General features: G+C 44.0%; 1 protein-coding gene across 1 annotated transcript; it reads right to left on the minus strand.

Moving 5' to 3' along the window:
• Nucleotides 1-3,589: 3,589 nt before the first annotated feature.
• On the minus strand, nucleotides 3,590-49,280 carry LOC115077784 (extracellular calcium-sensing receptor-like). Its single transcript, XM_029580070.1, has 4 exons — nucleotides 48,480-49,280; nucleotides 32,530-32,757; nucleotides 12,905-13,028; nucleotides 3,590-4,512 (listed from the first exon to the last, which is right to left on the minus strand). Exons 1-4 carry the CDS (start codon nucleotides 49,278-49,280, stop codon nucleotides 3,590-3,592), a joined length of 2,076 nt encoding a protein of 691 aa, XP_029435930.1.
• Nucleotides 49,281-72,089: the final 22,809 nt, after the last annotated feature.

Genomic DNA, 72,089 nt, shown 5'->3' on the forward strand with positions numbered 1-72,089 from the left:
ATTACTTAAACATTTTTATATTCTTCTTTTTGGCACTTCAAAGTGTACATCAAAGCAGATTACATTAGTGAGTGGGGTGGTATGAATACACTTAACTTAGGCTTTGTGTTTTCTTTAATTCTTAGGGATATTACGGATATTTGGGTCAATTGGGGACAAATAAATGAGAAAGAGTATACACATTATACATCTACCTTTGCTAAAATTGAAAATAACACATGATAAATCACTAATAGAGGAACTTCTATGTGAATATCTGTAATTCATCCCCATGTAACTCCTTGCAAAGATTTTACCATTTTTGAAGAATAAAAGCAATGAAATATTTAATAATGCACCTTCCTAATGACAAATTACTCTTACTGCACAATTTTTTGTTTTGCTTTATTTTACATTTCTGAAATATATAATCATTAGGCTATTGATGCTACATATCTTTGCTTTAACATTTCTTTATTATGATACATTTTCTTCTTGGTGCTATGTATATTGGAAGGATTTTTTGATATATTGATATATAGTAGGGATGTGAATCGTTTTTTGACGATTTAAAATATCGTCCGATATATTTTAAATCGTCAAAAATCGTTAGGGCCACGATACAATACCAATTCCCCCGATTTATCGTTAAAAAATCGTAAATCGGGGGAAGGGGGAGGGCAGGAAAACCGGCACACTAAAACCCCCTAAAACCCACCCCCGACCCTTTAAATTAAATCCCCCACCCTCCCGAACCCCCCCCCCCCCAAATGCTTTAAATTACCTGGGGATCCAGCGGTGGTCCAGAACGGCGGCGGTCCGGAACGGCCCCCTCAATTGAATCCTTTTGTCTTCAGCCGGTGCCATTTTGCAAAATGGCCGCCACAAAATGGCGGCGGCCATAGACAAAAACGATTCGACGCAGGAGGTCGTTCCGGACCCCCGCTGGACTTTTGGCAACTCTTGTGGGGGTCAGGAGGCCCCCCCAAGCTGGCCAAAAGTTTCTGGGAGTCCAGCGGGGTTCAGGAAGCGATTTCTTGCCGCGAATCGTTTTCTGTACGGAAAATGGCGCCGGCAGGAGATAGACTGCAGGAGGTCGTTCAGCGGGGGTTCCGGACCGCCGCTGAACGACCTCCTGCAGTCGATCTCCTGCCGGCGCCATTTTCCGTACAGAAAACGATTCGCGGCAAGAAATCGCTTCCTGAACCCCGCTGGACTCCCAGAAACTTTTGGCCAGCTTGGGGGGGCCTCCTGACCCCCACAAGACTTACCAAAAGTGCAGCGGGGGTCCGGAACGACCTCCTGCGTCGAATCGTTTTTGTCTATGGCCGCCGCCATTTTGCGGCGGCCATTTTGCAAAATGGCGCCGGCTGAAGACAAAAGGATTCAATTGAGGGGGCCGTTCCGGACCGCCGCCGTTCTGGACCACCGCTGGATCCCCAGGTAATTTAAAGCATTTGGGGGGGGAGGGTTTCGGGAGGGTGGGGGATTTAATTTAAAGGGTCGGGGGTGGGTTTTAGGGGGTTGGCTCACGATTTTAACGATTTTTCACAATAGTTTACACACCCAAACGGCAACAATACGATTCCCTCCCCCTCCCAGCCGAAATCGATCGTTAAGACGATCGAGGACACGATTCACATCTCTAATATATAGTGTTTCCTATCCTGGACTTTTTTTTTTTAATTACAGTTTACACATTGTCTTCTTGTACATCATTGCTTTCTTTATGTAGCTGGTTAGGTCAAAATAAATCTTGAGATCTAAATGTTATTTTATTTGTCAATGGCATCTGGATATCAAGAGGGGGGGGAAGAGAGGGATAGCTAGATAATCGATACACCTGAGTTTGACTGTTTCAGATACATACAAAATATAAGAAAGCAGGATGTGACTTGTCATATATATTGACAAGCTGATTCAAGACCAGAATTCATCATAGCTTGCAGAGCTACCCAAATAACTGCAGATGTATTTTATATTATGTATGTTTATATTGCTTCAGTTATATGTTTCCAAGTTGTGTTCTAAGTTGATCTTAGTTGTTTTCCTAATAGATTGTACTTTATTATATATTATCCGTTCATTATTTCGATATGTTCCATGTAAACCGCCTCCCCGGCGATAGTTATCTCTGTTACCTGTGAACCGGAGTGATATGTATTGTATACAGGAACTTCCGGTATATAAAAACCAAAAATAAATAAATAAATAAATAAATAAATAAATGTACAGTTCAGGAGAAAACTGTGTACTTTTGCTGTGTACTTTTGCCATGATAAGCAAACTTGGCCTGACCCTGAACAACCAACAATAGCTTGACCATGAACAGCCAAGCAGGGCATGTCCTGAAAAATCTGCCAAACTGTTATAAAGCTCAAGTATACTTGTGTAAATAATATGTGTGCATAAATATATGCATGTAAAAAAGGAGCCGTCTAAGGTATTCCAGGGCAGGGACAAAAGTAATACATATAGATGCAGATTTTATAACATGCGAGTGGGCGTTCATTTGCGCATGCTACCCGGCGTGCACACATGTACACCCGATTTTATAACTAATTATAAAATCAGGAGTCAGCACATGCAAGGGGATGCACAATTTTGCACCTTGCACGCACTGAGCCACGCTGCCTTCCCCTGTTCCCTTCCCCCTAGCCTGACCTTCCGACCCCTTCCCCTAACCTTCCCCCCCCCCATAGCACTACTCTACCCCCCAAAAGTTTAATCCTACCATTTGCGCCTGCTGGCCAACTGCCAACATGCAATCCCTTGACACAGTGGCAATGGCCACTGTGTCGCAGGCCTCTGGCCCCACCCATGCCCTGCCCTGGCCTGCTCGGCCCCGCCCACGCCCCACCCACACCCTTCTGTTTTAGTAAAACCCCAGGACTTACACACGTCCCAGGGCTTCACGAGCGCTGCTGGGCCTTTTGAAAATAGGCCCGGTGCACGTAAGCTTTTAAAAATCTGGCCCATAAGTTACTATTTCATAAGTCTTATGCATGTAGATTGGGCAGTTTACTTGCATACACCTGTTCATCATCTGGCATAAGTGCCATTAAACATCTTTATTTTGAGTGGGTGGGAGTTCTGGGAAAACTGGGGAAGTTCAGGCTGAAGAACCAGGAGGGTCATGACCTGCACTTGAACGGACAAGCTGGTATTAATTGCCTTCATGTGTGCATGTTACACAGTGACTTACAGGGGAGTGAATGCTTTGTAAATATTTTTAAAACTGAAAGTAAAAATATGCATGTACAGAATTCAACACCACTTAGCCAAATAGTTCTGACTAAGGTAGCCAGCTAATTTTAGACCTGCTGTTGAGTAGGTATAAAGTTATCTGATTATCTTTTTCAGCTAACTTTAAAGTAATCAGGGTATATTCAATGGCATGGTGGGCAATGTCCAAATATCTACCTCTAAATGTAGTGAGTCTCTTTAAAAAGGTGTTGCACAGGGAGGCATACCACTGTGCCAATCCCATGGGTCATCCAGTCCTAAATGGGAAAGGCTCTGTATCCTTGTGACCATATCTTGAGCCATCAGCCTTAAAGGTTCTCTGTTTTTTGTGCCTATCCAATAGGTCATTCAGTTTCTAGGCCTGCTACTTAATTTTTTTTCCTCTGTTGTATTTTTGTCCTGCTAAGTGTTCCTTGGTGTTCTTTTCTGGCCGTAGGAGAATAACATAACACTTGGGGAGAAAGATTAGGAAGAGAAGTGATGCACTGGAGGACAGGATGGCAAAGATCTCCACTGTGACCATGTATTTCCCCTGTGTGCTTAGGTATGCAGGAATGAAAGACAACCAGACACTCACAAAGACCAACATGCTGAAAGTGATAAATTTGGCCTCATTGAAGCTGTCGGGTAATGTCCTAGCCAGAAATGCCACCAAGAAACTGATAATGGCCAGCAAGCCCATATATCCCAGCATACAGTAGAAGAGTATGGGCATCATAAGGTTGCATTCAACAATTATCTTCCCACTTTCAGATCTGGTGTTATTCTCAGGAAAGGGAGGGTGGCTAAAAATCCAATACATGCAAATAACCAGCTGGACAAGAGAGCAGAAAACAACAATAAGATTGGGTATTCTAGGCCCAACCCATTTTCTGAGCTGATTATGGGGCTTGATGGCCTTGAAGGCAATAACCACTGTGACGGTTTTTGCCAGTATACAAGAGACACTGATGGTAAATATGAGGCCAAAAGCAGGCTGTTGTATCATGCAGGTGATCTTCATGGGATGGCCAATAAATGTTAAGGCACAGAGGAAGCAGAGTGTGAGGGTGCAGAGGAGGAGGTAACTGAGGCCCCGGTTGTTGGCTTTTACAATTGGCGTGTCCTGGAACCAGTAGAAGACAGAGAGGATGAGGACAGTGGCAAAGGACAAGATAATGGCAACAGATGCCAAGGCTGCTCCAAGGGGTTCATAAAAGGAAAGGAACTCAATGACTTTTGGAACACATTTGTCTCGACTCTCATTCGGCCAGTAGTCTTCTGGGCACTTCCAACACTCAGTTATATCTGAAATAAATGAGAAATACTACTGACAAATCCAAGCTATGTACACAATTTGTACATCTGTGCTATAACTTTACAATAGAGATGTGAACCAGAATCGGTTTGGATTTTGGTTCCGATTCACATGTGTTTTTTTTTTCATTGGGCCCGATCGCAGTTTTGTTTATCGGCTGTGCCCGAGCCGATAAACAAAAAACCCACCCCGACCCTTTAAAACTAATCCCTTTGCTTCCCCCACTCTTCCGACCCCCCCAAAAACATTTTACAGGTACCTGGTGGTCCAGTGGGTGTCCCGGGAGCGATCTCCTGCTCTCGGGCCGTCGGCTGCCACTAATAAAAATGGCGCCGATGGCCTTTGCCCTTACCATGTGACAGGGTATCCGTGACATTAGCCGGCCCCTGTCACATGGAGGGAGCACTGGATGGCCGGCGCCATCTTTAAAAATGGGAAGCTAAGGGGGCGGTTTTAAAGGGTCAGGGTGGGTTTTTTGTTTATCGGCTTGGGCGCAGCCGATAAAAAAAAAACAATGGGACTGAACGAAAAAAAATCCACGATGTGAATCGGAACCGGAATGGGAACCGATTCCGGTTCCGATTCACATCTCTAGAAGACAATAAAAAAGGTAGGGTGGGAGGAAAACCTTTTTTTTACATTTTATTTCTGGGATCAAAACACCACAGAATAAGCAACAAACAGAGAGGTTGGGAAAACAAGGATGGGATTGTAAAGGGATGCAAAAAAAAAATGAAGAACCAGAAAAGGGGAGAGATAAGAGGAGAAACTTGTATTTTTTCCCTTTAAATATTATTTTTCTGGTGACAAAACAACAGTAAAATCTACAAGCAACCAGGGTGGGAGAACTAGGCTGAGATCCAAACAGCAAACAATACAGAGGCACCAAAATTCCCAGGCTAGAACAACATAGGCATGACAAGTAGGCATTAGAGTTCGTACCCCATAATTTTTCAGCACATTTTTGTTTACATATTGAAGTTGGGCCATTTCATATGGAATTATTTTTTAAACAAACCCCACACTGGAACAAGGAGGAAATCCAACAGTCACCCAGCAGTGCATGTTTCAGAGGAATGTATCCTTGAAGGATACTAATGAAACAGGAGAGTTAGGGCATCGCAACAGAAAGGTTCCAATAACAGCAAACACAATCATGTACCTATATGTAAAAAATCACCTGAGATAAAGACTTCCAAATTATTAGGGATGTGAATCGTTTTTCAACGATTAAAATTATCGTCCGATAATGTTAATATCGTCTTAAATCGTTATAGAACATAATACAATAGAAATTCTAACGATTTATCGTTAAAAATCGTTAAATCGTGTTAGTGCACACTAACTCCCGTTAGTGCGCGCTAACTCCCAGTTAGCGTGCACTAACTCCCATTAGTGCACACTAACAGAAAATGATACAAATTGACACTTTCCAGGTCAGTAAAGGTCAGTTAGGAATGAATATGTGTTCCTATTGGCTGGCTGCCCTCTTATCTATTGATGTTACCAAGGTTCCCACTGAGGTGATGGTTGGGGGGATGGGAAATGGAACTGGAAACTCACGAACACCAACAGAAAATGAAACAAAGTGTTGACACTTCCCAGGTCAGTAAAGGTCACTTAGGAATGAATATGTATTCCTATTGGCTGGCTGTGCTCTTATCTATTGATGTTACCAAGGTTCCCACTGAGGTAATGGTTGGGGGGATGTGAAATGGAAACAGTTGGAAGCTTGACAAAAAAAGTAATGTGATGATCATCACTCATGTGACTAGAAATTGTTTGTTTATTATTTTTGTTATTTTTGTCAGGAAGCTCCCCCCTGTCTGTGCAGCCAGCTTCTCACTAGTAATGCAGGGAAGGAGCTGTCTCACCCTTCACCATCCTCCCCCCCCCCCTCACCCACACACCATTCACTGGCTGGGACATGGGGAGGGGAGGAGTGAGGGTCAGGAAGCTCCCCCCTGTCTGTGAAGCCAGCCTCTCACTAGTAATGCAGGGAAGGAGCTGTCTCACCCTTCACCATCCTCCCCCCCCCTCACCCACACACCATTCACTGGCTGGGACATGGGGAGGGGAGGAGTGAGGGTCAGGAAGCTCCCCCCTGTCTGTGAAGCCAGCCTCTCACTAGTAATGCAGGCGGGTTAGGGCACTGCATGCAGGAAGATCACAACACCCCTGGTGTAAGGGTTAGGGCACTGTGTGCAGGAAGATCACAACACTCCTGGTATAGGATAGGGCACTGCATGCAGGAAGATCACAACACCCCTGGTGTCAGGGTTAGGGCACTGTGTGCAGGAAGATCACAACACTCCTGGTATTAATAGGGATAGGGCACTGTATGCAAGAAGATCACAACACTCCTGGTATTAATAGGGATAGGGCACTGTGTGCAGGAAGATTACAACACTCCTGGTATTAATAGGGATAGGGCACTGTGTGCAGGAAGATCACAACACCCCTGGTGCCAGGGATAGGGCACTGTGTGCAGGAAGATCACAACACTCCTGGTGCCAGGGTTAGGGCACTGTGTGCAGGAAGATCACAACACTCCTGGTATCAGGGTTAGGGCACAAGTTCTAGTCACATTGACTGATCACATTACTTTTTTTGTCAAGCTACCAACTCTTTCCATTTCCCATCCCCCATATACTGTCAGTGGGAACCTTGGTAACATGAATAAATAAGAGGGCAGCCAATAGGAATACATATTCATTCCTAAACTGACCTTAACTGACCTGAAAAGTGTCAAATTGTATCATTTTCAGTTAGTGCGCACTAATCGGAAAAAACGATTTTTAACGATTTTTTAACTAAAAAATCGTACCAAACACGATTTTCTTCTCCTGACAAACGATTTCGATCGTTAAGACGATAGGGCACACGATTCACAATCCTACAAATTATCCCTATCAACTGAAAAGCAGGTTAATACAAACAAAAAAACACACTTTGAAATGTCTTTATGCCAATGCCAGAAGTCTAAGAAGTAAGATGGGAGAATGTATAACAGTAAATGATGAAAATGACATAATTGGCATCAGAGAAACCTAGTGGAAGGAAGATAACCAATGGGACAGTGCTATATCAGGGTATAAATTATATTGCAATGATAAGGAGGATCAACCTGGTAGGGGTGTGGCACTTTAATTCTGGTAGGGTATAGAGTCCAACAGGATAAAGATCATACAAGAGACTAAATGCTCAGTAGAATCTATTTGGGTAGAAATTCCATGTGTGTTGATTAAGAGTATAGTGATAGGAGTATACTACCATCCACCTAGACAAAATGGTCAGACAGATGATGAAATGCTAAGAGAAATTAGGACAGCTAACCAATTTGGCAGTGCAGTAATAATGAGAAATTTTAATTACCCCAATATTGACTGGGTAAATGTGACAACAGGACTTGCTAGAGACATAAAGTTCCTGGATGTAATAAATGACTGCTTCATGGAGCAATTTGTTCAGGAACCAATGAGAGAGGGAGCTATTTTAGATTTAATTCATAGTGGAACACAGGATTTGGTGAAAGAGGTAATGGTGGTAGGGGGACTTGGCAATAGTGATCATAACATGATCAAATTTAAACTAATAACTGTAAGGGGGAAATTAAGTAAATGTACAGCTCTAACACTAAATTTTCAAAATGGTAACTTTGATAACATGAGAGAAATAGAATAAAAATGAAAGGTGCAGCTTCAAAGGTTAAAAGTGATCAACAGGCATGGACATTGTTTAAAAATACAATTGCAGATGATGTATTCCACGTATTAAGAAGGTGGAAGGAAGGCAAAACAATAACCTGCATGGTGAAAAAGGTGAGGTGAAAGAGGCTATTCTAGCCAAAAAAACAAGCTTTAAAAATTGGAAGAAGGATCCATCTGAAGAAAATAGGAAAAAGCATAAGCATTGTCATGTTAAGTGTAAAACATTGATAAGATAGGCAAAGAGAGAATGTGAAATGAAGTTGGCCGTAGAGGCCAAAACTCACAATAAAAACTTTTAAAAATATAACCAAAGTATGAAACCTGTGAGGGAGTCAGTTATACCATTAGATGACTGAGGGCTTAAAGAGGCTCTTAGGGAAGATAAGGCCATTGCAGAAAGACTAAATGAATTATTTGCTTCTGTATTTACTAATGAGGATGTTCCAGAGATTGTTTTTAAGGGAGATGAGTCAGATGAACTGAATCAAATCACTGTGAACCTGGAAGAAGTAGTAGGCCATATTGATAAGGTAAAGAGTAGTAAATCACCTGGACCAGATGGTATGCATCCTAGGCTTCTGAAGTAACTAAAAAATGAAACTTCAGATCTATTAGTTAAAATTTGTAAACTATCATTAAAATCATCCTTTGTACCTAAAGACTGCAGGGTGGCCAATGTAGCCCCAATATTTAAAAAGGGCTCCGGGGTGATCTGGGAAACTATAGACCAGAGAGCCTGACTTCAGTTCTGGGAAAATTAGTGGAAACTATTCTAAAGATTTATTTATTTATTTAACATTTTTCTATACCGACCTTCATGGTTAAAATACCATATCAGGACGGTTTACATCGAACAGGGGTAAAAATAACTAGATAAAGGAAGAAAAACAAAGTTACATTACAACGAGGACTGTGAACTTGGAAGCTTAGGAAGCTAGAAGAGAAATATAAAGTTAAGTTAAAGGGAGAGAAACAAATTCCAGACTAGAGGTAGTCCAGACTAGAGATAGTCCACGTGTTAGAGTCGGTATCCATGCTGTCCAGGTATTCAGAGGAGGGGAGGATCCATTAATCATGGGTAGATAACGCCTAATGTGTATCCCAGGGTTCTGGGAAGGCTTGGCGGAACAGCCACGTTTTGAGTTTTTTCTTAAAAGTTAGCAGGCAAGGTTCCAGCCTAAGTTCTGCAGGGAGGTTGTTCCAGATGGCTGGGCCTGCTGTCGAAAATGCTCGGTCCCTGGATGCGATGAGTCGTGTGGCTTTGGTTGGAGGGGCTTGTAGCGTTCCTTTGAATCAAAATCACAGAGCATATAAGGTTTGATGGAATACCGTCAACATGGATTTACCCAAGGGAAGTATTGGGTAATCTGCTTCATTTTTTGGAAACGGGTTAATAAGAATGTGGATAAAGGTGAACCAGTAGATGTAGTTTATTTGGATTTTCAGAAAGTGTTTGATGAAGTCCCTCATGAGAGGCTTCTAAGAAAACTGAAAATACATGGGATAGGAGGCGATGTCCTTTTGAGAATTACAAACTGATTAAAAGACAGGAAACAGAGAGTAGGATTAAATGGTCAATTTTCTTAGTGGAAAAGAGTAAACAGTGGAGTGCTTCAGGAATCTGTACTTGGACTGGTGCTTTTCAATATATATATAAATGATCTGGAAAGGAATACAACAAGTGATGTTATCAAATTTGCAGATGATACAAAAATTATTCAGAGTAGTTAAATCGCAAGTGGATTGTGAACATTGCAGGAGGACCTTGCGAGATTGGAAGATTGGGCATCCAAATGGCAGATTAAATTTAATGTGGACAAGGTGTTGCTTATAGAGAAAAATAACCCTTACTGTAGTTACATGATATTACGTTCCATATTAGGAAATACTACCCAGGAAAAAAATCTAGGCATCATAGTGGATAATACTTTGTAATCATCAACTCAGTGTGCTGCAGCAATGCCAGTCAAAAAAGCAAACTGAATGTGAGGAATTATTAGAATGGGAATGGTTAACAAAACGGAAAATGTCATAATGCCTCTGTATCATACCATGGTGGGACCACACCTTGAATACTGTGTACAGTTTTGATCACCGCATCTCAGAAATATATAGTTGTGGTGGAGAAGGTATAAGAAAGGGTGACCAAAGTGGTAAAGGGTATGGAACAGGTCCCCTATGAGGAAAGGCTGAAGAGGTTAGGGCTGTTCAGCTTGGAAAAGAGATGTCTAAGGAAGGATATGATAGAGGTTTTTAAAATAATGAGAGGTCTTGAACGAGTAGATGTGAATTGGTTATTTATACTTTTGGATAATAGAAGGACTAAGGGGCACTCCATGAAGTTAGCAAGTATCATATTTAAGACTAATTGGAGAAAATTATTTTTCACTCAACACATTATTAAGCTCTGGAATTTGTTGCCAAAGGATGTGGTTAGCACAGTTAGTGTAGTTGTGTTTAAGAAAGTTTGGATAAGTTCTTGGAGGAGAAGTCCATTAACTGCTATTTATCAAGTTGACTTAGGGAATGGTCTTGCTACTGAAGCCATTACTGGCTTCAGTAGCATGGGATCTTCTTAGTGATTGGGTAATTTCCAGGTTCTTTTGGCCTGGTTTGGCCTCTGTTGGAAACAGGATGCTGGGCTTGATGGATCCTTGGTCTGACCGAGTGTAATAAATCTGCTGTTTGTTAAACTGCGGAGTTAGCAATCTGTTATGAATGAGCTTAGTTGACAAGCTAGGAGTAGCAATCTGTTATTATTGGCTCCTAAAGAAGGAGGACTCAGCAATCTTGTAGTGTCTCAGATATCGTCTTGCTAAGGAGTAGCAATATTTAATGAATCTGATATAGTTGTAGGACGGTGGCAGATGACCAAGCACCCGGGAGGATATCCCGAGAGGGACCACAAGCTAGGCTTGAGTATGGAGACAGACACACATTAGTTCTTTTATTAAACAGGTTTTTAAACCACCAGAGGTGGCAGTAGTGAGCTGATATGCCCGGCAGGGCTGTAGTCCCTCAGGTACTGGTACAGCGATCCAGGATGGCTGAGCTGTTGAGAAACTGTAGAAAGTGAGTAGGCAGAGTAGGCAGAGTTCATGAACAAAAATAGATGACAAAACTCACATAAGGTCTCAAGGAAGCTCAGGAGCTGGAAAGGTTTAGGCCCTCAAGGAGCGAGTACCTGGTTCCAGGGAAAGCTCCGAGAGAGTGATGGTAACTCACAATTGTAGCAGCGATAGCTTCCAAGCAGTAGAGAATCTTCAGAGTGTCCAGGAACATGGGCCCTAGAGGAGCGAGTACTGATTTCTATCTGTAATCTGAAAAAGAGCGAGGCCCCCTAGGATCAGGTACCTTTGGTAAGTCCGAGGAGGCAGAGTAGCTTGGGAAGCGTAGCCATAAGCAATCCCCTTGCTAACTCAGTTAGATAGTGAAATAGAGACCTTTTAAATATTGGAAGCGTATGATGTCATCTCAGGGGGACGCGCCTGAGGTTCGTGCTCTTGCTGGTACTTCAATCTGAGCGCGTGCCCTAGGTCTTCAGGCAACATGGCGGATCTGCAACGTCGGGCCGGTCCAGGGACGCTGGAGGGAGATGGTATGGAGACGCCGCGGCAGCCAGCCGTCCATCAGACTTGGAGGGAGTCGCCACAGAGGTAAAGAGGGCAGGGTGAGGACTTCGAGCAGCGACGGTCGCAACACCCAGCATGGCGATTTCTTATGTTCTCATGTTTACCCTTTTCATTTATTTAAATATGGAGCCCACGACAAGCATAACCACTCCTCCTTACCTCCCTAACACTCACCCAAAATCCTTTGGTCTATCAGGGGCCCCAGGAATGAGCTCCCACTCCCAGGCTCATTGCTGCCATTAGTCAAAATGACATCATCAGCTATCCTTTGCCCCTATGATGTGACAGTGGATGGTAGTACAATTGGCATACCCTGTCACATAGCAGGGGCAAAGGATGACTACTACATTGCTGTTACCATGTGACAGGGATCACCCAATAGCATTGACAGCCCTTGTCACATGGTAGGGGCAAAGAGTAGATGATTCCATTTTGACTAATAGTAGCCACTGGCTCTGGAGTAGGATGTCACTCTCAGGCCCCTTTTTCGATCACCAAGGATTTTGGGTGAGTCCTGATGGGTTTAGGATGTTGGGCTCTGCTTGTCAGGGGCTCCATATTTAAATAAATGGAAGGGTTGGGGTAGGTGTTTTGTTGTATTTTTTATAAATGTAGTTTTTTTTGGCTCCCCCATCCCCAAAAATAAGTCTATAGCTTAAATTCATGTAAGTTTAATTGGGAAACTTAACTTCTCCCTGAAACACCCCTGCTATACCTCTTCTTTTTATTTCGCTAATTTTTAGCCAGATAATGACTTATTCAACTAAAATTTGGCCAGATGAGGCTAATATTCAAAACCTTGCCATTTAGATGGATAACTTGTGAGTTATCCATCTAAATGGCTTTGGATATTGACATCTACAAGTCCAGTATGCAATAGGTTTAAAGCAGAAATGAAGTATAGGCAACTTTAGTAATTATGGATGCCAAATGGTTCAGCCATCTCATCCATGACAATCCTGGGGCATGTTACATCATATCTTTGTGAAGTGAAGGATTCAACATATTGGAGTCTGACAGAAGGATAAATGGTAGCTGACCTGTTTCATTGGCTATTTCTCCAGCAGAGCAGGGGATACAGTTGAAGCAGCAGGAGGGCTGTCCTATTCTGGAAGATTTTCTATATCCAACAGGGCAGCTCTCACTGCAGATAGAACGAGGTGTCTGTGAATGATAAGAGGTTTAGGATTTAGATACATAAACCTGTAGTCATTTTCCAAGGAAAAACAGGGTACATCACCCGCATTTGCCCATGTGCATATTTCCTCACGGTATCTTCTCAGGGTTTTTTTTTGTGTGTATGTATGTGTGTGAGTGAATGGATGTGTGTTTGTATGTCCCTACTTTCAGTTGGATACAGTTGTACAGAGATTTGGCTGAAGGCATCCAAAAGATGGGAAAGAAGGGAAAAATGTTGCAAGTTGGAGATTTTAATCTGCTGGATACAGATTAATATATCCCTGCTACAATATCTGTAAGGAGTAGAGAGATTGCATTTGCCTTTCAATAATCTCTGCTTAGACAGATGATGAGGAAACCCACAAGTGGAGGAGTGCTGCTTGATCTTGTGCTCACAAATGAAAAATAGTATCTTTAATGTCCAAGTAGGTGCCCATCTGAGCACCAGTGATCGTCAGACAGCTTGGTTTCAAATAGTTACTAAGAGAGAGAGAAGTCGCATGAAGATCAAGGTTATGAATTTCAGAAATATAGACTTTGAAAAAATGGGGAAGATGCTTGAGGAGGAACTAAAATACTGAAAGGAAAGAAGAGGAACAACAGTGAACTAATATAAAAGAAACTATAATAAAGGCAACACAACTCAATATAGGTTAAGTAAATAAAAGGAAGAGAAAAAGGAAACCAATATGGTTCTCTAAAGAGATGGTTGGAAAATAAATGCAAAAAGATCAGCATTCAAAAAATACAAAGAAATGCAAAAAGAGGCATACAGGGAAGAAGAACAGGAGAAAGATGATAACTCCCCCATGGAAACAACAGATAGAAGAGAAAATTCAGTTACTGCTTGCAGAGGTATCATTGGTAGGTGCAAACCTCAACAGGCTGAAGACAATGATAAGTATTGAGAACATTCCAAAACATAACACTAAGATATGCTATATTAACAGAAGAAAATCTTCAATTTATATTATTCATAATACATTGAAAATAACAGCAGAAGCATAGAATCTGCAAAAACATGGAGAAATCCCAAAATAAAATACCTAAAGACAACACAAAATAGTTCTCTAGGGGATTGGGGAAGAATATTAGTGCTGTTAAAATACCACCAACAAAAGAAGAAGCAGAACAGTTTAGGAGACATTTGTATGAAGATCCCATAGAGAAACACAAGTAGAATGGTCCCCCAGCATCCAGGGGAATATAGAACAGGCAAATATCAAAATTATGGAATGGCCTGAAGTGACAACGATTGAGCTGAAACCAAGTTAAAATGAGCCCCAAATTGGAAGTGCTTTGGCCCTGATAGTGCCCAAATTTTGGCTCAAATATTTGACCTCTCTCTGGTTAACTGCAAAAAACAATTAATCAGAAAACCTGAATTAACTCCACAATGTCTAATAACAGAAAGAACACTCTTCCTGCAAAGGAGAACCAAATAATGTCCCCAAAAACTATTGACCAATAACCTGTTTGCCGTCAATCTATAGGCTGTTCCTTACAATCAATGCAGATATAAAATATTGGTACATTGATTCTAATAAAATCTTAGCAATAGTACAGAAAGGTTAACAAAATAGGAGCATATGGAATCAAAGATCAGCTGATGCTAAATAAAGCTATTAATACCAGCTGTATGCATAGTCAAAACAGTATAGCATGAATCAATTATAAAAAAAAGCCTTTAATAGCATCCCACCTTGGATACTAAATTGCCGTGAAATACACAAAGTGAATTTATTTATTTATTTATTTTTATTTATTTATTTAAAAACTCTTCTATGCTGTCGTTAAGTTAGATAACCATCACAATGGTTTACAGTAAGACATGATAATGAAAATATGAGTGGTATAGATTACAAATTAAACATGTGCCATCATAGTATGGTAACAATTTAATACAAAATACTGTGGGGTAGATTTTCAAAAAGCGCGAATAGGCCTACTTTTGCTTGCGCATCAGACTCAAGCAAAAGTACGCCTGATTTTAGTAGATACGCGCGGAGCCGCATGTATCCACTAAAATCCTGGATCGGCGCGCGCAAGGCTATCGATTTTGTATAGCCGGCGCGCGCCGAGCCGCGCAGCCTACCCCCGTTCCCTCCGAGGCCGCTCCGAAATCGGAGCGGCCTCGGAGGGAACTTCCTTTTGCCCTCCCCTCACCTTCCCCTCCCTTCCCCTACCTAACCCACCCACCCGGCCCTGTCTAAGCCCCCCCCTTACCTTTGTCGGGGGATTTACGCCTCCCGGAGGGAGGCGTAAATCCCCGCGTGTCAGCAGGCCTCCTGCGCGCCGTGACGCGACCTGGGGGCGGGTCCGGAGGGCGCGGCCACGCCCCTGGGCCGCAGCCACGCCCCGGGCCTGCCCCCGGAACGCTCCCGACACGCCCCGAAAATGCCGCGCGCTTCGGGCCCGCCCCTGACACGCCCCCCGACACGCCCCCTCCGAAAACCCCGGGACCTACGCGAGTCCCGGGGCTCTGCGCGCGCCGGTAGGCCTATGTAAAATAGGCTTACCGGCGCGCAGGGCCCTGCTCGCCTAAATCCGCCCGGTTTTGGGCGGACTTAGGCGAGCAGGGCTCTGAAAATCCACCCCTATGTGTGTAAGTTAGGCTTGTCTGTTGGGAACATATTAGGTGGTTTGAATTTAACATTAATATGCATTTGTAGGTTACAAGTAATAAGTTCTAGTTTGGTGCATCCTTATCAATCAATTGGATTTCTCCTTCTCTTTATCTTTATAAAAAGCTTGTTTAAAGAGCCAGGTTTTCAGATTGGTTTTGAATATTTTGAAATTCCTCTGCATCCTTATTTCGAGTGGCATGGTGTTCCATAGCACGGGGCCAGCCAGTGACAGTGCTCTTTCCCTTACTTGTGTGAGGTGGGCTGTTTTGACAGAGGGAACAGTTAGTAGAGCTTTATTAGCAGAGCTCAGGTTTCTTTGCAGGACATGTACGCGCAGTGCAGTGTTAAGCCAGTCAGCTTTTTCATTGTGGATTAGTTTGTGAATTATGCATAAAGCCTTATATTGAATTCTTTGTTCAATTGGAAGCCAGTGTAATTCGGCGAGTGTTCCTGTAATGTGGTCATTCTTTTTTTTTCCAGTCAAAATTCTAGCAGCTGAGTTTTGTAATATTTGCAGTGGCCGAATTGTAGATTGTGGTAGACCTAAAAGTAGGGAGTTACAGTAATCTTTGCTTGTGAATATTATTTTATTTGAGATTTTTATATACCAACATTAGTGCCAAACATCATACCTGTTTACATTGCAACTAAAAGAAGAGAAATACAATGAACAGGGGGGAGGGGAGAACAAGTAATTGCAGAAGGAAAATTGCAGAGAGGTGCATAAGCATTGGAGGTGACTATATACAAAGGAGTAACTTATATACAAAGGGCTTGTGGAATGTATGTGAGGTGCATCGCAATTTTAAGATAGTGACTTGTGTAAAGGATGAGTGCAAGCATTTCTTGAAGGTGGGAAAGGAGGACTGAGGGCCCGGTTAAATCTGGGTAGGCTTTTTGGAAGAGCCAGGTCTTTAGTTTCCTTCTAAATTTGGAGTAACAGGGTTCAAGTCTGAGCAAGGTCGGGAGGGAATTCCATTGCTTAGGGCCTGCGATGGAAAATGTGTGAACCCTTATGGAAGAGAGGTGGGGTTTTTTTAAGGGAGGGTACGGTGAGTGTTCCTTTGTTGATGGTCCTAGTGGGCCGGTCAGAGCGTGTGAGGTGAAAGGGTTCATCAAGCCAATTAGAGTTATAAGAGTAAATGGATTTATGAATTATGGATAGGGTTTTGAAGAGAATATGGGATGGGATAGGAAGCCAATGGAGGTCTTTGAGTATGGGGGTGATGTGGTCGGATTTCCATGTGTTTGTGATGACTCTAGCTATGGCATTCTGGAACATTTGTAGGGGTTTAATGGTAGAGGAGGGGAAACCAATGAGAATGGAGTTACAATAATCAAGCTTTGAGGATAGGGTGGCCTGGATAACAGTCCGGAAATCATGATAGTGGAGGAGGGGGTCTAAGTTTTTTTAGGACATTAAGCTTGAAGGTATAGTTGTTGAAAGCCGGGTCATTAGAGATCAGGGGTTTGGGTGGTAGGTGTTGGGATATGAGGAGCAGTTCTGTTTTAGATGTATTTAGGGCAAGGTAAATGTTTGTGAGGAAGTCATTTATGGAAGAGAGGCAAGTGTCCAGTATGCCAGGGCATTGGATAGAGAGTTTTGGATGGGGATGATGATTTGTACATTGTCAGCATGGAGGTAGAATTTGAGGCTGAGGTCTGTTAGTAGCTGACAAATGGGGGGTGAGGTAAATGTTGAATAAGGTGGAGGACAGGGAGGAACCTTGTGGGACACCTTGGGACAGGGTGTAGGGTGCAGATTCGGCATTTCCTATTTTGACAGCGAACCTCCTATTGGATAGGTAAGATTTAAACCATAGAAGGGCTAGACCCGAGATGCCTATTTCGGACAACCGGGTGATGAGATGATTGTGGTTGATGGTGTCAAAGGCTGCTGAGATGTCAAGTAGAGCAATAAGGTAGCAGTTACCCTGATCCATGCCTCTGATAACGTGATCAGATAGGGTGAGTAGGAGAGTTTCGGTGTTGAGGTGTTTGCGGAAGCTGAACTGGGTTGGGTGCAGTATTTTGTTATTTTCAAGGTATTCAGTGAGTTGGGAGTTAACTATTTTTTCCATAATCTTAGAGATAAAGGGCAGATTAGAGATGGGGCGGAAATTAGAAGGGTCTTTCGGGTCGAGCGAGGGTTTCTTCAGGAGTGGTTTAACAATAGCTTGTTTGAGAGTGTCGGGGATGAAGCCTGAGGAGAGGGAGGAGTTAATAATATCAGCAATTGGTTTGGCAATGGAGTTTGGAATGGAAAGGAGGGTTTTAGTGGGTATGGTATCAGAGGGGTGACAGACAGGTATGAGTTTTTTAAGAACTGATTCAATCTCCTTAGCCGAGGTAAGTTCTAGGGTTTCGAGTGTGGTAGTGATCGGGTCCAGACAGGGGGGGGGGGGAGGGAGAGAGGGTTGTAGGAGGTTGGTGTTGGAATCTGAAGAGAATGTTGGCGATTTTCTTGTAGAAATATTGAGCAATTTCTTCACTTCGGGCGGAGGCTTCATTGTCGGGAATGGGGGGCTGGGAGGACTTGGTGAGGTCAGCAACGTAAGTGAAGTGGGCCTTGGGGTTATACATGTATTCGTGAATCTTATTGGCATAGAAATCATGCTGGTGTTGAGGATGGATATTCTGTAGTGATGAAGGGCAGATTTGTAGCTGGAAGCGTTTTGGGGAGAAGGGGCTTTACGCCAGATTCTTTCTCGCTGTCTAAGTTTATTTTTTAAGGTTTTCAGTTCGGCTGTATACCAGAGTTGGCGGTTTTTAGTGGAATGTTGCAATTCATGTCTGGAGATGGGACATAGTTTATTGGCAATTTCAAGTGTGATGTTACTCCAGGAGGCGAGTGCAGTTTCAGAGTTGGAGCAGTCAAGGTGTGGGAAGGCGTTGGAGATTGCGAGGGAAAGTTCCTCACCAGTACAGGGTTTTCTGATATGATGGTGGTGTTATGTGCTGGGTTAGGAGTGATTGGAGCATTAATCTGTAGGGATGCTTCAATGAGGAAGTGGTCGGACAAAGGTACCGGGGAGCAGGTGGGGGGTAGAAAATAATGGTTAATGAAGATAAGGTCTAAGGAGTGCCCAGCTTGATGAGTCAGTGAAGTGATAATCTGTTTGAGGCCTATGGCATGGAGAGAGGTGAGGAAGATTTTGCAGGAAGAGGTGACGGGGGTGGCATCAACATGGAGATTGAAATCTTCTAGTATGATGGATGGAATTTCCATGTTCTTGTTGGCAGTAATGAATTCAATTATGGGGGAGGGATCATGTTTGATGGATCCAGGAGGGGCATAGATAAGGCAGATCTGTAGCGTGGGAGATTTGAAAAGGCCAATTTCAAGTTTGGGGGGAGTGAGGCAATATGTGTTAATTTGAGGTTGAGGTGTTTTTTGAAGGCCAGAAGTATGCCACCACCTCTTTTTTTGGATCTGGGAATGGAGAGGATCTCATATGAGTGGGTAGGACGTTGATTTAGGAGGACGGTGTCTATTTCTCTAAGCCATGTTTCCGTAATGGCACAGATATCGGGTTTGAAGTCGGTGAGGCGGTCATTGAGGATAGGGTTTTTTTTTTAAAGAGGTATTGGGCATTGAACAAGATAATCGAAAGGGTAGTGAGCCCTAGAATTTGGGTGAGGGGGGTAGTGAGGATGGGAAGAAGGGACTTGTGGGGGGGAGGTGGTGTGTGGGGTGGTGGGTGTGGGCGTCTGTTGTGAGGGAGGTGAATGCGGGGGATAAGGTGAGTGGCCATTGTGGCAGGCATCAGAAATGGAGGAGAGGGCTGTAGGGAGTTCAGCAGGGCGGGGGGTGTTAGAGATGAAGAGATTCCAGTTAAATGTTGTGGAGCAAAGGCAATTCGATAGATACAAGGCAATTTCAGTACATACGGCTAAAATGTTGTGGAACAGTGCTAATTTCAGTACTTATAGTTAGATGTCATGGAGCAAAACTAATATAAGTACATACAAGGTGGTAGGATACAAGAGGGGTGTAAGGTTGAAGGTTAAAAAGGGAGAGATGGTGCCTGTAGTCAATTGCAATTAGGGAGATAAAACATTGTGGTAATGTCGTAGGCTGAGGGGGTATTGCGGGAAACCCTGAGGCTGTAAACAGAGGTGGTCCCCCTTTTTTTGGGGGGGACGCACAGAGGGGCGTACAATGGGGCAGATCCCTTTGTCGCACACCTTTGGCATGCGACGCCTAAGGGCGGTGCTGGGTTTTAAAGTTCCCTCCGGCCCCTTTTGATAAAGCGGTCTGGGGGGGCGGAGCAGGCCATGTGTCTGGGATGCCGCAGCGAGGCGCAGGAACGGCCGTGTGGTTCGGGGGGGGGGGGGCTCCCTAGACCCCGGCGGGTCAGTGCCGAGAGCGCAGGAGCGAAGATCTGGTCCGGTGAGCTGCGAAACAGGAGAAGAGAGGTACCTTCGGACGGCGCTGGGTTTTAAAGTTCCCTCCGGCCCCTTTCGATGACGTGGTCCGGGGGGGGGGGGGGGTGGAGCAGGCCGCGTGTCTGGGATGCCGCAGCGAGGAGCAGGAACGGCCATGTGGTTCGGGGGGGCTCCCTAGACCTCGGCGGGTCAGCCCCGAGAGTGCAGGAGCGAAGATCCGGTCCAGTGAGCGGCGAAACAGGAGAAGAGAGAATCCTGTACTGATAGAGTACATCAAGTTCTCCATGAAAATATGGCAGACACTTCACTTACATTATGAGGATGTCATCTCCAATATTAAGGTCCAATGAAAAATATTTCAGTGAGATTCCCTATACCATTTTGTTTTGTCTGGCATTAAAGAAACTGAATGCTCTCATTATCTGCTTGGATTATTTTATGGAATTAGTCTTAATTCTAGCATGATCAATCCCCTCCCAAAGATATCTCACGTATTGTTTGCTACGATTGTTGTGAAGCTCATTTAGGAGTACATTTCTGTATGGTGAAGAGTTTCTCAGATATCACCTGGCTTGGGCAAATGTGCAAAGGCAAGTTTCCTCAAAGGAAAATGAAGTAAAACTAAAAATATCTCCCTGAATGTAGATTGCAATATTAAGGAATTGGAGCAGGAAGGTGTATATAAATATCTAGGAATAGAGGAGGGTGGAACATTCAGCTTAACGTATTGAGAAGAGAGATCAGTAAAGAATACTAAGGGAGAGTTAAGCTGATATTGAAAAGTACCTTAACAGCACATAAGATGCAAGCTATTAACCAGTTTGCAATTCCTGCATTATCATACAGCTTTGGAATTATAAACTGGCCTCATAAATATCTTGAAGATTTGTTTCTCCTCTCCTGTCAGATAATTTATAAGAGCCAGTGCATGCCAAGTTTGACCATCCCAAGCAGTGGCGTAGCCAGAAATGAATTTTTGGCTGGACCCAAGGTTAACATGGGTGGGCACTAAACAAAGTCTGCATTATGGAACATATAACAACCCTATCTATGAAAAGGCAACACTACAAATATTAAATCAGGTCCTAAACACTAATACACCTCCTATTAGGAAAACAGAACAAGCCATGCTGCTATAGAGCCCCACACAGACATAACTGTACAACTATATTAATAAATGTTTCAAAACAGCTGATGAACAGAATAACACCCAACAAAACTCATAAAAATTATTAAAAATTGTCCAAATATCAATAAAATATTTCAAAACAGCAGACACATCACATAATACTCAATAATTAAAATGGCAGTCAATCAAGAAAAATAAACTTAAAATGCCACCTTTACTTACCTTCTCCAGCAACTTTCCTACTCCTTTCCCTTGAAAGCACATACTAGGAGCAGCAGCAGCTGCTGAAGCTCTGTCCTTACTGTTCTCTTCTTTAGGACCCACAAGTCACACACACAGGGCCGGTGCAAGAGTATTTGGCACCTAGGCGAACCTTCAATAATGCAACCCCTCCCCTGGATTACCTATTGGCAGCAGCTCCGGCACAGCGCTCCCTCCTTTTGTATTGGATTTGTCGCAGGACCTCTTGTGCTGGTGGGAGTTTGCAACCCCCCAAAATTGTGGCACTCTAGGCCACTGCCTAGTTTGCCTAATGGAAGCACCGGGCCTGCACACACACACACACACCCACACACACCAATTAAACCCTACGATCAGTCTCTGTCTCTCACACACACCCGTCACCTCTCTGCCCAGACTCTTTCTCTCACACATACCCCAGTCACCTCTCTGCCCAGACTCTGTCTCTCACACATACCCCAGTCACCTCCCTGCCCAGTCTCTGTCTCTCACACACACCTGTCACCTCTCTGCCCAGTCTCTCTCTCACACACCCCAGTCACCTCTCTGCCCAGTCTCTTTCTCACACACCCCAGTCACCTCCCTGCCCAGTCTCTGTCTCTCACACACACCCCAATCACCTCCTTGCCCAGACTCTGTCTCTCACACACACCCCAGTCACCTCCCTGCCCAGATTCTGTCTCTCACATGCACCCAGTCACCTCCCTGCCCAGATTATGTCTCTCACACACACCCCAGTCACCTCCCTGCCCAGACTCTGTCTCTCACACACACCCCAGTCACCTCCCTGCCCAGTCTCTGTCTCTCACACACACTTTGCTTAGAGCCCCAATGCTGTGGTCCCCTTTAATTTCACAGTGGCAGATTTCCTACTGTGCCGCTGCCTTCTCAGCCACACTGAAGCAGCAAACATTTATTTTAGAAAAATATGCCACAGCACTCAATCCTTTCTTCTGGCTGTCAGGATATCCTTAGGCTCCAATGCCCCCCCCCCCCCCCCCCCCAATCTGCCTGCTTTTACGGCCGCTGGGAGCTCCAATTGCCCCATCTGAAATCAGCAAGGCTGAGTGCCACTTTTACTTTAAATGCGGTTTTGCCGCGCTCACTGGGGGAAGGAGGAGACTCCATGGAGCAACCGGCCTCTGCATGATCGCTTAGGGGACTCCCTACTCTATCGCGGTTCCTGGCGTGGCTGGCCTCTTTTCTTTGTGGCTCTCTGCATTTCAGCACTTGCAGCCCGTGGCTTGAACACTGCCACTCCTCCCAGCCCGATGCCCCCTTTCTTCCTGCCCCACCGGCCAATCAGAGGCTTTCTCCTCCCACTGGCAGGGAGGAGGCTTCCGATTGGCCTGCAGGGGCAAGAAGAACTGAGGAGGCTTCCGATTGGTCCGCGGGGGCAAGAAGAACTGAGGAGGCTTCCAATTGGCCCGGGGGCAGGAAGAAGGGAGGAGATTTCCCATTGGCCCGCAGGGGCAGGAAGAAGGTAAAGGGAAGTATTACTGGGGCTGTGGGACACCGGGAGCCGCAACACACCAGCTGATTTATTAATTTTTTTTTCTCCCTTGGGTGCCTGCTGATGCTGCCTGCTTTTTATTGGCTGCAGTGTCTTGCAAACAAATTTGGGTGGGCCTGAATGGAAAGTGGGTGGGCCACTGCCCACCCAGGCCCACCCGTAGCTACGCCACTGATCCCAAGAGCTGAAGGTGCTACTGACATTGATTCCACCTTTAGTTGTACCAAAAGAGGCCTTGATGCTTACTTAATGACATCAACAGACCCAAATGCTAAAATAGTGCAGAAGTAGGAAAGTGAGTAACCACAGAGGTTTTGTTTTGGGGGGTATTTTTTTTTTTGTTTTATGCCTGTCTAAGCAATGTACAAAATAACATACATAGTATAAAATACTGTTTACATAAGAAAACAATTTCACCAATCTATAACTATAAAACCTCTATTACATTGTTATCAGTGAAACAAATTAACAAATGTATCAATATATAGGATTTCCAGAACCAACAGTACAAAGTTTACTGTAATTTACAGTCTCAGTTTTTAAGTTAGGACAATTGTACCTGCAAATAGAGGGAATGCCTGGAGATCCACCAGTACATGAAGTTAAAGAAGCCACAGAATTAGAAAGAGAAGAAACACTTTTCAGATCAGCAAAAAGGAAAGGATAATTGGCAGAAGCAGAAGTACAGTGGGCAATACAGAGGTTACTTCAGCAACCCCACGCGGAGCAAGATATGACACAGCAATGGTTGACTCTGTGGATGAGAGATGGATAGTTGCAGCACAGGATAGTGGACTGCAGATGAGATGGTTCACAGTCAGCATAGAAAGGGTGGTAAAACAGACAAATGCAGATTGTGTGGAACAGAACAGGAAGTGGTTACCCATCTCATCAAAGGATGGGATGTGCTGATATAGGAAGGCCTGCATACAGAGAGACACAACAAAGCAGCATGGCTTATCCCTTGGAAGCTGGGTAAACATTATAACATCAGTGTAACACACAAGCATTGGAAACACATCCCCAACAGCACAGAGAACAGCAAAGCTGTGTTCTCCTGGGACATTCCTATCCCCACCGACAGGAAGATCGATGCATGAAAACCAGATATGGTAGTGAGGAAGATGAAGAACCCAAGAACTGCTTTGCAGATAGAGATGTCAGTACTCCTGCAGAGGGTTGGTTTTTTTTCCATTTCTGGAGCCCCCCAATTCCCCTCACCCACTTTTCCACAACAGGCCAAGGGGTTAGCTCTTCCTGTGTAGTCAGGGGTCAAGCAGTGAGGAATGGCTACATACGCCAGACATTTTTTTGTTTTGTTTTTGTTTTGCTCTCCTTTCCCTGGAGAGGTATGTGTGGGGAGGCAGCATGGAAACAAGTAGAGATGGAATAAGTAATCCAGGTTCTTGCCACAGGGATCGGTTTTGGGACAGGATCTGTTCAATATCTTTGTGAGCGACACTGCAGAAGGGAAAGAAGGGAAATTCTGTCTATTTGCAGATAATACTAAGATCTGCAACAGAATGGAAAAGCTTAAAGGAGAAGAGAAAAAGAAAAGGGATTTAAGAAATCTTGGACTGGTTGAGGATTTGGCAACTCGGATCCAGTGCACAGTCATGCATTTGGGATGAGGTAATCCAAAAGAGCTGCATGTGATGGGTGGTAAAAGACTAATTTGCACAGACTGGGAGAAGGACCTTGGGGTGATAGTGTCTCTTACTCTGAAGGCGATAGCTAAAGCTAGAAGAATGCTGGGAAGCACAGAGAGAGAGGAATAACCAGTGAGAAAAATGAGGTGGTGATGCCCTTGTACAGGTCCTTGCTGAGGCCTCACTTGGAGTACTTGTACAGTACTAGAGCAGTACCTCAAAAAGGATAGAGATAGGATGGAGGCAGTCCAAAGAAGGGCATCCAAAATGGTGTGGGGCTTAGGGATGTGCATTTGTTTGCAATGAAATAGGAAATAAAGATGGTATTTCCTATTTCATTGCATATTGGGGGGCTGACAAAATGAAAGGAAAACCCACAAAATTTTGTGTGGTTTTCCTATCATTTTTTTTTTTGGGGGGGGGGGGGGAAAGGGCACATTAAAAAAAAAAACCCAAACCCACCCATTGGCTCCTGCCATATGATTGGTGCCGACCAATTGCACTGGTAGCCCCTGTCACATGGTAAGGACAAAGAGCCACATGGTAAGGGCAAAGAGCCATTTTTACTTCTGGCAGTCGATGGCTCGAGAGGGGGAGATCACTCCCGGGATCCTGCTGGACCACCAGGGACTTTCGGAAAGTTTTTTTGGGGGATCGGGCAAGTCTTGAGGGATCGGGATGGTGAGGGTTTGCAATTAATTAAATTTGAAGGGTTGGGGTGGGTTTGGGATTTTTTTTTCTATGGCGGGCCGATAACGAAGGCCGTATTGGAAGACTTATGACGAGAGGCTGAGGGACCTGAATATGTACACCCTGGATGAGAGGAGATGCAGGGGGCTTAACCAATAAGCCTTGATGCTTTTGAAACAACTTCATCATTGCTGTTGGCTTTGATGGTGGGAGGAGGGAAATTGGATTCAGACATCACCCAACTTAGGCCCCAAATTGTATGGTATTGGGTACTGATACACAAACATAAAGGAAAAAGCACACAAATGCTTCTATGGCCAAGTACAAAAGACAAGCACCTCAAGCAGCATTGTCTGAATGTTCAAGGAGGCAGAGAGGGACATAATTGATTCACCATTTGGAGGCACCTTTTTGTCACTCTATACAAGAAAATGAAATAAGACTGAAAACTTGTGTCTGGCTGAAGAATGCAACCTAAAAGAACATGAGCAGGAAGATATTTATAAATATCTAGGAATAGACAAAGGTGCAACAATCCAGCATAGGTTACTGAGAAAACAGATCATGAAAAATACTGAGGTCAATATTCAAAGTGCATGAAGTGCTATTTAGCCAGATAGGACTAATGCAGCTAAGTAGTGGCCACTAAATAGATGCCCATGTTCAGTGGCTGCCACTGGGCTAATAAGTCCCTTATATGATGAAAAGGTTAGCCATACAAGTTCTGGATGGGCAGTGGGTGGATTAGGTAGAGCAAGTTAGTTGTACAACTTATGTGGCTAACTGCCAATATTTGGACTTAGCCACATAAGTTGTACAGTTAAGCTAGATATGCCATAAAGGAAACTAAACGTAAAGGTAGGTCTTAAAAGGGCTGTGTGTGTGCCCATAAATGTGTGTATCTTGCTGTGCAGAAAAATTCACGCTCTTTTATAACCTATATGTATAGGGTATTTATATGTTATGCTAAGATATAAATACAGAGTACACATAAACTCCTCTTGTTAGAATTTTCATCACTTATAAGGTCTAAAATTATTTAATGATGTCTATTTTACAATAAATATCTCCAAATGTGTCTGTAGCACCCCCCCTAAACCCCAACCCACCTCCCAGAAACTCACCTCGATTCAAAATGCCTCCTTACAATTTGCGCAGAATTGCCATTTTCTGTGCAGAATTGACAAATTCTGCGCAGAAAATAGCAGAGGAGACCCAGCATGCCATGAACGGAGTCCATCCTGTGTGTGCCGTGGGACGCGCTCCGTTTGCAGCGAAGATGAAGGCCCAGGCGAGCCATTCACGGCACACGGGGGCCTTCTATCTTCGCTGCGAGCGGAGCACACTCCATTCATGGCACACAGGGGCCTTCCTTTTTCACCTCAAACAGCGTGACCGGGCCTTCATCTTCACTGTGAACAGAGCACGTCCCAAGACACATGTGGGACACACTCTGTTCACGTCATGCCAGTGAGAGAGAATGAGTGGGGGAGAGAGGGAAGGGTGAGAAAGAGCAGGAGGGTGTGAGAGCGTGCATGGAAGGTAAGGGGGGTGGGGATGCCAGTGAGAGAGAGAGAATGTGTGTGTGAGAGGGGGAGAGTGAGAGAAAGCATGGGAGGTAAGAGAGGGTATGGGGGTATGCTTGTGGGTTTCAGAGAGGGAGACTATATGAGGAGATTGTGAAGGAGTGTGTATGTGTGTAAGAGATTGGGAGCTCGTGTGTATGAAAAAGGGATCGTGTGTATGTGAGGGTGCAAGCCTGTGTGAAGGGATTGTGTATGTGTGAGAAAGAGCCTATGTGAAGGGGTGCATGAGAGAGAGACATGGGTAGCCTGTGTGAGGATGTATGTGAGAGAGAGAGGCAGCTTGTGTGGGTGTGTATATGCAAGAGAGAGGGCCCTGTATGAGGGGATATGTGTGTGTGTGTGTGTGAGAGAGTGAGGGAGCCTGTATGAGGGTGTGTGTATGTATACTAGAGAGAGGGAGCATGTGTGTGTGAGAGAGGGAGGGACAGAGGGAGAGTGTGAGGGACAGTACTGAGAACGGGGTCAAACTCTGGTACTGGCGATAGAGTGGAAGGGGTTGAGCCTAGAGGTGGAGGGGAGAGATACTGGCAGGTGGAGGAGTTAGAGCCTGAGAGGGCAAAGTGGCCAGGGGAGTAGGGAGAGCAAATGGAAGGGACACTCTTACAGTGAATTTCTAGGGAAATTCTGCTCAAAATAAATTCAGCATCTTTAAGTAATAACTTTTTTCTGTATTAATGTAAAATATAATTACTTAAAGACTGTCATGTAAATTGGCTTTTTTTGACCAATATAAAGTTTGCAGAATTTTAAGTTTTTGTGCGCAGAATTTAAAATTTTTTTTGCACAGAATTACCACAGGAGTAATATATGGAGTATCAGATTGAGCTTTATAAAGAGTCTCTCTCTCTCTCTCTCTCTCTCTCCTATTATGTGCACTAGCTGAGGAAAATTAGAGGCACATATACATCAATATACATGCACCCTTCCCAGCTATTTTACATTCATGTAGCTCTCATGTGGCCCACTTACACATGTAAGTGCACCTGCAAGACTTTTAAAATCTACCCTTTAGCCCAATAGACATTCTGCTAAGCACTCAGTTATATGCATATATTCAGAGGCATAGCCGTGCCAATGAATATACATTGTAACTTAGCCGGATAAGTTCTAACCAGCTAAATTACTTAACCAGCCAGTTTTGAATATTAATCCCACAATAGATGGAAATTAATACTAACAATTGATTTAAAAATGAAGAATAACATATAAGTACTCAATCATCTTGCAAATTCAGCATTCTCTGTAGTTCTGAACTTGTAGATTGGTATGATAATGATCTCAAAGAATTGATGTAAGAACAAGAAAACTCTTCAAGTTTGTAGGGTGTTTGGGTTTTTCCCTTGTGACTCACTGACAAAATATACAGGACTCCATTTCAGACTGATGAATCTACAAAGCTTTATTACAAGTAATATGAAAGGGAGAAGACTACACTTTAAGCAAGCTCTCAATCAGCATGGATAGGTAGTGGCTTTCCTCAAGTCTACCTGATTAGACTTCTCCTCTAGAAACTTGCCCAAACCTATTTTGCACACAGCTATGCTAACTGCCTTTACTACATCTTCCAGCAATGAATCCAGAGCTTAATTGCACATTGAGTGAAAAATGATTTTCTCCAATTTGTTTTAAATGTGCTACTTGCTGAATTCATGGAGTGTATATTTTATGAATGTGCAAATAATTCATTCACATTTACCCGATCTATACCACTCATTATTTTGTAGACCTCTTTCATATTCCCATAGCTATGTCTTCTCCAAGGTGTACACCACAAATCTTTTTAGCCTTTCCTTATAGGGGGATCAATTTGATCCTTTTATCATTTTGGTTACCTTTCTCTGTACCTTTTTCCAGTTCAACTATACCTTTTTTGAGATGCACCAATGAGAATTGTACACAATACTCTAGGTGATGTCTCAGCATTGAGCGATTCTTGCTAACATTCTGTTTGCTTTATTAACTGAGGCCTCACACTGAGCATAGGATTTCAAAGTATTGGCCATGATGATGTCCACATCCTTTTGCTGGATGGTAACTCCTAATATAGAAACTAACATCACGTAACTAAAGTGTGGGTTTCTTTTCTCTATGTGCATTACTTTACACTTGTCCATATCAAATTTAATCTACAATTAACAACTTGGAATAATTTTGTGTCAAATGCACATTTATAAACCCCACATGTTGTACCCCTTCCCAGATCATTTATAGATATATTCAAAAGCACCTGTCCCTGAGGCACTTCACTGTTTACCTTTCTCCACTGAGAAAACTGATAATTTAGTCCTACTCTTTCTTTTTCTAATCTTTTAATCAGTTTGCATAAGAACATAATAAGAACATAAGAACATGCCATACTAGGTCAGACCATGGGTCCATCAAGCCCAGCATCCAGTTTCCAACATTGGCAAATCCAGGCCATAAGAACCTGGCAAGTACCCAAAAACTAAGTCTATTCCATGTTACCGTTGCTAGTAATAGCAGTGGCTATTTTCTAAGTCATCTTAATTAATAGCAGGTAATGGACTTCTCCTCCAAGAACTTATCCAATCCTTTTTTAAACACAGCTATACTAACTGCACTAACCACATTCTCTGGCAACCAATTCCAGAGTTTAATTGTGCGTTGAGTAAAAAAGAACTTTCTCCGATTAGTTTTAAGTGTGCCACATGCTAACTTCATGGAGTGCCCCCTAGTCTTTCTATTATCCGAAAGAGTAAATAACTGATCCACATCTACCCATTCTAGACCTCTCATGATTTTAAACACCTCTATAATATCCCCCCTCAGCCGTCTCTTCTCCAAGCTGAAAAGTCCTAACCTCTTTAGTCTTTCCTCATAGGAGAGCTGTTCCATTCCCCTTATCATTTTGGTAGCCCTTCTCTGTATCTTCTCCATTGCAGTTATATCTTTTTTGAGATGCAGCGACCAGAATTGTACACAGTATTCAAGAGGCGGTCTCACCATGGAGCGATACAGAGGCATTATAACATTTTCTGTTTTATTCACCATTCCCTTTCTAATAATTCCCAACATTCTGTTTGCTTTTTTGACTGCAGAACACTGAACTGATGATTTCAATGTGTTATCCACCTTGATGCCTAGATCTCCTTCTTGCGTGGTAGCTCCTAATATGGAATCTAACATTGTGTAATTATAGCATGGGTTATTTTTCCCTATATGCATCACCTTGCACTTATCCACATTAAATTTCATCTGCCATTTGGATGCCCAATTTTCCAGTCTCACAAGGTCTTCCTGCAATTTATCACAATCTGCTTGTGATTTAACTACTCTGAACAATTTTGTATCATCTGCAAATTTGATTGTCTCACTCGTCGTATTTCTTTCCAGAGACAATATCTCCTATCCTCTGTGTTATGCTCAGGCTTGTGAACCCTTGGGCTGACGGGAGGATGGTATACCTTAGGAGGAAGATCCGTAGGTTCTCCCGTCGGATGGCGAGGCAGGAACAGAAGACGTGACCAGCTGACCCTCGGCACTGGAGACAGAGGCGACTGTGGAGGCAGACGAAGAGTGATGACATCGAGGAAAGGAAGCGTGTCTTTGCCACTGGAAGTCCGCGGTCCCCCCAGGAGGAGCCCGTAGGGACCCGGACCGCTGGGACTTAAATGGACCTTTGAGAGCTCAAGAAGTTGAGCGTTCGGTGCAAGGGCTGACTGGAGCTTCACCGCTGGAAGCCCGCGGTCCCCCCCGGGAGGAGCCCATAGGGACCCAGGCCGCTGGGACTTAGGTGGGCCCTTGGAAATGATGGTCAAGAAGAAGTCCAAAGTCAAGTGCCAGAGGGTCGTCGCTTACCAGTCCGAGGTCACACACCGAGGGATCACCACTTGCCAGTCCGAAGTCACACACCAGAGAATCACCGCTTGCCAATTTGAAGTCAAACATCAGGAATCACAGCTAGCCGATCCGAAGTCACACACCAGGAATCACCGCTAGCCGATCCTAAGTCAGGAACCAGGAACACCAAGACGAGACAGGAACAAGGCTTCAAGACACTAGAAAACTCACCGAAGCAAGCAGACCTGACTAACCCAAAAGTTGCCAAGTCGAGGAATGAGCAGAGGAAGCCTCCTTTTATCCTTCCTCTGCTCTGGCTCACATGGAACAGGTGAGTGTGGTTAAAGGGATCAGGTCCCTTTAAATCTGAGGAGGAGGCGCGGCCTGGCACCTAAAGATGGTGGCGGCCATCTTGGATTCTCTCGGCGGAGAGAAACTCTGCTGGACGCCACGGGGGAGGAGCAGGGATTGTTCTTCCTCCGGCGAGCATCACAGGGTCCCATGCCGAAGCAACGGGCCAGGATCAGAGGCCTCCCCCGGAGCTCCCGCAACGTATCACCGTCACGGGCCTGGTAGGGGACCATGGTCGTGGCCTTCCACGGTCGCGGAACACAACACTATGACTTTTCCATTACCTTTAAAGATTATTTATGATTTTTTATGCACTTTTTGAATGTTGTTAACATCATTCCTCCACCCTCTCCATTTAGGAGTTGTTCTATGTAGACATCACCTTTTCCTTGAAGATGAATTTCCTTATATTACTTCTGAGTTTACTCCCTTGCAGCCTCATGCCATCATCTTGTTTTAAGAACATAAAAACATAAAAACATAAGAAAATGCCATACTGGGTCAGACCAAGGGTCCATCAAGCCCAGCATCCTGTTTCCAACAGTGGCCAATCCAGGCCAAAAGAACCTGGCAAGTACCCAAAAACTAAGTCTATTCCATGTTACCATTGCTAATGGCAGTGGCTATTCTCTAAGTGAACTTAATAGCAGGTAATGGACTTCTACTCCAAGAACTTAACCAATCCTTTTTTAAACACAGCTATACTAACTGCACTAACCACATCCTCTGGCAACAAATTCCAGAGTTTAATTGTGCGTTGAGTAAAAAAGAACTTTCTCCGATTAGTTTTAAATGTGCCCCATGCTAATTTCATGGAGTGCCCCTAGTCTTTCTACTATCCGAAAGAGTAAATAACCGATTCACATCTACCTGTTCTAGACCTCTCATGATTTTAAACACCTCTATCATATCCCCCCTCAGCCGTCTCTTCTCCAAGCTGAAAAGTCCTAATCTCTTTAGTCTTTCCTCATAGGGGAGTTGTTCCATTCCCCTTATCATTTTGGTAGCCCTTCTCTGTACCTTCTCCATCGCAATTATATCTTTTTTGAGATGCGGCGACCAGAATTGTACACAGTATTCAAGGTGTGGTCTCACCATGGAGCGATACAGAGGCATTATGACATTTTCCATTTTATTCACCATTCCCTTTCTAATAATTCCCAATTTCTTCTGCACTGAAACAGGTTTAACATTATTGCATCATTTATTCCTTTAAAGTATTTGAAGTCTCAATAAAATCCCTCTGCCTCATGCCCCCCCCCCCTTTTTTTAAGGCCTAAATTAAATAAACAATTTTCCATCCTCATCAGTCGATACACTAGAGTTTGCTGTTGTTATTTTGTCTATTTATTTTCCCCCCTTCTTGAAGTTGCAAGAAATTAAGGCTATGGGAAAAATGTTGCAGAGCTCCAAATATGAACAAGAAAACTGACTTGCTGGCATTTTGTACTCTTTTTCACCCCAAAAAGTAGCCAATTCTTAAATGTGTCCCCCAGGTTTTCACTTCTCACCTGGTTATACTTTTGGTTCCATGAGATGGCAGAGATGTTCAGAATGATTTCATTCCCTGGAGATTTCCTGGAATCATATCTACCCACTTTTATCAATTCACTGGTATCATCTGGGTATACTTGGATATTCACTATATCAAAGATTGTTGGCACATCTCCATTTCTGTCAAAGTAGACTTCCTCTCCAGACTCTGTTATAAAATGCACATCCCGCAGGTAATGGAGAACCTATAGAATTCAGAGATGAAGGAAAGGCATTATACAGAATAGTCGTATAATCTCAATAGGGATGCTGACTTTATGAGGTCCTTTATGAGTGCTCAGCTCTGCTTCCATGTGTGGATGAATTGATGAAGGTCTGGGTAAACTGGTGAAGATATCATTGTTCTGGTGCCTGGAAGTTTGTGCTCAGGTAAGTATTTTCATAAGTGACATGCACACATACAACAGCCAACTTTAAATAATACCAGCCTCCTCACATAAATTGAGGTTATTATGTACACATTACAATTATTTAACAGATAAAATGAATGGGCATACTTTTATAAAATAGAAGCAGAAAATATGTGAATCCCTGAGTTAACACCTAAACATATAGGGGTAGATTTTAAGAGATACACACGCACGTCCATGTGCGCCTGCTACCAGGCACGCACACATTGGCACGCAATTTTTTATAAAATCGGGGGTCGGCGCGTGCAAGGGGGGTACACAATCGAGCACCTTGTGCTCACCAAGCTCGTGCCCGTGCTGCCTTCCCCCATACCATCCCAGGCCGCTCCAAAATCGGAGCAGCCTGGGAGGGAAATCGCTTACCCCCCCCCACCCCACCTTCCCTTCCCTTCCCTTCCCCTACCTCCCCCCCTCCCCCCCCCCCCCCCGGGGCTGAAGTAAGTTGTGCCCGCTGGCTGACTGCCAGTGCGCGATCCCTGGCATGGCGGCCGTGCAGAGGCCTCTGGCCATGCCCCCACCCCCTCCCGCCCCGGTCTACCCCTTTTTGCTAGCCCCAGGACTCACACGTGTCCCGGGTCTTTATGCACATCACTGGGCCTTTTGAAAACAGGCCCAGCCCGTGTAACCCTTTGAAAATCCAGCCCATACTTTCTAGATTTTGATACCCAATATTTTATAAATCTGTGGCTCCAGCTAGCCTAACATTAGGAACATCTTCTTATATATATATATGTACTGTGTTATAAGGACAATTGAAATTTTCCCTTCTCATGTGACCCAGTAAGTTTTGCCAAAAACTTATCGGACAAATTTTCAAAAACTGCAATTCTGGATCAGATCAAAGGTCTATCAAGCCCAGTATCCAGTGTCTGAATGTGGCCAGACCAGATCATAAATATCCAGCGGATACCCAAAAGGTAATTTTATATCTTTTTACTTACTCCCAGGGAAAGCGACGGCTTTCTTTTGTCTACCTGTCTAATAATGCCTGAATAACAACATAGGTGGGTGAAAGACAGACTCTCCATCCTCCCCCAACCCTTCTAGATAGCAAGATATTTGTAGCATCAAATCATCCACCTGAATTAAAAGCAAACTGAAGGTATATCAAGCCCCCCATCCTCAAAAGATTTCCTAAACCACGTCAAGCTGAGTTAGGGAGGAAGCTTATCTCCTCCCAGCTCAGCAGCAAGCAAAATATAGTAAAAATCAATAAAAATATTACATAAACATTACAGTAATCACAGTCACCATTACGCTTATCAATGTGAGAGATGTCTTTCATATTCACTGTTCTACACCCTCTTTAAAAGCTTGATTAAAAAGCCACATCCCTTCAATAAACCACATTCATGTAGAACACACCCAAACTAAGGGCCAGATTTATTAAGGCTTTTCTCCCATTTTGTGTCTATCTAAAAATCTTCAGCGAATCAGGTACTAAGGCCTTTATCATTGCAGAACAACAATTATGGAACTCAATCCCGGGTGATAATCAAACTACCACAGACACCATTATCTTTCAGTAAGAAATTAATGGCTTTATTGTTCAAAGAATCATATGATGCTGAATAAAGTTGGTCTCTGATGTTATCAAACTGGTTTAGCTAACTTAGGAAAAGACTAGCTTAATAACTGTAGAATCTATCAGAAAATTGCTATGAAAGGGCATTGTAATGTGTGGATTGTATTTAATGAACTGTTTTAATTTTATTTTGATGTTTATGTGTAAACTCCTTAGATTTGTAGATAGTGGGGGTCAATAAATTATTTTAAATAAAATAATCACTTACCTAAAGGGGATAATATAATAGGGGTCATTCATCATGGAAGCACAGTGTTTTATACACATGGTAATAGAAGATAGAAAATGTCAGAGACATAGTGAGTCCTACATGTTGTGGGTGTCACCAGAAAAAGTGTTTTACATCATATACAAGTGCCAATTATAGAAGTCCTGAGTTTGTGACTGGTTAATCTGTGCCATGAATTGAGAAGACATAGGGGTAGATTTTAAAAGGGTTACGCCCATAAGTTATGCACGTAACCCTTTCAAAACCCTCCTGTGCGTGCAGAGCCTATTTTGCATAGGCTTGGCAGCGTGCGCAAGCCCCGGGACGTGCATAAGTTCTGGGGCTTTGCTAGGGGGGGCGTGTCAGGGGGCGTGCCGGGGGCGGCGTGACATTCGAGATGTACCGGGGGGGCATGTCAGGGGCGTGGCCGAGGCCTCCGGAATTACTCCCGGGCCGGGGAATTGCGCGGCGGCGGCCAATCGGCGTGTGTGAGTTTCGCCTGCCTGGAGCAGGCATAACTTTCATGATAAAGGTATGGGGAGTGTAGATAGGGCTTGGGGGTGGGTTAGGTAGGGGAAGGGAGGGGAAGGTGGGGGGAGGCCAAAGGAAAGTTTCCTTCCAGGCGTTCCGATTTCGGAGCGGCCTCGGAGGGAACGGGCAGCGCGCACAGGGCTCGGCGCGCTCAAGGTGCACAAATGTGCACCCCCTTGCACGCGCTGACCCCGGATTTTATAAGATACGTGCGGCTATGCCCGTATCTTATAAAATCCGGCGTACATTTGTTTGCGCCTGGTGCGCAAACAAAAGTACGCGTGGGCGTACATTTATAAAATCTACCCCATAGAGTATATGTTAATTCACTGTATAAACAGAAAGAAGATAAGGCTGATTTATTTCCAATGTTTAAAGTTTTCCAAAGAAATCCTGGGAAATGCATCTGCAAACATGTGAAGCAGCAATGTTTTGTTCAACCATTAATCAATATATCCCTTGATTAATTTCCAATATTGAGCATAATTCAGCACAGACACGCATTAGTAGGCACACCTAAAATTACACCTGTATTTTATAAACTGTGCAGTGGGAGCCATACAGTTTATAAAATGTTTTGTATCTCCACTCTGGAGGTACGTGCGAATGTTTCAGTATGCATGCATTTTTTCATTCATCGATGGACAGAGTTTTTACATTTATTTTATTAAAGTACACCTGTGTATTATAAGTAAAAAATAATTGCAACATATTTGTAATAACATTCAGTTTATGCTCACAGACAGGTAGGTATTTTATAAAGCTAGCTGATTTAGGCATATATCTCGCTTATGAAAATATTTACTTGTGTGCATACTTCTAAGCACTCATTCCATCAGTTGACGCAGACCTCCATCACTTTATCCAGTCCCTCCATCAGTTCACCTATACCCTCCACCACATGCCCTAGAAAAACTGGATAAAAGAGAACTCAGATTTCATTTTTGTGACATGATTAGCAGGTGTAAATGCATGAGTGCATGTGTGCTGATGTATGTGCATACACCATGTATAAAATATATTTATAACTTATTGACCCTGGAATGCACTTGCAATACCCTCAAAATATCTTCTTCCTCTATGTACACTTTTCTGCACTACAGCAAACGTACACACATATTTGTGTCCTTCTGAAGATTTGCTTGATATACTCAGAAGCTATTTACACAGGCACTTATGCCAAATTTTCATGGATAAATCCCACATAAGTCTTTTGAAAATTCATCCATAAATGTGATGTGTTGAGTGTTACTAATAACCATGGCATTTTTTGAGAATTTGGAGGAGAGGGATTAACAATGTATTATGAAGTAGGGATTGTATATTGGAATATATTCTGTTTTATAGGGGATGCAAAAATATATGTATCTTAAAAGCAAATACAAGGGGGGATTGAACAAGGGAGTCAACAAGTTAAATCTAGAAGAATTTTGGAAGTACATTGCAAAACATCTGTAATATAAATAGGGGTAAATTGAATGCAGTGAATTAGTTAATGAGGAATGAACAAAATGTAGAGATGGGACTGGGGAGGAAGGAATAGGCTATGCCATAGTCTCAATATGATGTTTACAATATTAGCCACTGCTCTGGAGAATGTAGGACAGACATTCCCATCTTTCCCCCACCCCTCCTATGTTAAAAAAAAGGTCTGTGCTGGAAGAGGCATGTTCCTGTTGTGATTGGAGGTTGACCCTTGTTCTGGAGCAGTGTGGAGCGGCTCCTTGGTCAGACGCAGGAAGCACCTGCCACCAGGAGGCGACAGAGGCTAGCTGGAGCTTCACCACTGGAAGCCCGCTGTCCCCCCAGGTGGAGCCCTTGGGGACCCGTCTGCTTGGACTGAGGTGGGCCTCGCAGGGTCTCCCAGAAAGGAAGTTCAAAGGTGTGCCCACTAGGATCAAGGGTGCGCGGTCGATGTGAAACTGGAGGCCTGAGGGATCAAGGAAGGCCAGTAGAGTGTCTGTGATGACAAGGCTAAGAGCAGGGCCAGAATTAAGGAGGCATGGTCAGTAATAGCAGAGGTCAAGTTCCAAGGATCAGTCCAAGAGTGGTCAGGCATGGTCAAGAAGGCAGGCAGTGGTCAGTATCCAGACAGCGATCAATGTGGTCAGAAAGGCAGAGGTCAGTACTAGAGAGTAAGTTCAAGAGGTACTACCTGGGGGAACACAGGAACAGACAGATGCTGGAACAAGTGATGAGACATGGAGGCAAACTAGTACACACATGGTGTCGACCCGATGCTGTGCTCGATGGAAATCCAGCCGGCCAGGTCTCCGGTCACTGAGGAACATGGGATACTGGATGGAACGGCACAACTTCAAGGGACTGTTGACAGGAGCAAGGTCAGGGGTGAACAACTGAAGAGTATAGCGATGTTCCGATTGGCATCGATCTTCTTGGATTTCTTGATATGGGAGCTTGAACCCACGAGCTTGGAATCAAGTGTTCTTGGCTTCATAGATGTGGGGGCTTGAACCCATGAGCTTGGAATCAATTGTTCTTGGAAGCACGGGTGTGGGGGCTTGAACCCACAACCTTATGATCAAAGTCTCTTATTGATTCTATGCTGGATCAGAGTCTCTTGGGCCTTAACCTCTATGCCACGAGTGATGCTTGGTGCATTGAGGAAGGCCCAGCGACCGCTGCTGCAGGATACCGAGGCCTGGAGGAGCTTCTGGCTGCTGCTGGAGAGGCCGACCCTGGACCTGCAGAGGAGTTGAAGAGGTCAGCAGGCCCGTGCGCGGGCCGAGCACGGACGGGGCACGCAACAGTACTCCCCTTTTAGGCCTCCCTCTACGCTGGCGAGGCTTCTCAGGATGAGCCCTGTGGAAGGTTTTGAGGAGTTCTTTATCTAGAATGTTGTGGGAAGGTTACCATGAGTTCTCCTCGGTGCCGTAACCCTCCCAGGATAAGGAGGTATTCCCATATGCCTCAATACCGACGGATGTCGAGAACTTCTCTTACCTGGAGACTGGCATCTGGTAGGGGTGTGCATTCATTTACAATGTATTGGCAATCCGCAACGTATAGAGCCATATTTGTTGTATTCATGGGGAAGCAAAACGTATTGCGATTCTCACGAATACAACAAATCTTCACCGAATTATTCGACCGTCTAAAGGAGTGAATTTAAACAAACCCCCCACCCTCCTGACCCCCCCAAGACTTGCTAAAACTCCATGGTGGTCCAGCGGGGGTCCGGGAGCCATCTACTGCACTCACGCCATCGGCTGCCGGTATTCAAAATGGCGCCGATAGCCCCTGTGACTTAGTAAGGGCAAAGGCTATCGGCGCCATTTTTATTACTGGCAGCTGACGGCCCGAGTGCAGGAGATCGCTCCCGGATCCCCGCTGGACCACCAGGGACTTTTGGCAAGTCTTGGGGGACCCTCCTGACCCCCACAAGACTTACCAAAAGTCCCTGGTGGTCCAGCGGCGGTCTGGGAGTGATCTGCACTCGGGCCGTTGGCTGCCAGTAATCAAAATGGTGCCGATATCCTTTGCCTTTACTATGTCACAGGGGCTGACCAATAGCACTGGTAGCCCCTGTGACATAGTAAGGGCAAAGGCTATCGGTGCCATTCTGAATACTGGCAGCCGACGGCCCGAGTGCAGGAGATGGCTCCAGGACCCCCGCTGGACCACCAGTGACTTTTGGCAAGTCCACCTCCCCAAGACTACCGGTGCCATTGGTCGGCCCCTGTGACATAGTAAAGGCAAAGGCTATCCGCACCATTTAGATTACTGGCAGCCGATGGCCCGAGTGCAGTAGATGGCTCCTGGACCCCCACTGGACCACAAGGGAGTTCTGGTAAGTCTTGGGGGGGGGGGGTTCAGGAGGGTGGGGGGTTATACGTAATTAAATTTTAGCCGGGAAACAAATAAGAATGTAACGCATGAACGGATCGGGGCCCCCCCTTTGCCGAATACAACATATCCCCCCCCCACACAAATACAAATTCCGAATGTAATGTATGCTGTCCCTTTGCACATCCCTAACATCTGGTTCTGTGGAGATCTGAGGTGGTGAGGGATCTCTGCGAGAGGGCCAGGATAGGACTAGTGGCTTCAGCAGGGAAACATGGAAGGTGTTGTGAATACCCTTGGCACGTGATAGTTGCAATTGGTAGGGCCCTGCTCCCACTCTTCTTAGGACTGGAAAATGGCCAATGAACTTAGGTGCCAATGTGAAGGGAGTCATAGCCTTATGTGTCGGGTGCTTAGCCACACCTTCTGGACAGGATGGAAGAGTGGAGCAGGATGTCTGTGTGCATCTGATGTGTACTTGGAACAATCAGCAGCCTGATTGAGGCATTCTTTAACTTGGTTCCACACCTGATGAATGGTGTGAGCCATAAACTGAGCAGCTGGTGATGGAATGGAGAGGGGTACTAGCAGCGGGAAATGTGGTTGTTGACCAAACACCACAGAAAATGGTGAAACATTGGTGGCAGCAGAGACATGGGTATTATGTGATAATTCTGTCCAGGGCAGTAGGTCGGACCAATTGTCCTGTTGGTCATTCACATATGAGCAGAGGAATGTCTTCAGGGTCCGATTGGTTCTTTCTGCTTGGCCGTTGGCCTGGGGGTGATAGGCCGACATGAAATTTAAGGTGATTTTGAACTTTTTACACAAGGAGTGCCAGTACCTTGCAGCGAACTGTGATCCTCGGTCTGATATTATCTCCTTTGGGAGACCATGGAGGCAAAATATATGTTTTAGAAACAATTTGGCCAACTCTGGAGCCGATGGAAGGCTTCGCAGGGGAATGAATTGACCCATTTTAGAAAAACAGTCAATGATGACCCGGAACACGGTATTGTTCTGTGACGGTTGTAGGTCTGTGATGAAATCCATCAATATGCTTGACCAAGGTTTGGTGGGAGCTGGAAGTGGTTGGAGGACACCCCATGGCCCCCCTCTAGGGGGTTTCTGTTGAGCACAGATGGGGCATGAATCTACATAGTTGCGGGAGTCTTGAACCATACTGGGATACCAGTAGAATCTCCACAGCATCTCAAAGGTTTTTGTATGGCTGGGGTGTCCTGCCATCTTAGAATCATGGGCCCACTTAAGAACCCGCTCATGTAATCTACATGGAATGACAGTTTTTCTGGCAGGGACCGTAGTGGTCACTGCAGGGTCAATAATGTGTTTTGGAACATCATGGATGTCTTCAGCTTTGGAGTATCTGGAGATCGCATCTGCGCAGAGGTTTTTCGAGGCCGGCTAGTAGAGCAGTTTGAAATTGAATTGCTCGAAGAACAGCACCCATCGGGCTTGCCTTGGATTCAGGAGTTGTGCTTCTTTTAGGTGTTCGAGATTTTTATGATCGGTAAAGATGGTAAATTTGTGTTGCGCCCCTTTCAACCATGGGCGCCACGCTTGGAGGGCTAACTTGACCGCTAGAAGCTCCTAATCTCCGACTGTATAGTTCTGTTGTGTAGGCAAGAATTTGTGTGAATAGAAAATTGGCTTAATACTATCCCAGCTCCAATAGCACATGCGTCAACTTCTACGACGAATGGGCGTCTTGGGTCTGGATGTTGCAGACAGGGGCCGGAGCAGAATGCCTCTTTTAGCACTTGAAAGGTGGCTTGTGCTTTGGGAGTCCACAAACAGGTGTTAGCCCCTTTCTTTGTCATGGTGGTGAGCAGAACGGCTACGGTAGAATAATTAGCAATAAAGCTTATATAATGGTTCGTAAAACCAAGTAAGCATTGCAAAGCTTGGAGGCCAGTCTCGGATGCCTTGAAGTTTTTCTGGATCCATAGAAAATCCTCAGTCAAAGATGATATACCCTAAGAAGGGTAAGCGGTTTTGCTCAAAGATGCATTTTTCCAGTTTGGCGTAGAGGTGGTTCTCTCTTAGGCATTGAAGTACAGTCTTGACATGATCATGATGTGATTCTAGATCTTTAGAGAAAATCAAGATGTCTTCCAGGTATACGACTACAAAGGAATACAAGAGGGCTCGGAGAATCTCATTCATGACACATTGAAAGACAGTGGGGGCGTTACATAGGCTGAAGGCCATAGGCCCTTGTGTTGAGTGCGGTCTTCCAAATATCTTCCGGTTGGATGCGCACAAGATTGTATGCACCCCTCAGATCCAACTGGTAAAGATCCGAGCCCCTTGGAGGTGGTCAAACAACTTGCTGATGAGGGGCAAAGGATACCGGTCTATTCGGGTTATGGTGTTAAGCCCTCTATAATCAATACAGGGATGTAATCCTTAGGGGTGTGCATCTGTTTTCCACGTATTTGTAATCCGCAACTTATTTTGTCCTATCTGTTAAATAAGTGGGGAGGCGAAACGTATCGCGACTCCCGACGTATTTAACAGATTTCTGTTTTATTCGGCCTCCTAAATAAAAATTTAAACCCCCCACCCTCCTGACCCCCCAAGACTTACAAAACTCCCTGGTGGTCCAGCGTGGAGTTCAGAAGCCATCCCTGCACTCGTTTGCCGGTTTCATCATGGCGCCGATAGCCTGTGTCACAGAGGCTACCGGTGCCATTGGTCAGCCCCTGTCACATGGTCACCGGCACCATCTTGTGCTCCTACCATGTGACAGGGGCTGACCAATGGCACCGGTAGCCCCTGTGACATAGTATGGGCAAAGGCTATCGGCGCCATTTTGAGTATTGGCATCGGACGGACGGCGTGCAGGAGGTCGCTCCGGGACCCCCGTTGGACCCACAGGGACTTTTGGCCAGCTTGGGGGGGCCTCCTGACCCCCACAAGACTTGCCAAAAGTCCAGCGGGGGTCCGGGAGTGACCTCCTGCTTGCCGGCCGTCCGATGCCTATACTCAAAATGGCGCTGATCACCTTTACCCTCACTATGTCACACATAGTGAGGGCAAAGGACCCGGACCCTCAAAATGGTGCCGATCGCCTTTGCCCATACTATGTCACAGGGGCTACCGGTGCCATTGGTCAGCCCCTGTCACATGGCAGGAGCACAAGATGGCGCCGGTGACCATGTGACAGGGGCTGACCAATGGCACCGGTAGCCTCTGTGACACACGCTATTGGCGCCATGATGAAACCGGCAAACGAGTGCAGGGATGGCTTCTGGACTCCACGCTGGACCACCAGGGAGTTTTGGTAAGTCTTGGGGGGTCAGGAGGGTGGGGGGTTTACATTTCTATTTAGGAGGCCGAATAAAACAGAAATCTGTAAAATACTTGGGGAGTCGCGATGCGTTTCGCCTCCCCACATATTGGGGCCCGGTGACAGTAGCGCCCAAGCTCGGGACCCCTGCCAGGCTCAGACACTGCAGTTTCCCCTGTCGAACTGGGTAGGACTGCGGAAGATGTCCGGAGGTACCACAGTAAAGGCAGAAACCTTCCTTCCTCCGACAGAAATATTCCGTCGGAGATAGTCACCCACGGTTAACCTGCATGGGTTCTTCAGCAGGAGGTGGTGGTGCCAATGAAGCCTTAGGTGGAGGACTTTCGGCATGCCTTGGGTGTGGAGTAGGAGATTGAGAGGCCTTTACTTCTAGGCACCATTGCCGGAGTCAGTGGTTGATCTTCCTGATGAGGGAGATCAGGTCCTCTAGAGACGTGGGAGTCTCATGGACGGCAATTTCATCTTTGATAGCGCTGGAGAGACCATCTAGGAAGATGGCTTGCAGTCAATCCTCTTGCCACCTGAGTTCAGTAGCCAGGGTCCTTAATTCCACCGTGTACTCGGAGAGGGTTTTCGACCCTTGACGAAGGTGGAGAACATTATGGCTGACTACTGCTTGGCGACCTGGGTCTCCAAAGGTCTGCTTGAAAATGGTGACAAACTCTGATAACTGGGAGAACATGGGGTCGGAGCATTCCCACAATGAAGAAGCCCATGCTAGAGCCTTCCCTTCTAAGCGGGAAAGGATGAAAGTCACTTCCATGGTATCCTTCAGGAACAAGGAGGGTTGCAGTGCAAATTTCATGAAGCACTGATTGAGGAAGCCTCGACAGAGGCAAGGGTCCTCGAATTGAGGAGGTGCAGGGAGAGCCAATGATGCACTTGGTAGCAGAGAGGCTGACAGGCCCACGGGATTGGCCAGAGCTGTATCTCACAACTGGGAATGAAGCTCCTCCACTGAAGAGGCTAATGATTCCAAGACTCGTCGATGTTCTTGGACAGAGCCAGTAGGGCCCTGGAGGCGGGAGACTCCACTGAGTCCATGGCCTTGGCAACCTGTTGCACTTAGAGGTGGACCCTTGTTCTGGAGCAGTGTGGAGCGGCTCCCTGGTCAGACCCAGCAAGCACCTGCCACCAGGAAGCGCAGCACAGGAGGAGACAGAGGCTAGCTGGAGCTTCACCACTAGAAGCCCGCGGTCCACCCGGGTGGAGCCCTTGGGGACCTGGGCCTCTTGGATTTGGGTCTCCCAGAAAGGAAGTTCAAAGGTGTGCCCACCAGGATCAAGGGTGCACAGTCAATGTCGAGACTGGAGGCCTGAGGGATCAAGAAAGATCAGTACAGTGTATGTAATGCAAGGCTAGGAGCAGGGCCAGAATCAAGGAGGCGTGGTCAGTAATAGCAGAGGTCAAATTCCAAGGATCAGTCTGAGAGTAGTCAGCCAAAGCAGAGGTCAAGTTCCAAGGATCAGTCCAAGAGTGGTCAGGCACAGCAGGGGTCAGTTTCCAGAGGTCAGATGTGGTCAGTATCCGGGCAGCGATCAATGTGGTCAGGAAGACAGAGGTCAGTCCAAGAGGTATTACCTGGGGGAATACAGGAACAAATAGACGCTGGAACAAGACTGGAACAAGGGATGAGACACGGAGGCAAACTAGTACACACATGGTGTTGACCTGATGCTGTGCTCAATGGTAATCCAGCTGGCCTGGTCTCCGAGGAACATGGGATACCGGAAGGAATGGCACAACTCCAGGAGACGTTCAACAAGAGCGAGTTCCAGTGTGAGCATCTGAACAGGACAGCAATGATCTGATTGGCGTCGATGTTCTTGGAATTTTTGATGTGGGAGCTTGAACCCACGAGCTTGGAATCAAGTGTTCTTGGAAGTGCCAGTACCGGTCTCTTATTGACTCTATGGTGGGTCATAGTCTCTTCAGCCATAAGCTCTGCGCCATGTGAAGTCTGGTGTACTGAGGAAGGCCCAGCGACTACCGCCACGGGACGCCGAAGCCTGGATGAGCTTCTGGCTGCTGCTGGAGAGGCGGACCCTGGACCTGCAGAGGAGTTGGAGAGGTGAGAAGGCCCATGCGTGGGCCGAGTGCAAGAGTTCCAATAACTCCCCAGCATCCCACCTGCTTTTGAGTAGCTAAATCTATGAATCTATGATATAAACAGATGCTTGGAAGCTTTCTACGAGATGCAGTCACAATAGTACTGGATATGCCCCAAAAGTCATATGAAACAAAACCTAAAGAGATAAACACACATAACTTACACAAATGGAGAGGGGATATGATAGAGCAACTCGCTGGGCAATTTTGAAGCCATGTGTGTAAAATGTGTTTTACCCTTTTAAGTCAACAATCTGAAAATTGCCCTTCATCAAGATTGCTAAAAGTAGGCATGGTGCTGTACAACATGAAGACTTTAAGCTGTATTAAAGAGGTTTTCGTGGGAGAGTGTTTAGGATGGGGAGGGAAATAACAACATGGATAGCATTTTCTATTCTTTGCATTTTATTTTCCATAAAGTACCAACACAAAAGTCAGATGCCCTTGACAATGACAAGTTTCAAAGGAAAATTATGAGTATACATTGCCTTTGAGAACTAAAGCAAAGTCCATGAGAAATTGACCCATGAAACATCTCAAACAGCAAACAGCAAACTTTTTTCAAAAGAGTATATGTTTTAAAACAAAATTTATGGTATGAAACTCTAAGGAGGAAGGTAACATCTGAAAATATTTCTTCATGGAAAGGTTGTGGGAATATGTAATGCTCTTCCAATGGTGGTGATAGACACAAAGACGGGAACTTTAAAATGAGCAAACGGGCACCCATTCATGCACGAATGCACATACGCAGGGATACGCAGGGATTTTAAATAATTAGTACAATTGCGTGCACATAATTTAAAATGCACCCATCACATATATATGTGCCCCTAATTTTAAGCAGTTACACAAGCAAATATGGCTCATGTATCTCCCTTAGGACTTTGTCAGCTTAAATGCACACACAAATGGATTTTAAAACATGCACAAGTGAAGGACAATCCCAGTTTTACCAGTTAGTCCACCAGTATGCCCAACCTACCTCTATGTCATCTAGACCACTCTGGTTCTTCAGCCTGCACTCTCCCAGAATATTCAGACCCCCTCACCTTGTCATTTTAGACCTAAAAAGATATTTCTGCAGACTTACATGTCATTGAGGCAGAAGTAAATATACGAAGCTAACAGCCTGCTGTGTACTTCGGCCGTTGGATTTAGAATAATTTAAATAATTTAAAATAACCCCCTCCACTGCCACTTCCAATTCCCTTACCCCTTCTAATCTGTTGATGCATCCTAGGGAATTGCTGATTTTGTAAATTTGTTAATTTTTTATTCTCAGTTTTTTAACACAGTTCCTATCAATTTCTCTCTCCCCTAGCACTTCACTACCTTTCTCCTTCCCTGCAACTTCTGCGCTTACTGTCACCTGACCCCCATCCTCTCCTTTTTCCTTTACTGTTCCACCTCCCCCCTCCCTGTTATTTGTAATTTCCTCTTCCTCCTTTACAATGTTGATTGTGAACCGGCATGATATGTCCTATGAATGTCGGTATATTTTAAAAGCATTTAAATAAATAAATAAATAAATAAATAAATAAATAAAGTATTTACACGCATTGGGGTAGGTTTTCAGGGATTTATGCATGTTGGGCCAATTTTCAAAGGCCTGGCCATGCGTGTAAATCCCCGGGATGATTGTAAGTCCCAGGGCTTTGGGAAAGGGGCGGGGAAGGGGTGGGGCATAGTGGTCCACGGGACAGGGCGTGGCCAGAGGTGCCTGGAACAGCGGCCATTTGCCGCTGTGCCGGGGGATCACATGCCAGCAGAGTGCCAGCGTGTGCCACTTGCGCCTGCTCAAAGCAGGCGCAAAAGGTAGGATAAGGATTTGGGGGGATTAGGATAGGGCTAGGGGACGGGAAGTTTAGGGGAAGGGGTAAGAAGGTTAGTATAGGGAGTAAGGAAGTTACCTCCCAGGCCGCTCCTAAATTGGAGCAGACTGGGAGGGAACTGCGGAAGGCCGTGGCATCGGCATGAGCAGATTGCACAAATGTGTATCCCCTTGCGCACGCCGATACTCATTTTATAACATGCACGCATTGGCACGTGCATATTATAAAGTCGCATGTCCATGTGTGCACACCTGGTAGCGCGCACATGGACGCGCATGAGTATTCTTTTAAAATCTACCCCATAATTGTTGGGTCTGCCCAAGAACAACCCCAACATGCCCTAACAATGGACCTTTTTCCTGTGCTTTTAGTTGGTCTTGGATGGGCATATATGCATGTAATTGGGCCATTTTTAAATAAATGTCACTTGTGCTCAGCCCAGAATCGCATATATATGGGTATTTTAACATGAGCAACTCTTAAAATCCACCCCAAAATAGGTTACACAATTTAAAAATACTAGAAACACACCTACACCCTACAAATATGGAGAGAAAAATAGGTTGTCAACCAAAATATAATGAGTGGTGGAAGGTGGTAGTATTTTAATGTCAAAATTGTCACTGCAATGGAGTTATTTCAATCGGGTGTGTTTCAAAATTTAAAAAAGCATGGGATAAATATAAATGATCCCTGGTGGTGGGGAGGTAAGAGGGAGGCTGAGGATCAGCTTGAACCTGTGATTTGCATCAGGAGTTGGGCAGAATGGATAAATCTGCTGTTGTATTATATGGCAGTAGCAGAAGCAGGGTTCCTAGGTTCCAGCATTGCAAGCAATGTATCCTTCATTTCTTTGTGTGCAAAGGCAAGAGAAGCGGTAATCAGAACAAAAGAAAGGATAGCTAAGAAAATAAAGACTAAATAATACTCCAGGCCATGAGGCAGTCAGTTTGATACTGACATGGCATGTGCTGGGTGCTGGATTAAGTATGGGACCATGTCTGCTCATATGCCCTGGAAGTTAGAGAACCAAAGGAGAAAGGAACAAAAACTGATTACATAAGGAGTGAGATAATCAAAATGTAATGTTTCTATAGCTGGTAATTGGGTCATCTCCTTTCAGATGGAGAGAGAGGATGAGCCAATGCTTTTTCTGCCATCATTTACTATGCCCCATATGTTATTATTATAGAGAAGATAGTAACATAGTTAATGATGGCACATAAAGACCCAAATGCTATATCCAATCTGCCCAGCAAGGTATTAGGGTAGTAACTGCTCCTCCATTCAGAAAAATGTTAACAGAGGTTACCCCATTTGTTATTTCCATCCTCTAGCTGCTAGAGATTCTTGATATTTACCCCTTGCCCTTTTGAATTCCATTACCATTCTTGTCTTCACCACTTTATTCGGGTGAGCATTCCATGAATCTATCAACTATTTATGAAGAAATATTTCCTGATGCTGTTCTTGAGTTTACCCCTACCCCCCTTAAAATTTCATATCAGCATCACCCCTAGTTCTACAGCTTTTCTTTTTCCATCAGAAAAGGTTTGATTTTTGTGCATCATTAATTCCTTTTATATAGTTAAAAATCTGTATCATATCTCTTCTGACTCTTCTCCAGAGTATACATATTTAGGCCCTTCAGCTCATCTTATAAGTCTTTTGATGCCGACCTCTTACTATTTTGGATGCCTTTCTTTGTACTGTTTCTATTCTGTCCTTGCCCATAAAGAAGTCACCTAAACTTGTCCTTCAGTTCAACTTTCATTTTGATCATTGACTCTTTGTGTAATCTTGGGTGAGTCACAGCCTCCCTGTACCTCAGCTCTAACACTTAAACCTTCCAGTGGCCTTTTGTAAGATCTTAACCATGTGCCTTTGAACAGTTTCATCAATGTACAGTTACATAATAGTAACAAAAGCATTACGTCTTTCCCCTGACCTTTGGAAGCATATATGCATTATAAAAGCCTATAATTTTCTTTCTGACCATCTACCCTAGAGTTAACTGCATGCATTTTCCAAAGCCCAATTGGAAACCTATTTCCTTGTTAGCACTCTTAAAATTTTAATTACCCATACCTGGCATGGCTTCTTATTTTGAATGTTGATACAAATTTCAAAAACATCTTTCTTGGCTCCATCCAAAATCATGTTGTGCAGGGCATGCGCATAAGCGTAAACAGCCAGGTAAGCATGATAGGAAAGGCTTAAATCATTCAACTGAAAGAATGCTGGGTCCACTGCTTTGAAATCCTCTTCCCCTGTGCATTGGATGAAGTTTTTCTTGGATACCATTTGGGTTAGGTTTTGTCTCTCCCATCGACACCCAAATGCCTTTTCCCAAAAGAGCTTGGTGAAGGTTTCCCATTGGTATGCAGAAGTTCCCATGTGGTAGAGAAAATCAGTGAAATGAGGCATGCTGCGGGTGGAGCCAGTGAAGATAAAACTACCATTGAGCAGCCTCCATGACTCTCTTGTGAACAGGTGTGGGTTGAGGGTCAACACCACAGTGAAGATCCAGATGATATTGGTGGCATTGCAGAAAGAGAGGAGCTCTAAAATAGGCTTGAGGTGCATTTCATAACAGTTGCACACAATCACATTTGCCGAGGACTGACAGATCACTTTTGCTACCTTTGCCAGCCTCTCTCTGGGGTAGCGATCATCAATCTTCTCCAGGAAGGCCACACAGCCACCTTTTTCTACAAACTCTTGCTGTATCTTTTGGCTACCCAGGTTGGTGAGGTCTGAGTTGGAAGAAAGGATCCCCACCCATGTCCAATTGAAGTGTAGGAGCAGCTGGGTGACGGCCCATGGCTGCAATGTGTCTGCAGGGAAGGTCCGTAGGAAAGATGGGAATTGGAACTTATCACTAAGCATCGGGTGCAGCGCTGAGAAGCTGATCTAGAAAGAAATGTATTCATCATCTCCTTCGTAAATATGCAAGGTGCAGTTTAGGGGTGTGACTAGTGACTTGAGAGGGAAATGATGAATGAATTAATAGATTTGTTAACATGATTATAATGGGAGCTTTTGGACAATTGGAGCATTTCATATGGAATTTAGAAATAGAAAGAGGTGTGGTCTTTTAAGGAAAGCATTGGATGCTGTGTTTGTGAAGCTTCTGAAACTTATGTTCAAGTATAATACTCTAGAGATATCCTGCCATTTCATCTTGATATTTTTCCTCCCCATGCCTCAGTTCTCAGTTCGCTCATGCAAGTGCTTTATTTATTTCACTGTGCCTCAATTCTTAGCCCAGCTATTCCATTGATTATTTCAATGTGATCCTGGGTGAGTCACTTTACTTCCCTATGCTTCATTTCTAATCTCATCTATGCCTTGGACTCTCTGTAAGACTCAACTGTACTTGGTTAATGATAATCACAATAGCATTGTTCTTCTTCACTTTTGGAAATATTCATGCAGTTCAAATATTGGAAATGTGGAAATGCCAGCATTTATTATTATGCTTACTGAATGCTGCCTTAAGGATTTTCATTTCATTTGTAGAGACTGAGCCCATCCTGGGTTTTGCCTCATTTCATCTATGGACTTATACTTCTAATTGCCTAAGAAAAGTAAGACGTGAAAGTCCATGGGTGCAATAATGGACACACCAGAACTGTGCAGATGAAATTAAGGCAAGTGGTAACCTATTGGGTCATAAGAGGGATCTCATACCTGTGGGATCCTGTAAATCCCTAGTAGCCTGGCCATGACCATAGTTGGTGCAGAGTGAATTTCACCAAGGATTCCTGCCAGAGCTGGCCGGGTCTGGCATGAATAATTAGGGACTGTGTGCTTTCCCCCAGACAATAGAAGCAGAGTACCATGAAGGGCGACTACATCTGAAAAGCAGGAGTCCAGAATTTGAAAGCCCAAGGTGTGGTTTGGCAGCAGAAGCTGGTTCTGGTTAATTTCTTCTATGGTAAACAAGAAGGCCAATATGTCACGATAATACCGCATCTGCAAACTGTATGGAATAAATCAAATTTCCTTCATCATGTGTCACCAATTGGAAGGTGCTTTATTAGCATAATTCCCCTTCCTTTTTAATTAATTTAAAAAAGGGGATGGTCAGCTCTGATATAAATTAAGCAACTAAATATATATCTCAAGCCCAACTACTGTGTTTCTCCAAGGATTCCACTAAGATTTTATGTGTAATAGTGAAAATTCTCAAAGAATTATATACATAAACAGTACACATTCATCAAGGTCAAATGATTAAAATTTGCCATGAATCAGACATAATAGCAAAATAAATTGTCTATTCTGTCTGCAGCATATTTCTGATGGTCTTAACTTATTTATTGATAATCATCCACTATAATACATTTGTATTGCTTGAAATTTGGGAGAGATTGTTTTTATCTTAACATATTAAAAACTACCTGCCTGGAGCAGTTGGCAGTTTCCTTCCTATTGGAAAACCATTGACCAAACTTAATCTTCAGCATTCTCCTCTCTTCTCTCCAGCTAAGCATTATGACTGCTTATCTTATTCTTTCCTGAAATCTGATGTTGTTTTTATCTCCACCACCCCCATTGGTAGACTGTTCCTTGTACAGCTTACTTTTATGTTACTTTTCAGCTGTCCTGTATGACTCCATTATCATGACCTCCTGTTTTAGAATATTTATAACACTAAAAATGATTTTTGCACATTATTATATATTTGAGCTACTGCACTGTCAAAATCATCCCCTATTTCTTCTCTATGCTATGCTATACAGAATAACTTGTATGCTGAGCCAAAGAAAGGATTTATAAATTCTCAATAATTGCATTTACATAATTATAACTTTTAGAGTGAATAGAGAGCATTACACATCAAGTTCAGAAGCTTTCTGAGTTCATAGATACTCCTTGTTGACTCTGATCCTTCTCCATCCCTATGTCAATTGATATAACCTGACTCATTCATTTTTAAATAACTGTAAGGAAGACACATCCATTGGTCCAAAAGTAGACTATTTCAGTTCCTTATCATATGCACAGTATAAAAAAATAATCCTTTGATTTAAAAGTCAATAAAACTTTAATTAGTTTCCTCATTTGCCCACACCTTCTTCCACTTTCTTCCTATCTTATATAAATCTGTTTATAATTATTTATTTTTCTAGACCACCTTAACAATTTTGACTTAAGGTGGTTGATGATATTTTTTCACGTACAATAAACCCCTGACCCAAGTATTTTATAATCTCAGTGGATACTTAAGGCAATGGGAGATAAACTTTCTTGCACAAGGTCATAAGGAATAACTGTGGGAGAAGCAGGACTAGGTTTATTTTCCCTGGTTCACAGCCCACTGTCCTGCAAACCACAAGGAAACACCTTCTGTCTATATGCCTATTGGATACTTAGACAAGAGGAGGCATATATTCAGCACTACTCAGCCAGATAAGTAGTGACATCTAGCTAAGTGGTGGCCACTGAATATCCGGCTATTCCCAGTGGTTGTCACTTAGTGGGATAAGTGTTTATCCAGCAAAATAAATAGCCGTATATCTTATGGGTAGGTAAGGGGTAGATTGACATGGGGCTATTTATCCAGTTAAGTTAATCAAATAATTTTGTGCTGCTATAGGATTTCCCATGTAAGTCAGCCATATAAGCCTTATCTGGCTAACTTAAGTGTCACATATTTATGAATAGTGGGCTCTATGCCATCATATCATTTTTTAACTCTTTTTACACAATCAGGTATTAGTGTTGTTTAAAATGTCTTACACAAGCAAAATAACAGATATACAATATGCTCATGTTGTGGATTATAATGGAAATATATTTTAAATAAGATTCAATGAATTATCCAGTTTGCCAGATGTTATCCATATCTGATAACACAAACAAAAGAAACTAAAGCCTATCTGAATATATTCATATCAACATGCATCCAAATTTGGCTGATGCTGTTTAGCTTTCTGCCATTCATCCTAGTTTATTATCAGCTAATGAACATGGGTCTTAATCCAGGTTAGCATTCAAACTAATATATAGATTTCCCATTCAATATGTCTTACTCTTCACAGCGTGCTGGCTGAGGAGTCCCTCTGAAGTTAAGGACAGGGTAAACAATGCCTGCATGAGCCATAGATATTAACCCCAGGACAAAGTCTCCATCCATGGAGAAGGGCTTCAACTCCTGGAGCTCCAGCTTGCATCCTGAGCCTATGACTTCTATTATGGGAAGAGTGAGCAGCAGAAAAGATAGATGATCGAAATGTCTCATTCTCTTTCACAAATCTCTGGATTCAACAGTAACATACAGAAAAAACCGAAGAAATACAGAATATGGAAGAGAAAAATTAAAGCAAAGTGAAGAATAGAGAGAGATGAAACACAGAGGGTGAGAGGAAAGACCAGGAAAAAGACCAAAGAATATCAGAGCAAAATAAAGGAAAATGTGACAGAAAAATAATCAGAGACAGATCAAAAACAAAACATGAAGAGAACACAAAATAATCAAAAAAAGATTAAACACACAGAGTGAGATCCAGAGAAGAGAGAACAAGTAAACAAGCAGAGAAATCTCACACAAACACAGTTTGAAAGCTGGAAAGAAGCGGTGAATAAATGAGTGCAGATGAATCACTGTGCCACAGAACTGTCTGTAGAGACAGTGGGTTTATATCTCCTCTGCATGGAGTCTGTGATTCTGCAGTTGTACTTATGGGTGGTGGTTCTCAGGTGCCTGCAATTGCTCACTGCAGTGCATGATGAGTAGCTGTGTAACATATAATAACAGGGTCCAGGTAATAATCACAGCCTCCACTCTCCTTTGGGATGTAGAGCAGAAAACACACACATTTTTTCTAATGTTTGATTCTTTACTTTCCCCTTTCAGGGTACAAATAGGAAGACTAACCCTTTGGTGCTCAACAAGGAAGAAGTCCACCACTGTTATTTGAAGAGAGATCCATACAATTTTCAGAAATGCTTAAATTCCAGAGATTTAATAGGGATATGAGAAGGAGTGGAAAGTTTAGATGGCGAGGCATAAAGATACAAAGTATTTCATTTCTGTGACTGGATGGGTACAGAACCTCTAGTACTAGATGGCTCATTGGATTGCAATAATGATACAGAATCTTTTGCATCTATGGTTGAAAGGCTCTGAGGACTGTCACAGGAATATAGAACCTTCTGTAGTACTGGATGCTCATGTGGATTAGCACAAGTTAACAGAATATTTTCCTTTAAGACAGGATGGTTCAGAGAAAGGGCACAGGCATGTAACACCTATTACCTTTAGATTTGACTAACTTAGGGTATGAGCATAGGGATACAGAACCTTTCCCTACATGATTGGATAGTTCAGGAAGAGAACTAGCATACACAGTCTAACACCTCTGATTCTGAATGATTCAGAGAGGTAAACAGTAGGGATGTGAATTGTTTTTTGACGATTTAAAATATCGTCCGATATATTTTAAATCGTCAAAAATCGTTAGGGCCACGATACAATACCAATTCCCCCGATTTATCGTCAAAAAATCGTAAATCGGGGGAAGGGGGAGGGCAGGAAAACCGGCACACTAAAAACACCCTAAAAACCCACCCCTGACCCTTTAAATTAAATCCCCCACCCTCCCGAACCCCCCCCAAATGCCTTAAATTACCTGGGGGTCCAGCGGCGGTCCGGAACAGCGGCGGTCCGGAACGGCCTCCTGCAGCCGAATCGTTTTGGTCTATGGCCGCCGCCATTTTGCGCCGCCATTTTGAAAAATGGTGCTGGCTGAAGACAACACGATTCAATTGCCGGACCCCCGCTGAACGACCTCCTGCAGTCGATCTCCTGCCGCGCCATTTTCCGTACGGAAAATGATTTGCGGCAGGAGATCGCTCCCGGACCCCCGCTGGACTCCCAGGGACTTTTGGCCAGCTTGGGGGGGCCTCCTGACCCCCACAAGACTTGCCAAAAGTCCAGCGGGGGTCCGGAACGACCTCCTGCAGTCGAATCATTTTGGTCTATGGCTGCCGCCATTTTGCGCCGCCATTTTGCAAAATGGCACCGGCTGAAGACAACACGATTCAATTGCAGGAGCCCGTTCCGGACCGCCACCGTTCCGGACCGCCGCTGGACCCCCAGGTAATTTAAGGCATTTGGGGGGGGGGGTTCGGGAGGGTGGGGGATTTAATTTAAAGGGTCGGGGGTGGGTTTTAGGGTGTTTTAGTGTGCCGGTTTTCCTGCCCTCCCCCTTTCCACGATTTAGCTACGGACCGCCGCTGGACCCCCAGGTAATTTAAGGCATTTGGGGGGGGGATTTCGGAAGGTTGGGGGATTTAATTTAAAGGGTCGGGGGTGGGTTTTAGGGGGTTTTAGTGTGCCGGCTCATGATTTTAACGATTTTCACGATACTTTAAACACCCAAACGGCAACAATACGATTCCCTCCCCCTCCCAGCCGAAATCGATCGTTAAGACGATCGAGGACACGATTCACATCTCTAGTAAAGAGACATTCACTGATGCATTAGTATGAGAATAAATAAGAGATAACATCATAGTCATATTTTCTATATTTGTGTTCATTTTTTTATTGATTTCAAAGCTAAATGAAACAATCAACAAAATATTATAAATCTATATTGTACCAACAGTAATAATTAAAAAAAAACAGAAGTAAAAAAAAATGAAGACAGTAGTTGCACAAAAGAACCCCCCAAAACAAAAATAAATTTAAAAAATGCAAATCAGCCATCATCCCTTCCAGAAAAAGTAAAAGATTGACCACTTCAGCCATCCACAGTTAAAATATTGATCAGCAGGTCCCAACATTTTAACCCACTGTGTTAAACTACATAGGGCAACTTTGCTGCAGTATATTAAACAACATATGATTCCTAGGGGCCTCCGTATGTTTATTGATGATAGTGATTTCATGGCTAAATGGATTGTTATTCTCAATATATTTCTTTGGACTTAATGGTATTAATAGTTGAAAAAACAAAACAAGTTTCAGAAGAGTTTAAGATTAAGACCCCTCCCCCGCTCCCTGTTCTTTGTATTTTCCATCTAGTGTTTTAATGTAAACCGATATGATGTGCCTACTAATGTTGGTATAGAAAAACTGTTAAATAAATACATAACTAACTAAATAAAGATCGCTGTTGAGGAAAGTAAATTGCTCCTTCAGTCCTCCATTTCAGGGGATGTGTTTGAAAAAAGTCTACATGAGCATACCCAGCCAATAAACAAATTTAAAAGCCTCTAAAGAGCAGAAAATATTTTTAAGATCCATTGAGATGAGTCAGATTACAAGTCTGGTACTGTATATGCCTGGCAGAAAGATAAAAAAACCCAACAAATTGTGCCACCACATATTTTGTTTGCTACCTCTTCTGATTCTTCTGGTTCTGATGAGGAAGAAACTAGTAATGTGGAATTAGAACCTCCTCCGGTCCCTTCTTCCTCTTCTTTTTTAGAAGCAAATCAAAGTTTTCAAATGTCACATCAGCCATATCAAGGCCAACAAATGCATCACCCTCCGGATTCTCAAAGGCGACGTCCATACACCAGATCCCAGTATCATCAAAATCCAGATAAGTGATTGCTAATTTATCTGATAAGCCCATCTTGTGTTTACAATTATCTGCTCTTGAAAAAGGTTTGTCATTTGTTCCAATCTACAAACACAATTCATTTCAGAGCCATATTCATTTATACAGATTTTTCAGGCTATTACAATTTAAATTGTTCTTTTTCCTTCATCCATCAGTGAAACCAGATATTTCAGTTGTACAACCTAAATCCACTTGCTTACCTAGTGGTCCAATTGTACTGGTGCTCAAAGATCTCACAGTATTAGAAACTAAAAAGGAGTTTTTGAATTATAATATGTCCAAATCAGAATGGAATGCCATGCAACAATTAGCTTGTGATTCTTCATTAGTTATAAAATTGGTGGACAAAGAGAGTGGAATTGTTTTACAGAACGCTGTACAATATGAGTCAGAAGTCTTATGATAGCTATCAGATGTAAAATATTATGAAAAACTGGATGCTGACTCAGAATTTAATTGCTTCCACTCTAGAAAAAGTTGAACATTTAGGGGCAGATTTTCAAAAACCTATGGGGCAGATTTTAAAAGCCCTGCGCGCATAAATCCAGTCAGATTTACACATGCAGGGGACTTGCGCACTGGCAAGACTATGTTGCATAGGCCGCCGGGGCATGCAAAGCCCCGGGATGCATGTAGGGTCGCGGGACTTTGCTTGGGAGGCGTGCCGGGGAGTGTCGGGAGTGGATTTCGGGGGTGGATTTCGGAGTGGCCTCAGAGGGAATGGAGGCAGGCTGCTTGACTCGGCGCGTGCAGGTTGCACAATTGTGCACCCCCCTGCGTGAGCTGACCCTGGATTTTACAACATGCGCATGGCAGCGCACAGATGTTATAAAATCGGGCGTAGATTTGTTCGCTCTGAGTTGCCTGTGCATAACTTTAAAAATCTACCCCATGTGTGTAAATCCAGGAGGATTTACTTGTGTAGGGGGTTACGCATGCCGGGCCTATTTTTAAAAGGCCCGGCGGCTCGCATAAAGCCCCGGGATTCGTGTAAGTCCCGGGGCTTGAAAAAAGGGGTGGGGTCAGCAGCTCCTGGCACAGCGGCCATTTGCCGCTGTGTCAGAGATCGTTTGCCAGCAATCGGCTGGCGTGCGCAAAAGGTAAAATAAAGATCAGGGGGGTTAGAGTAGGGCTGGGGGGGAAGGTTAGGGGAAGGGGTGGAAAGGTCAGGCTAGGGGGAAGGGAACGGAGGAAGCCAGCGTAGCTCAGAGCGTGCAAGGTGCACAATTGTGCACCCCCTTCTGCGTGCCGACCCCGGATTTTATAAAATCGGGCGTCTATGTGCACACGCTGGGTAACGAGCACATATAGGCCACACGCACTCCTTTTAAAATCTACCCCTTAGATTTTTTAACTAGTTGGGAAAAGTCATTTCTGATACAAAAATCTCCAAAAATCCTTGTATTCTTCTATACTATTTCAAAAATTCATGAGGATCTATGCAATCCACCTGGAGGTGGATTGCTTAGATCCTCATGAATTGCAATCCACCTGGAGGATAGCAAATGTAACCCCAATATTTAAAAAGGGCTCAAGGGGCGATCCGGGAAACTACAGACCGGTTAGCCTGACTTCAGTGCCAGGAAAAATAGTGGAAAGTGTTCTAAACATCAAAAATAGTGTTCTAAACATCAAAAATAGTGGAAAGTGTTCTAAACATCAAAATCACAGAACATATAGAAAGACATGGTTTAATGGAACAAAGTCAGCATGGCTTTACCCAGGGCAAGTCTTGCCTCACAAATCTGCTTCACTTTTTTGAAGGAGTTAATAAACATGTGGATAAGGGTGAACCGGTAGATATAGTATACTTGGATTTTCAGAAGGCGTTTGACAAAGTTCCTCATGAGAGGCTTCTAGGAAAAGTAAAAAGTCATGGGATAGGTGGGGATGTCCTTTCGTGGATTGTAAACTGGCTAAAAGACAGGAAACAGAGAGTAGGATTAAATGGGCAATTTTCTCAGTGGAAGGGAGTGGACAGTGGAGTGCCTCAGGGATCTGTATTGGGACCCTTACTGTTCAATATATTTATAAATGATTTGGAAAGAAATACGACAAGTGAGATAATCAAATTTGCAGATGACACAAAATTGTTCAGAGTAGTTAAATCACAAGCAGATTGTGATAAATTGCAGGAAGACCTTGTGAGACTGGAAAATTGGGCATCCAAATGGCAGATGAAATTTAATGTGGATAAGTGCAAGGTGATGCATATAGGGAAAAATAACCCGTGCTATAATTACACAATGTTGGGTTCCATATTAGGTGCTACAACCCAAGAAAGAGATCTAGGTGTCATAGTGGATAACACACTGAAATCGTCGGTGCAGTGTGCTGCGGCAGTCAAAAAAGCAAACAGAATGTTGGGAATTATTAGAAAAGGAATGGTGAATAAAACGGAAAATGTCAAAATGCCTCTGTATCGCTCCATGGTGAGACCGCACCTTGAATACTGTGTACAATTCTGGTCGCCGCATCTCAAAAAAAGATAATTGCGATGGAGAAGGTACAGAGAAGGGCTACCAAAATGATAAGGGGAATGGAACAACTCCCCTATGAGGAAAGACTAAAGAGGTTAGGACTTTTCAGCTTGGAGAAGAGACGACTGAGGGGGGATATGATAGAGGTGTTTAAAATCATGAGAGGTCTAGAACGGGTAGATGTGAATCGGTTATTTACTCTTTCGGATAGTAGAAAGACTAGGGGGCACTCCATGAAGTTAGCATGGGGCACATTTAAAACTAATCGGAGAAAGTTCTTTTTTACTCAATGCACAATTAAACTCTGGAATTTGTTGCCAGAGAATGTGGTTCATGCAGTTAGTATAGCTGTGTTTAAAAAAGGATTGGATAAGTTCTTGGAGGAGAAGTCATTACCTGCTATTAAGTTCACTTAGAGAATAGCCACTGCCATTAGCAGTGGTTACATGGAATAGACTAAGTTTTTGGGTACTTGCCAGGTTCTTATGGCCTGGATTGGCCACTGTTGGAAACAGGATGCTGGGCTTGATGGACCCTTGGTCTGACCCAGTATGGCATTTTCTTATGTTCTTATGTTCTGTTCAGTCTCTTTTAGAACCTTTTTCTGTTTTTGTGGATCAGTTTTTACCCGATGCTGTACAGTCAGCTCCCTCTTACATAAAATATACTACACAGATGTTATTAAAATTAGATTCCCTTCATTTAGATTTTTCATCCTGTTTTCTTGTTTCTCTTGATATCCAATCACTTTACACTAATGTGCCTGAAGAGGAGTCTTTGACCCTTATTGAAAAATTTTGGAAGGCAGACCCGGAGCTCATCGCATCCCTTCATTTTTCATATTTCTCTGTCTAAAAACTATTTTTTTCAATGGCTCATTCTATTTACAAAAACATGGAATAGCCACGGGTGCCACTATGGCCCCGTGTGACCAACTTATATGTTGTTCAGTTTGAAGAACAATTTTTGTATACATCTTCTTTTATTAAAACAAATATTGTAGGATGGTCTAGATACATTGATGATGGTTTGTTTTTTTTTGGAAATTGTCTATAGATCAGTTTTTTATCCTGGCTTAATTCATGCAGAACATATTCCATTTTTGGATATTTTGATCATTATACAAAAAGATAAACTACAAGCATCGCTATTCAGAAAAGCTACAGATTGTAACAATTTTTTAAGATTTGACGGCTTTCATCCATATGATTTATGATCCAATCTACCAGTTAGTCAATTCCTTCACCTTCAGAGAATTTGCTTGACAATTGAGGTTTATATTAAACATGCACAAAGTTTTTTTCATAGATTCATACAACGTGGTTACCCCATGCGTGTTCTAAGACCAGCTTTTAAGATAGCCTTAAATGCCCGTAGATATTGGCTACTCAACCAACAAACTGATAAAGAAATCAAAAAGATCTGGTCTGTGTTATCCTATTTTCTAGTAAAGCTTGAGGTTTGGTTGCTATTCTTCAAAAACACTGGCATGTATTACAATTACACTCAATTTTCAAGGAGTTCCTGACATTCGCATATACTAGAGGAAAAAATCTGAAAGACATTTTGGTTAGATCTAATTTTAATGTCTCTAATTTGAGTTCCTCTATAATATCTCTAGTAGAGATGTGAATCGTGTGATCAATCGTCTTAACGATCGATTTCGGCTGGGAGGGGGAGGGAATCGGATCGTCGCAGTTTGGGTTTTTTAAATATCGTGTAAATCGTGTAAATCGAAAACCGGCACACTAAAACATCCCTAAAACCCACCCCGACCCTTTAAATAAATCCCCCCACCCTCCCGAACCCCCCCAAAATGCCTTAAATTACCTGGGGTCCAGAGGAAGGGTCCCGGTGTGATCTTTTACTCTTGGACCTCCGTGCATTGTAGAAATGCCGCCGGCGCTACCTTTGACCTGTCATATGACACATATGACAGGTCAAAGGTAGCGCCGGGGCCATTTTGTTTTTTTGTCCCCCGACGTCAGGAGCGTAGGAGATCGCTCCCGGACCCCCGCTGGACCCCCAGGGACTTTTGGCCAGCTTGGGGGGGGGCCTCCTGACCCCCACAAGACTTGCCAAAAGTCCAGCGGGGGTCCGGGAGCGATCTCCTACCACAAATCGTTTTTCCGTACGGAAAAACGATTCGACTGCAGGAGGTCGTTCCGGACCCCCGCTGGACCCCTAGGGACTTTTGGCCAGCTTGGGGGGCCTCCTGACCCCCACAAGACTTGCCAAAAGTCCAGCGGGGGTCCGGAACGACCTCCTGCAGTCGAATCGTGTTGCCGTATGGCCGGCGCCATGTTGCGCAAAAGCTGGCCAAAAGTCCCTGGGGGTCCAGCGGGGGTCCGGGAGCAATCTCCTACGCTCCTGACGTCGGGGGACAAAAAAACAAAGGTACATAAACAGAATACAGGGCAGAATACAGGGCAGAAACCAATAACACTCTAAGAACAGCCACGTCTCCCAGATACGTTTAACCATACCAACGAACAATATCATAGCGACCCCTGACTCGTGACCCACATTTTCCAATTTTCTTGTTTTATTTCCCCTACTCAGACCCCAAACCCACAACCTGCACCCTCCTCCCCCGCCATAGCACTAAGTCACTATGCAGAGTGTGGTTCTGCACCCTGCACAGCCTCCCCCCCTTCTTCTCCCCCCACCCATCCATCCCCAGCCACACACACTCATTCTCACACCCCCGCCCCTCCCGCCCCTCCCTCACCCCCCAGTCCCCTCCCCAAGTCCGTGGAATTGAGTTAAGTCCAATCATTAGAATAGCCAGAGATGAGCAAGTTAGCTTGTGTCCCTCCGGGAAGTCCCTGAAAGAAATTCTGCCAACATTCTTCATAAGCCTGGTCCCTTGTGCGGTGTCCCGAAATGCATCCAAATGCTCCAGCTGCAGCTCCAATTTCATCCTGGTAACCAAGTCGCCGCGGAAGGTGCACCCTGTGGTTCCACCTGTACAGCAAGAATAGTCCTGCATGCCAGTAGCATCGCCAGCCTTGCAAATTTGGCCATTGGCAGGTGGGCAAGGGCATGAAGCGTACAGGGGATGAGTAGTCAGTGCCCGCCCCTTCACAACGCGCAGGAAGACCAGTGCACTGAGAAATAATCTGCATCACCCTGGGCCCAAAAGGGAGCAACCATCACGCAAAAGAGGAGCCGGTGAACCAAAGTTCCCTCCTCTCCACCACATTTTATAACAAAGCGGAGTATCTGTGAGCCCCATCTGAAACCTCCTGACATCATCATAGTAGGACAAATGCACAATACGGTATTGTAGTTCCCGTAGTCCCAGGTCTGGATTTTGGGTGTGTAAAGATTGAAACCAATGCTTCACTTGCTCAGGAGTCACCGTTACTTGCAGTACAGAGGACCATCGGGTAGCTAAAATTGTTAAGTGATCAAGCCTTTTATAGGCCCCGCACAAACACTTCCAGCTCCTAATTGAGTTAGTCACACTGATGGTGTCGGATATGTTAGTGGCAAAGCTGGATTCTGCAGCCACCACCTCCCTAGTCCACCGAAAAGTCTGCATGTAGTGGCGCACCTGTAGATATCCAAAAAAATGTTTAGTTGACAACTGATGATTTCTACTCAAAGTTTGGAAGTCCAGAATCTCATGGGTGTCCGCGTCAAACAGGTGATATAAGTAGGTCGCTCCCCTAGAGGCCCAGAACTGAAAAATACCACGGCAGTCCAGTCCGGGGCGAAAGTCCAGGTTACCTAGAAGCGGCATCAACAGCGAGGAAATCCCCTTCAACCCAGTCAGCTGCCGCAACCAGCGCCAGGCCTTAATACACGGGGATAGCAGCCATCTCGGGTAGGTCAAAGCTTGCAATTTCTTCATATCCATCTGGAGGAGAGAAAGAGGCAACCAGGGAGCAGACATACTAGAAAGTAAACCCTCTTCACAATAACAATATTTCCCCGTAAGCCATTCCCCCACAAACCGCAATTGACATGCAGCATTGTAGAGTCGAAAGTCAGGCACACCATACCCGCCCATCTCCCGAGCATGTTGTAAGACAGTATATTTTATCCTCGCACGCTTCCCCTTCCATAAAAAACGAGATAAACCCCCATGTAACCTCCGCACATCCCGGACCTGTAACCAACAGGGGAGCATGTGGAGCAGGTATAAGAGCTTAGGAACCAGGATCATTTTGATCAGCGCACCTCTCCCAAAAAAACTCAGCGGGAGAAGAGTCCACGCCGTCAGCTGCAATAAAATAGCATCTATTTTTTCCTTAATTTTTAAGTCATACAGGAGACGCAGGTCCCGAGGGACCCAGACCCCCAAATACCGCAGCTTGCCCGGCGCCCATGAGTAAAGGAAATGAGGGCTGCCAACCACTTTGGTAGCACCGGTGTCAGCGCCAATGCTTCATATTGGAATAATTAATTTTGAGCCCCGCTATGTCCCTAAATTGGTCAAAGATCTTAATGATTACCGGCACACTGCTTCGCGGCTGCCCAACAAACAGCAGGATATCATCCGCGAATAGAGCCGTCTTAACCGGGTGGCCGCTCAAACTAATCCCCGCAAACCCCCTCTCCCCCGCAACCGGAGAGCTAAGGGTTCAATTGCTAGTACGAAAAGAAGAGGTGATAGGGGGCAGCCCTTCCGCACCCCACATTGTAACCCAATAGGCGCAGTAAGACCCCGTTTAATAGGAGGCGAGCACTGGGGGAGTCATATAAAGCCCGGAGCCAGGCAACAAAAGCCCCGTTGAAGCCATATTGGCCCAGAATCCAAACAGATATTCCCAGGACACTGAGTCAAACGCCTTTTCAGCATCAAGGCTCAAAATCATATAGCCTCTTCCGCAAGAGTTGATAGCTCAGCCGCGCACTAAAAAAAAGACGCCGTACATTACGGACGCACTGTGCGACTCCCTAACAAACCCCCGTCTGCGTCCTCCCTCACTATGAGGCTCCACGGGGCAGGATAGATCAGCCGAGCCGCAAAAGTACTGCCTTAGCTTAAACAGGGGGGATCTTAAATCGACATTGAGCAGGGAATATGGGTCTGTACGAGCCCCACCTCAGCAGGGTCTTTGCCCTTTTTTGGGCAAACCACAGTGACCCGACTGATTCATACCCTCTGGCAAAGTCATGGTACTAACCACGTCCGTTATAAAATTTGGACAGCGGGGTCAAAAAATGGAATGTAAGCAGTTTTATAGTACTCCGCCCCCAGCCCATCCGGTCTCGCAGCCTTTCCCAGCTTCAAACCCTGTATCACCGCATACACTTCCTGGTCGGTAATGGGTTGGTTTAACAACCGCTGTTGTGCAGAAGTCAAGCGAGGGCACTGTATATTATGAAAAAAATGAGCTGTAGTTTCATAATTTTTCCCTTCTGCCCATTATGTTCCGTGTAGTATCATTGAACCTACTATCAATCTCCGCTGAGAATTCACATAGCGCCCTCCCCGATCTTTTAACCGAACAATAAGTGTCTTTGATTTCTAGGCCGTATCAAGTGTTGCCATCATTTTACTAGGCCTATTCCCCTGCTTAATAATTGATATTTATAGTAGCGAAGAGATTTGGAGGCCCCTTTGGTTGGAGCTTGGCATTAAGCGCTTCTCTTAACTGTCAACCAGTGCTTTACTGGATAGGGACAAATCGATCATATGTTGCCTCTGAGCACTCTTAAGCTCCGCTGTGAGGCACAAAATCTCAGGCATTCCGTTTGTCGATTTACCTTACGCAGTATACGCGATGATATGGCCCCCTCATGACCGCCTTCCCCGCCCTCCCAGAACGCCACGGGGGAGATTCAGGCATGTCATTGAATCGTACATACTCTTTCCAACAGGACTGGAGATGAGTACGAAATGCAGTATCATAGTATAAGTCAGGCCGCATACGCCAGGAAAAAGCCCCTCTCTGCCTGCTACCAATAGACACCTGCATGTGTATGGGCGCGTGATCAGACACATCAATGGCCCCCTATGGTGGCCCCCTCCACTACCGGGAAAAGTTGATCAGCTACTAAGAAGTAATCTAAGCGCGAATATGAGTGCTGAGGGTTGGAGAAAAAAGTATAATCCCGCTCTGTGGGATGTAATACCTGCCACACATCTAGTAGTTGGAGCTCTTGACATAAAAATGGAACCCCCTGAGTCCCGTCGAGCACTGTAGCCCTTCTAGGGAGATTGCAGTCCAGCTGTTTATCTGCCACAACATTAAAATCACCACCCACAATGAGAGTGTACCCAGACAATGCGCTCAGCAGCTTCACCAACTGAGTGAAAAACGCATGAGAGTATATGTTAGGTGCATATATGTTACAGAACGCAATGCGCTGCTGACAGTTTTATGGAGAAATTGGTTCAGGAACCGATGAGAGAGGGATAAATTTTAGATCTAATTCTCAGTGGAGCACAAGATTTGGTGAGAGTGGTAACGGTGGTGGGGCCACTTGGCAATAGTGATCATAATATGATCAAATTTGAATTAATGAATGGAAGGGGAACAGTAAGCAAATCTATGCCTGTAGTGCTAAACTTTCAAAAGGGAAACTTTGATAAAATGAAAAAAATTAGTTAGGAAAAAAACTGAAAGGTTGGGGGAGAAAAGATGGCTGCCATCCAGAAGCATGCTGGAAGTTGATCTCCGTTTGTTCCTTTTTTCCCATGAATATTATTGCCTTACTATGTCTCACACAAAAAGGAAGATGGAAATTAGAGACAATATTGTCTCTTTTCTGGTACATGTTGGTCATCAGCCACAGATTGGCAATTTTATTGAGGCTTCACCATTAACCCTGCTGTGAGATATAGCCACTGAGAATGGGAGTTGGCTTCCCTGGCTGAAGGAATATCTTTAAGCCCTGGCGCAGCTATTCCACCTTGTCCACTGCTTGCCAGTTTACCACCACGGCAGGCCCCCAACCTTTTACATCTGGATCAGGGAGAGAGAGAAAAATGTCAGCGGAAGATCTTGAGCAGGAGGCACAGGAAAGAGAAGGGGTGGTGTTTCCTGCCATATTTGCTGAGAGTCCTGGCTGGACCTCAGGTATAACGACATAGTTGGAGCCTCAGGAATTGGGGAAGGTGCCATTTCTCCCTTAGGAGCAGGAGATTCTGATTCGAAGGTGTGTTTAACAACTAGAACTCCTCTGATAAAACCTATCATTTATTTATTTATTTATTTATTTATTTATTTATTTATTTATGGTTTTTATATACCGATCTTCTTACATTATATGTAAATCAAATCGGTTTACAGAGAACAGTTGAATAAGCTTGCTTGTGGGCAATTACATATAACAAATAACTTTTTGAGTAACATATTGTATAACTTTTTTGAATAACATTTAAACATAAGAGCAAAAAATACATGACAAAACAAAGTCTTATATGTCTAAATCTGAATGTTTTAGATTGAGCTTTTCTAAATAGCATTTAAAAAAGAAATAAATAGCCAAAAAAACAATGTCTAAAATATGGTATTATGCAATATTCCTAATTCCTAATTGTACAGATGTCTTACAAGAAATTGTTAACAGTAGTCTAAGATAATTTACTTCTGCATTAGTAATTCGAAGCGAAAGTTGATAATGAGCAGGGTGGAATAGGAATGGGTAGAGTAGGGGTGAGGGGGTCAGGATGGGTGATATAATATATAATGATATAATCATGATTATAATGGACTCTTTATGGTCTGCATTAGTATCTTTGTAGTCCGAGATAACTACAGTGACAAAAATAAATTCGGACACTAATCAATGATTATTGTCTACTGAAAATATTGTTAAGAAGTCTGGCAAGATAGTTGAACAGATGAATACTTGTTTAACTGCTGTAGAGATCATGCAACAAGGACTGGTACAGTCAGAGTTTGTTCATGCTAAAAAACTTGAGAACATGGAAAATTTTATGAAAGCGTTAAATGTGTGGGTTATTAAGTTTCCCTATGTTAAACAGATAACACCTTTCAAAATGTTTAAGTCATACCTTACCCAAATATTGGAATTTCCTAAGGACTCTTTACCTATGATCTCAAGAATTTATTATCTACCAATGACCGAACGAGAAAAGGGACAGCCTGAACAACAAATAGAATCCTCTTTAAATCTTACTGATGTATTAGAGCTTTCTATTGATACAGAATTGAAGCAGAGGTTTACTTTATTGGTATTATTTACTTTTGTGTCTGATAAGAATGCTGTTTTAAGAATTTTTATGCTTAAATGTTCCATGTTGTTTCATAGTCAAAAATTGTGGATCTATGCAGATCTTGCAAGGGTCACCCAATTATGTAGAAAAAATGTCTTGAAATGAGAATTAAAATTTTGTCAAGTGAAGCAAAAATACTGCTGAGATATCCATGTAAATGTTTGGTTTATTATTCCAGAAATAAGTATGTATTTTATGAACCTTCACAGTTACGTGTATTCCTCAAATCACATTCCTATAGGGTTAGGTGCTAAAATTATGTGGTGACTTATTCCTGGGATTTTCAATTATTCTTTTCTTAAAATACTTTGTAACTGCTCATTATCCTTGTCTCTTCCCCATTTCCTTTAACTGGCGATTGTTATATTTAAAATAATAAGAGTATTACTTTTTACAGTATTTCATGATTTTTTCTATATGTTACGCTCCGTGATTGCTGTGCAAGAGGATTCTTGTGGATTTGTTATATATTCCATAAAAAAAAATAAAAAAAAAAAATGAAAGGAGCAGCAACAAAGATAAAAAGTGTGCAAGAGGCATGTACATTGGTAAAAAATAGCATCCTAGAAGCACAGTCCACATGTATTCCACATATTAAGAAAGGTGGAATGAAGGCAAAATGACTATGGCATGGTTAAAAGGTGAGGTGAAGGAGGTAATTTTAGCCAAAAGATCTTCATTCAAAAATTGGAAGAAGGATCCAACAGAAGAATATAGGGTAAAGCATAAGCGTTGGCAACTTAAATGTAAGACATTGATAAGACAGGCTAAGAGAATTTGAAAATAATTTGACCGTAGAGGCAAAAACTCACAGTAAAAACTTTTAAAATATATCTGAAGCAGAAAGCCTGTGAGGGAGTCAATTGGACCGTAAGATGATTGAGGGGTTAAAGGGGCACTTGAAAAGATAAGGCTATCATGAAAGATTAAACAATTTCTTTTCTTCGATTACTGAAGAGGGTGTTGGGGGGATACCTGTTCTGGAGAAGGTTTTCATGGGTAATGATTCAGATGGACTGAACCAAATCACAGTAAACCTAGAAGATGTGGTAGGCCTGATTGACAAACTTAAAAGTAGTAAATCACCTGGACCAGATGGTATACACCCCAGGTTTCTGAAGGAACTAAAAAATGAAATTTAAGATCTATTAGTAAAATTGTAACCTATCATTAAAATCATCCATTATGAACATAAGAAATTGCCATGCTGGATCAGACCAAGGGTCCATCAAGCCCAGCATCCTGTTTCCAACAGAGGCCAAACCAGGCCACAAGAACCTGACAATTATCCAAACACTAAGAAGATCCCATGCTACTGATGCAATTAATAGCAGTGGCTATTCCCTAAGTAAACTTGATTAATAGCCGTTAATGGATTTCGAACCCAGCTACACTAACTGCACTAACCACATCCCCTGACAGCAAATTCCAGAGTTTTATTGTGCGTTGAGTGAAAAATAATTTTCTCCGATTAGTTCTAAATGTGCTACTTGATAACTTCATGGAATGCCCCCTAGTCCTATTATTTGAAAGTGTAAAGAACGAGTAGATGTGACTCGAACAAGACCTCCCATGATCTTAAACACCTCTATCATATCCCCCCTCAGCCATCTCTTCTCCAAGTTGAACAGCCCTAACCTTTTCAGCCTTTCCTCATAGGGGAGCTGTTCCAACCCCTTTATCATTTTGGTTGCCCTTCTCTGTACGTTCTCCATTGCACCTATATCTTTTTTGAGATGTAGCAACCAGAATTGTACACAGTATTCAAGGTGTGGTCTCACCATGGAGCGATACAGAGGCATTATGACATTTTCCATTTTATTAACCATTCCCTTTCTAATAATTCCCAACATTGTTTGCTTTTTTGACTGCCACAGCACACTGAACCAACGATTGCAATGATGCCTAGATCTCTTGCTTGGGTGGTAGCACCTAATATGGAACCTAATAGGGATATGAATCGTTTTTCAACGATTAAAATTATCGTCCGATAATGTTAATATCGTCTTAAATCGTTATAGAACACGATACAATAGAAATTCTAACGATTTATCGTTAAAAATCGTTAAATCGTATTAGTGCGCACTAACGGGAGTTAGTGCGCACTAACTCCCAGTTAGTGCACACTAACTCGATTTAGTGCGCACTAACTGAAAATGATACAAATAAACACTTTCCAGGTCACTGAAGGTCAGTTAGGAATGAATATGTGTTCCTATTGGCTGGCTGCCCTCTTATCTATTGATGTTACCAAGGTTACCACTGAGGTGATGGTTGGGGGGATGAGAAATGGAACTGGAAACTAACGAACACCAACAGAAAATGAAACAAAGTGTTCACACTTCCCAGGTCAGTAAAGGTCACTTAGGAATGAATATGTATTCCTATTGGCTGGCTGTGCTCTTATCTATGGATGTTACCAAGGCTAACACTGAGGTAATGGTTGAGGGGATGTGAAATGGAAACAGTTGGAAGCTTGACAAAAAAAGTAATGTAATGATCAGCACTCACGTGACTAGAACTTGTTTGTTTATTATTTTTGTTAGCAGGCACCTGAAATGCTAGTGCATGTTGAATTTGCCAATCACTGTGCATTTTAGAAAGGTGGTCCTGGCTGGAACTGTACACAGTTCAAATATATGTAATTGATTGTTGGTAAGTGTAGATTTTAAGTGATTTTCCTGCACACAGTGCCCTAACCCTGGCACCAGGGGTGTTGTGATCTTCCTGCACACAGTGCCCTAACCCTGATACCAGTCTGAGACAGCTCCCTCCCTGCATTACTAGTGAGAGGCTGGCTTCACAGACAGGGGGGAGCTGCCTGACCCTCACTCCTGACTTCCCCCATGTCCCAGCTAGTGAATGGTGTGTGGGTGAGGGGGGGGGGGGGATGGTGAAGTCTGAGACAGCTCCCTCCCTGCATACTAGTGAGAGGCTGGCTTCACAGACAGGGGGGAGCTGCCTGACCCTCACTCCTGACTTCCCCCATGTCCCAGCTAGTGAATGGTTGTGTGGGTGAGGGGGGGGGGGAGGATGGTGACGTCTGAGACAGCTCCCTCCCTGCATTACTAGTGAGAGGCTGGCTTCACAGACAGGGGGGAGCTGCCTGACCCTCACTCCTGACTTCCCCCATGTCCCAGCTAGTGAATGGTGTGTGGGTGAGGGGGGGGGGGGGGAGGATGGTGAAGTCTGAGACAGCTCCCTCCCTGCATTACTAGTGAGAGGCTGGCTTCACAGGACAGGGGGGAGCTGCCTGACCCTCACTCCTGACTTCCCCCATGTCCCAGCTAGTGAATGGTGTGTGGGTGAGGGGGGGGGGGGGAGGATGGTGAAGTCTGAGACAGCTCCCTCCCTGCATTACTAGTGAGAGGCTGGCTTCACAGACAGGGGGAGCTGCCTGACCCTCACTCCTGACTTCCCCCATGTCCCAGCTAGTGAATGGTGTGTGGGTGAGGGGGGGGGGAGGATGGTGAAGTCTGAGACAGCTCCCTCCCTGCATTACTAGTGAGAGGCTGGCTTCACAGACAGGGGGGAGCTGCCTGACCCTCACTCCTGACTTCCCCCATGTCCCAGCTAGTGAATGGTGTGTGGGTGAGGGGGGGGGGGAGGAGGATGGTGAAGTCTGAGACAGCTCCCTCCCTGCATTACTAGTGAGAGGCTGGCTTCACAGACAGGGGGGAGCTGCCTGACCCTCACTCCTCCGGGGTGATCTTCCTGCACACAGTGCCCTATCCCTGATACCAGGGGTGTTGTGATCTTCCTGCATGCAGTGCCCTATCCCTATTAATACCAGGAGTGTTGTGATCTTCCTGCACGCAGTGCCCTATCCCTAATACCAGGGATGTTGTGATCTTCCTGCATGCAGTGCCCTATCCCTGATACCGGGATGTGTGCAAGAAGATCCCAACACCCCCGGTATCAGGAATAGAGCACTGTGTGCAGGAAGATCACAATACCCCTGGTATCAGGGTTAGGGCACAAGTTCTAGTCACATTGACTGATCACATTACTTGTTTTTGTCAAGCTACCAACTGTTTCCATTTCCCATCCCCCATATACTGTCAGTGGGAAGCTTGGTAACATGAATAAATAAGAGGGCAGCCAATAGGAATACATATTCATTCCTAAACTGACCTTAACTGACCTGAAAAGTGTCAAATTGTATCATTTTCAGTTAGTGCGCACTAACTCCCGTTAGTGCGCCCTAACTCGAGTTAGTGCGCACTAATCGGAAAAAACAATTTTTAACGATTTTTTAACTAAAAAATCGTGCCTAACACGATTTTCTTGCCCTGCCACACGATTTCTATCGTTAAGACGATATGGAAAACGATTCACATCCCTAGAACCTAACATTGTGTAACTATAGCATGGGTTATTTTTCCCTATATGCATCACCTTGCACTTATCCACATTAAATTTCATCTGCCATTTGGATGCCCAATCTTCCAGTCTTGCAAGGTCCTCCTGTAATGTATCACAGTCTGCTTGTGATTTAACTACTTTGAATAATTTTGTATCATCCACACATTTGATAACCTCACTCGTCATATTCCTTTCCAGATCATTTATATATATATATATATATTGAAAAGCACCGGTACAAGTACAGATCCCTGAGGCACTCCACTGTTTACCCTTTTCCACTGAGAAAATTGACCATTTAATTCTACTCTCTGTTTCCTGTCTTTTAACCAGTTTGTAATCCATGAAAGGACATCACCTCCTATCCCATGACTTTTTAGTTTTCGTAGAAGCCTCTCATGAGGAACTTTGTCAAATACCTGAAGACTGGAGGGTGGCTAATGTAACCCCAATATTTGAAAAATGCTCCAGGGGTGATCCAGGAAACTACAGACCAGTTAGTCTGACTTAAGTGCCAGGAAAAATAGTGGAAAGTGTTCTAAATATAAAAATCACAGAACATATAGAAAGACATGGTTTAATGGAGCAAAGTCAGCATGGCTTTACCAAAGGCAAGTCTTGCCTCACTAATCTGCTTCACTTTTTTGAAGGAGTTAATAAACATGTAGATAAAGGTGAACCAGTAGATGTAGTTTATTAGAGGCTTCTAGGAAAAGTAAAAAGACATGGGATAGGTGATGATTACAAACTTTCTAAAAGACAGGAAACAGAGTACATTTAAATGGATAATTTTCTCAGTGAGGGGAGTGGCAGTGGAGTAGGGATGTGCATTCGTTTGCAACGCATTGGTAATCCGCAATGTATACATCCCTATGTGTTGTATTCATGGATTTGCGAAACGCATCGCAATCCCCCACAAATACAACATATCAGTTTTATTCTTTTGGCTCGCAGTTATTTCTTAGTGGCCATTTGAAATAGGAGATGGCAAAACCAGCCCTTTCCTGTGAGTCATAAGTGACCTCAAAGCCCTGTCACAGAGTGGGTCAGACAGGTTGGCAAGGAGATC

This window comes from Rhinatrema bivittatum, chromosome 16 (assembly GCF_901001135.1).
Source record: "Rhinatrema bivittatum chromosome 16, aRhiBiv1.1, whole genome shotgun sequence".
In the NCBI taxonomy this organism is placed as follows: Eukaryota; Metazoa; Chordata; class Amphibia; order Gymnophiona; family Rhinatrematidae; genus Rhinatrema; species Rhinatrema bivittatum.

What these genes read in the sequence shown, in the direction of transcription:
- LOC115077784 (XM_029580070.1), bottom strand. Translation starts at nt 49,280, where the DNA reads ATGCTTAGTGATAAGTTCCAATTCCCATCTTTCCTACGGACCTTCCCT. An exon ending in GGAACCAAAAGTATAACCAG is followed by an intron (nt 13,029 to 32,529) that starts GTGAGAAGTGAA and finishes TATCATTCACAG; the next exon opens with ACACCTCGTTCTATCTGCAG. An exon ending in AGAAATAGCCAATGAAACAG is followed by an intron (nt 4,513 to 12,904) that starts GTCAGCTACCAT and finishes CATTTATTTCAG; the next exon opens with ATATAACTGAGTGTTGGAAG.